General features: G+C 46.4%; 6 protein-coding genes and 1 non-coding gene across 9 annotated transcripts; 6 read left to right on the top strand and 1 right to left on the bottom strand.

The window, feature by feature from the left end:
* Window positions 1-18744: 18744 nt before the first annotated feature.
* Window positions 18745-19366, top strand: LOC112877264. Its single transcript, XM_025941509.1, has one exon. The coding sequence runs from the start codon at window positions 18871-18873 to the stop codon at window positions 19114-19116; it is 246 nt and encodes an 81-aa protein (XP_025797294.1). The 5' UTR covers window positions 18745-18870; the 3' UTR covers window positions 19117-19366.
* Window positions 19367-21148: 1782 nt separating this feature from the next.
* On the top strand, window positions 21149-21799 carry LOC112876952. Its single transcript, XM_025941135.1, has one exon. The coding sequence runs from the start codon at window positions 21296-21298 to the stop codon at window positions 21551-21553; it is 258 nt and encodes an 85-aa protein (XP_025796920.1). The 5' UTR covers window positions 21149-21295; the 3' UTR covers window positions 21554-21799.
* Window positions 21800-28546: 6747 nt separating this feature from the next.
* On the top strand, window positions 28547-34806 carry LOC112877276 (peroxisome biogenesis protein 12). 2 transcript variants are annotated; one of them, XM_025941520.1, is made up of 11 exons: window positions 28547-28730; window positions 28801-28968; window positions 30051-30156; window positions 31061-31209; window positions 32226-32478; window positions 32859-32968; window positions 33229-33303; window positions 33403-33489; window positions 33830-33916; window positions 34098-34235; window positions 34324-34806. In XM_025941520.1, exons 2-11 carry the CDS (start codon window positions 28861-28863, stop codon window positions 34393-34395), a joined length of 1185 nt encoding a protein of 394 aa, XP_025797305.1. In that variant the 5' UTR covers window positions 28547-28730; window positions 28801-28860; the 3' UTR covers window positions 34396-34806. The 2 variants fall into 2 exon arrangements, with proteins under 2 accessions (XP_025797305.1, XP_025797304.1); XM_025941519.1 differs by having other exon boundaries at window positions 28547-28968.
* A 1185-nt stretch (window positions 34807-35991) lies between these two features.
* LOC112877269 (eukaryotic translation initiation factor) lies at window positions 35992-39564 on the top strand. Its single transcript, XM_025941513.1, has 5 exons — window positions 35992-36275; window positions 37142-37310; window positions 37437-37562; window positions 39072-39137; window positions 39261-39564. The coding sequence occupies exons 1-5, from the start codon at window positions 36058-36060 to the stop codon at window positions 39309-39311; spliced, it is 630 nt and encodes a 209-aa protein (XP_025797298.1). The 5' UTR covers window positions 35992-36057; the 3' UTR covers window positions 39312-39564.
* An 827-nt stretch (window positions 39565-40391) lies between these two features.
* Window positions 40392-44453, top strand: LOC112874865 (cellulose synthase A catalytic subunit 7 [UDP-forming]). The gene is made up of 6 exons (XM_025938429.1): window positions 40392-40720; window positions 40812-41006; window positions 41118-41274; window positions 41357-43040; window positions 43209-43559; window positions 43660-44453. The coding sequence occupies exons 1-6, from the start codon at window positions 40426-40428 to the stop codon at window positions 44245-44247; spliced, it is 3270 nt and encodes a 1089-aa protein (XP_025794214.1). The 5' UTR covers window positions 40392-40425; the 3' UTR covers window positions 44248-44453.
* On the bottom strand, window positions 43093-43163 carry TRNAG-GCC. Its single transcript has one exon. It is a non-coding gene; the product is annotated as a tRNA-Gly (tRNA).
* Window positions 44454-48757: 4304 nt separating the features above from the next.
* On the top strand, window positions 48758-54251 carry LOC112877295 (nucleolin 2-like). 2 transcript variants are annotated; one of them, XM_025941543.1, is made up of 18 exons: window positions 48758-48872; window positions 49297-49385; window positions 49497-49651; window positions 50268-50369; window positions 50440-50676; window positions 51120-51221; window positions 51337-51417; window positions 51506-51610; window positions 51690-51749; window positions 52097-52174; window positions 52250-52360; window positions 52442-52533; window positions 52614-52731; window positions 52889-52977; window positions 53079-53169; window positions 53277-53368; window positions 53534-53850; window positions 53997-54251. In XM_025941543.1, the coding sequence occupies exons 2-18, from the start codon at window positions 49307-49309 to the stop codon at window positions 54026-54028; spliced, it is 1941 nt and encodes a 646-aa protein (XP_025797328.1). In that variant the 5' UTR covers window positions 48758-48872; window positions 49297-49306; the 3' UTR covers window positions 54029-54251. The 2 variants fall into 2 exon arrangements, with proteins under 2 accessions (XP_025797328.1, XP_025797329.1); XM_025941544.1 differs by lacking the exon at window positions 51690-51749.
* The last annotated feature ends 3836 nt before the right edge of the window (window positions 54252-58087 follow it).

Genomic DNA, 58087 nt, shown 5'->3' with positions numbered 1-58087 from the left:
TGCTCATCACTATCTTACCATGGTTAGACAAGTGTCCTATATGTATGCATTTTTCTATATGACATGGCAACTTACATGACGTTTGCCGCATCTAATACATTAAGCTCATTTCTTAGCCTAACAAAGGTACTCTCGTCTAAAGGTTTTGTGAAAATATCCGCCAATTGCTCCTCGGATCTCACACCTTGAAGGGAAATGTCCCCCTTGGCTTCGTGATCACGCAAGAAGTGATGGCGAATATCAATGTGCTTTGTGCGAGAGTGTTGAACTGGATTCTTGGCAATTTTTACGGCACTTTCATTGTCACAAAGGAGTGGTATTCTTCCTAGTTTCACACCAAAGTCCAAAAGGGTTTGCTTCATATATAGAATTTGGGCACAACATGCACCGGCAGCTATATATTCCGCTTCCGCGGTGGACAAAGCCACGGAATTTTGCTTCTTACTCGACCAAGAAACTAGAGAACGCCCAAGCAAGTGGCAACCCCCGGAGGTACTCTTGCGATCGACACGGCTTCCGGCAAAATCCGAATCCGAGTATCCCAAGAGATCTAAGCTAGCGCCTTTGGGGTACCACAAGCCTATGCTGGGGGTGTGCTTGAGATACTGAAGGATCCTATTCACAGCCGAAAGATGTGATTCCTTAGGGTTAGCTTGAAAACGGGCACACAAGCACACACTAAACATTATATCGGGCCTAGATGCGGTAAGGTAAAGCAAAGACCCTATCATAGAACGATAGAGGGATTGGTCAACCGGTTTACCGTCCACATCCAAGTCGAGATGTCCATTGGTTGCCATGGGTGTCTTGATCGGCTTACATTCATCCATCTTGAACTTCTTCAAGATATCTTTAGTATATTTTTCTTGATAAATGAATGTCCCTTCCTTCATTTGTTTGACTTGAAAGCCAAGGAAGAAAGTCAATTCGCCAATCATGGACATCTCGAATTCCCTAGACATCATGGTAGCAAACTCATGGCTTAGTAAATCATTAGTTGAGCCAAAGATAATATCGTCAACATAAATTTGACAAATGAAAAGATCCCCGTTGACGTCTTTTGTGAACAAAGTGGTGTCCACCCTCCCGATCTTGAAACCTTGCATGATTAGGAAGTCACGAAGTCTCTCATACCAAGCCCTTGGAGCTTGTTTGAGTCCATAGAGTGCCTTGTGCAACCTATAAACATGGTTAGGATTCCTCGAATCTACAAACCCGGGAGGTTGCTCAACATAAACAAGTTCGTTAATAAAGCCATTTAAGAACGCACTTTTCACATCCATTTGATATAACTTAATATTATGATGTGAAGAGTAAGCAAGAAGGATGCGGATAGCTTCAAGTCTTGCGACCGGAGCAAAAGTTTCACCAAAATCCAAACCTTCGACTTGAGAAAACCCTTTTGCCACAAGTCTTGCTTTGTTGCGTACCACCACCCCATGTTCATATTGCTTGTTTCGAAAGACCCACTTTGTGCCGATGATGTTCTTGTCTTTCGGAGGAGCTTCGAGGACCCATACTTCATTGCGGGTGAAATTATTCAACTCTTCTTGCATGGCCATCACCCAATCCGAGTCCTCAAGTGCTTCCTCTATACTAGTGGGTTCAATACAAGACACAAACGAGTGATGTTCGCAAAATGAAGCATACTTAGAGCGAGTTCTTACTCCTTTGGAAGAACTACCAATGATTTGACCAATTGGATGATCCTTGGAGATGCGACCGTGCTTCACTAGCGGTATTTCCGTAGATGCTTGTTGGGGTGGATCATGAGTGACTTGTGCTTGTGGTGGAACATTTTGCTCTTCTTGTTCTTGGACTTGGGGTGTTGGCGTTGACACATTTTCTTGAGGTAGTGGATCAACTTTATCTTGATCTTCATCCACTAGGGGTGCCGTGGAGGTGCTTGGTGTAGATGAGGAAGGTCCTCCCCCTTGATCATTGCCTTCATGCACCTCTTCCGGCTTGATATCCCCAATGGACATCTTCTTTAAGGCTTCTTCAATCTCTTCATCCCCTACATTTTCATAGCCAACAACCTCCTCTTGGGAGCCATTAGATTCATCAAACTCCACGTCACATGTTTCTTCAACTAACCCGGAGGTTTGATTGAATACTTTATATGCTTTGGAGTTTGATGCATAACCAAGAAAGAAACCTTCATCACATCTACTTTCAAACTTACCGAGCCTTTTCTTCTTATAAATGAAGCATTTGCAACCAAAGACTCGAAAGTATGATATATTTGGTTTCTTCCCGGTGATGAGTTCATATGGAGTTTTCTTGAGGAGTCGGTGAGGATACACTCGGTTGGATGCATGACACGCCGTGTTGATTGCTTCCGCCCAAAACTTCTCGGACGTGCCATAATCATCCAACATTGCTCTTGCTAGGGTGATGAGTGTCTTGTTCTTTCTTTCCACCACACCATTTTGTTGAGGCGTGTAGGTGGCGGAAAACTCATGTTTGACTCCTTCTTCATCGCACCATTCTTCAATCTTCATATTTTTGAACTCGGAGCCGTTGTCACTCCGGATCTTCACGATTGGGGAATTGTATTCCCTTTGAGCTTTTCTTGCAAATGACTTGAAGATTTCCGGAGTTTCACCCTTATCGCCTAGAAACATGACCCAAGTGTAACGTGAAAAATCATCAACAATTACTAGGCAATAGAGGTTACCACCAATGCTCTTGTATGAAGTTGGACCAAAGAGATCCATGTGTAGTAGCTCGAGCGGCTTGGAGGTAGACAACATTGTCTTGATAGGATGATGAGTTGCAACTTGCTTCCCGGCTTGACATGCTTTGCATAGCTTGTTCTTGTCAAAAGTGACGTCCTTTATGCCGGTGATCATCCCTCTCTTGTGGGCTTTCTTGAGGTTGCTCATGCCAATATGAGCAATTCTTCTATGCCAAAGCCACCCAAGAGATGACTTGGTGAAGAGGCAAGTCATGGTGCTTGTTTGCTTTGAAGAGAAATCCACCAAATAGATATTGCCATGCCTAAACCCCGTGAATACCAATGACTTGTCTTTTTCATGAGTCACTACAACACCATTCTTGTCAAAGGCACACGTTAGTCCAAGATCACACAATTGTGCAATAGAGATGAGGTTAAAACTAAGTGCTTCTACAAACAAAACATTTGAAATGGATAAATCTTTTGAAATTGCAATTCTATCCAAACCTAAGACTTTCCCCTTAGAGTTATCACCATAGGTGACATGTTCATGATCGCCGGGGTCTTCAAGTGAGGTGAACATGCTATCATTGCCGGTCATGTGTTGAGAGCAACCGCTATCAAGTACCCAATATTTTCCACCGGCTTTGTAGTTCACCTACACACATGAGAATTTATTTTTGAGTTTTCGGAACCCAAACAAGCTTTGGGCCTTGCACATGTGTGACAAGAGCTTTTGGGACCCAAAGTTGCTTGGGGAGCTTCTTCTTCGACTCCTTAGCAATTTTGCCAATGAACTTGGCCTTCACCTTGCCCTTCACTTTACTCAAGAGAAAATGATTATTTTGAAACATTGATGAGTAATTCTTGGATAATTTAGGTAGAGGACGTGATGGTAAAGTGCACTCCCTAGTGTGGTGCCCGGTGACTTGGCAATGTTGGCAATATGAACCAACTTCCTTGATAAAGCTTGTCTTGATCTCCGGAGAAGGAGTTGTGGCCATATTTGGCTCCGGAAATGAACCAAGACCTCTCTTACCATAGTCACGGGCATTGTTGAAGAGAATCTCCTTGTGGATGTATTCTCCCCTTGAGAGTTTCTCCACACTACTCTTGAGGCTTGCCACTTGATCCATCAATTCCTTTTCCCTAGAAGAGGCAAGCTTGGGCACAACATTAGTGGCATATGCATCAATGAGTAGGTCATCACATGAAGTAGAAGCATTGACCTTTTCAAGAACAACTTTCTCAAGACTTGGGTCAATTACTTCATAAGCAAATTCAAGTTCTTGATACTTGTGAGCCAACTCCCTATGCTCTTGTTTGAGCTTTTTGTGGCTCTCTTCAACTTGCTTAGCAAGTACAAGTGACTCATTGTGCTTTTTGAGCAAGTCATTGTACTTACTAAGTAAGTCGGAATGGGCAAGCTCTAACTTGGCATGAGTGCTCTCAAGAACTTTAACTTTGCCCTTTTCCCTCTTGATGACGGATGTATACTCATTGATGAGGTTAGTAAATTCATTTGGATCAACCTCTTCATCACTATCATCTTCACTATCTACCTCACATACCTTGGTGTTACCTTTTGCCATGAGGCACATAGGAGGCGGAGGTAGAGAAGGTTCTTCATTGGTGAGGGCGATGGTGACAATGTCTTCTTCATCACTTGAGTTTTCGCTTGATGAGACATCGGTCACCCACTCTTGTTTCTCCACCAAGAAACTTTTCTTGGTGTGCCCTTTCTTCTTTGGGAAGAGCTTGGTCTTCTTGTCATGGGTCTTCTTCTTCCCAAATCTCTTGTTTTTGTTCTTCCTCTCCTCTTCTTCATCATCGCTTGAATCATGGCGATGCTTACCCTTGTTGTCCTTGCTTCTTTTGTCCGGCTTGGGGCAATTTGGACGGATGTGTCCTTTTTCGCCACAATTGTAGCAAATCTTGTTCTTGACATCCATTGGCCGGAACATTCCCTTCTTGGAGTCAAAGTTGAAGCCCTTCTTATTGATCTTCTCATTCAAGCGTATGAACTTTCTCATCATGAGAGCAAGTTCTCCATCATCTTCAACATCGGATGAGCTCTCATGGTGATCATCTTCTCCATTGCTTGAGCTTGAGTCTTGTTTGACCATCTTGAGCTTGCGGGATTTGTTTGTCTTGGTCTTTAGAGCAATTGACTTGCTTGAAGTTGGCTCTTCGGTCATACCAAGAATGCTCATTTCATGAGCGCGAATTTCGCCCATAAGTTCTCCAACTTTCATTGCGGCGAGATCCTCCTTTTGAAGCATAGCATTGATAATGTTATACTTGGGCTTCGGGAGTAGCATGAGGATCTTGCGGTTGATGGATGCACTGTCAATTTTGGATATTTCAAGTGCATTAATGTCCTTGACAATGACATTCAAGCGAGAATACATATCATTGCAATTTTCATGAGCTAGCATTTTGAAGGAATCATACTTAGCTCTAAACAGGTGATATTTTTGTTCACGAACTTTGGTGGAACCTTCATGTATTTCAATGAGCTCCTTCCAAATATCACTTGCTAGGTCCATGCCATTTACTCTAACAAAGACCTCCTCACTAATAGCTTCGAAGATTGCATTTCTAGCTCTAGCATTCCATTTTAATTGGTCGGGAGTGGGATCTCCGGTGAACCCGACCTTAGTTGCCAACCACACTTCGGGGGCAATCGCATCAAGGTATGCGGCCATGCGAACTTTCCAATAGGCAAAGTTCTTGCCCTCGAAGTGAGGCGGCGAACCACCCATCTTGGCCATAGCTCTAGGCGGTGAAGCCTAATGATCCAAATGAGCAACGAGGCTCTGATACCAATTGAAAGGATCGATGGACCAAGAGGGGGGGTGAATTGGGCCTTTTTCAATTTCTAAAACAAGATAAAACAATCTTAACCTATGCAAAAACTAGAAAGGCTCCAATTCACCAACCGGATAACTAAACAACCTTCACAAGCTAGTTAAGATGAAAAGAGATAAAGCCTAGCAAGGTAGAGCTAACTAGTGATTCCTAAATCAAGCACATGAATGAATTGCATGAAAGATAATGCTTGAAAAAGAAAAGTGGACAAGGGACAACCGGATTTTTTTTCCGTGGTATCGATGTGTTGGCACACACCCCTAATCCACGTTGTGACACTCACAAAGAGTATTGTCACCTCCCAAGTCACCAAGACGAGGGCGCTCACTAAGAGTCTCCGTTTACCATCCCGGTGTGGTGGAGATCAAGCCACGTACAAATCTCTTCTCCGGGCTTCCACAATCCTTGGCAAGCTCCGCGAGAATCACCTCGATCACCAAGATCGCCTAGGTGATGCCAATCACCAAGAGTAACAAGCTAAGGCCTTCACTTGAGCAAGAACCAATCACAAAGAATGGATGCACACAAGCTTCTCTCTACTCAAGTCCTTAATCTTGCTTCTTGAATGATTGAATGAACAAGTGTATGAAATGTTGAAGCTCAAGGTGGCTCTTGACTATAGTATGTGTGTTTGGATGTTGCCTGGTGTCAAGAGTAGTAGAATGACCCATTGGAGGGGTATATATAGGCAGCTCACACGAATAGAGCCGTTGGAGAAAAAGCTGCCAGAAAAACTGCGTAGCGCCGGTTAATCCGACGTCCCTCCAATAGTCATCATCGGTTTAACCGGTGTATGTAAACTGTCACTTCTGAAAAATAGCCGTTACAGCTTGGGCAGATCAACCGTCGTTGCATCGGTTTAACCGGTGAGTGTAATCATCCATTGAACAACTGAAAAACCAAGTCACTGGACAACTGCACCGACGTCAAATTTCAAATAGCGTCGGTTTAACCGGTGAGTCTATTTGTCCACTGATCAACTGAAAACCGAGTCTCTGGACAACTGCACCGACGTCCAATTTCAAATAACGTCGGTTTAACCGGTGTATTGACTTGTCCCAACATGGTGACCTCGTTTAACCGACGTATAGAAAACTTTAGACGTCGGTTAATCCGGTGATAAGGATTTTTCTGAATTTGCCTTTTCTGACTTGAGTCTTGAATGAAATCCAAATATTCTTGAGATATAAGTTGAGAACCACTTATTTGAGCTTCTAGAAACCTGAGTGACCATTGTGTGCATCCATTTTCAAATGACCATGTCCATGCTCAAGTTACTAAGCCTAAACCCCTCTTAATAGTGCGATCACTACAAAACTATAAAACCTATACTGACCTAAGTGTCCTTCTCAACCTTATGACACTTAGGACTAGAAAGATCCTTAGTCTTGACACATTATAGAGTTGAATGCCGAGATCGCCTTTTTGAATAATGAAAATTAGGGGCCTCTTTTGACATATAACCAAATGAGCAATAATGATCTATAAAGCTGCACAAACTCATTAGTCACAATAATGGTTGTCATTAATCACCGAAACATACCTTAAGGGCCTAGATGCTTACAGTGGGTGCATGCTTATAAGAGAAAATGGAAAGATTATTGGGAATGCTCAATTGTCACTCAGCACACATGTCATTTGCCGGGGGTGCAGAAGATCCATCGCAACCTTACATCACAATACATCGCAAATGAGATGTACGGGATGATAGTAGAGAACATGTCATATGAACCAAAGTCTATTATCAGGCATATTCAGGAAAAGTACAACTATACTATCTCGTACAGCAAGGCGTGGAGTGCAAAACAGAAGGTGTTGGAGATGAGGTTTGGTACGTTCGAGGCTGCATATGATAATATTTCTCGATTACTGGCCGTCCTATGTCAGAGAAATCTTGAAAACTATTATGACCTGAAAAGTCTAGACAGAGAAGAAAATCCGCCCTACATATTGCAACGGATCTTTTTCAGCTTGGGTCCATGCATTAACGCATTCCAACACTGCCGGCCTCTACTATGCATCGATGGGACCTTTCTCAAAGGAAAGCATAGATTGCAAATGCAAATAACTATTACAGTAGATGGAAATAATCAATTGGTTCCTGTTGCTTTTGCTTTTGTTGAGAGTGAGAACACAGACAGTTGATGCTGGTTCCTGGAACAGGTTAAGCTTGCAGTCGTTCGGGATAGGGAAGATGTCTGCCTGATTCATGATCGTCACCCCGGCATACTTAGGGCAATACTCGACCTGCAGGAGGGGTGTGTGGAGACCGGAGAGCCGCCCAAGTGGCGTGATGTTCGCAGAAGGTGGTGCATGAGACATATCGGTGCAAACTTTTTCAGGCAATTCAAGAACAAACACCTTATGTTCAACAGGCTATGCAAGGAAACAAATCAGCAAAAATTTAATAAGCAGTGGCAGAAACTTGATGAACTGACCGGGAAGAAAAGAAGCGAGGACGCATCAAAAAATGGAACTTGCACAGGATGAAGCAGAGGCTTTGTGTCCTTTGCCAACAGATACTGCACGTACTCGCAAAAGGTTTGGGTCAGCGGTGAAAACCTTTTCTGAATGGATTGATAATGAACTGAAGGAGAAGTGGGCGTTACCTTACGATACCGATGGTGCAAGGTACAGCATAATGACCACCAACTTCACCGAGATTTACAATTGGGTGCTGCGTGGTGTTCGTGGGCTTCCACTGGTTGCAATTGTGGAATTCATCGTCCGCGGGTGTACCGATTACTTTAGTGATCGGTTCACTAAAAATCAGGCATTCATGCAAGATCCTGACAGATATTTTGGGAAAATACTGACAGAATATATGACTAAGAAGGCAGCTAGCTCCTGGCTACACCACGTATGGCAATGTGGTACACAGGAGCTCAAGTTTGAGGTATCTCCTAAAAACAGAGTGCGACGTGGCATGAGACGTCAAACTCCTGTAAAGGAGTGCATTCTCAAGTTTGATGGAACTTGTTGTTGCTCATGCATGAGGCCAAAGTTTGATGGAACTTGTTGTTGCTCATGCATGAGGCCAAAGTTGCTGCACGTACCGTGTTCTCATGTAATGGCTGCTTGTGCGGATATTCGACATCCTGTCGATATATATGTTTCCCATTACTTCAAAAAGAAGACAATTGCCAGCACCTGACAGTATGAGATCTATGGGTTCCGTTTGGTTGGATCGTTCACTGAGACAGTGAAACCTATTATATATATTCCAGTCCCAAGATTAACACGGGTTAAGAGAGGGCGCCGTCAGACACGGCGTATTCGTAATGATATGGATGAGTCAGAGCTCCGTCCGAGGATACAACGCTGCAGTGCATGTAATCAGATTGGACACACGTATAAACGTTGTCCAAACAATGATGCTGGCTCCAGTTCTGCTGAAGCTGGCCCTACAGGTGATGCTACAGATGGAAGACCTCCAGTTGCATCAAGGAGTGGGAGACGTCGCCGATCGAGTGCTACTACGTCATCAGGCATCATTTAGTTGTAATTTTATTTGAACGTTGTTTGCTCATGTGTAATATTTGCCACGTTGAGTTTGTATCAGACCTGGATGTGTATTTGTAATATTTGCCGCATTGACTAAAGACAGAATATTTGGATTCATATATTTGTAATATTTTTAATATTTTTAATGTTTGTAATGTTTGTTATCATATTATTTTATTTTTAATGGGTTCATGTATTGTACTATCGTAATATTTGGATTCTACGTTACAAAACTTATCGTTTAACCATCTTCGTACGAGTTTTAGATACCGTAATCTTCTTCATAAAATTGAATTAAAATTTTATATGCATGCATAAGAGTATGGCGAATAAATCTTTTATTTAAAAAAGTCTGAATTTCAAATAGTTTGTGAAATATAAATTTCAAGAAAATATAATAAAAATCATAATCAGAGGACCTCCCGCCCATTGGCCGGGCTGGAGGCCTCCCGCCCACGGGCCGGGCGGGGTGCCTCCCGCCCACTGGCCGGGCGGGTGGCCTGCCGCGTAGATCTCTTCGCGAATAAGAAAACGGGAGGGGGCTGGAAATTTTTTTGAACCTCCCGCCCGTTGGGTGGGCGGGAGGTGATCGGGCGGGAGGTACCCATTTTCCGAATTTTTCCCATCCGGCTCCCCTTTTTCGAATTTTATTTTTTTTTATCTCTTTTTTAAAAAAACTCACGATCGCAAGCATGGCAATGTGGCCGTCGATCATGCTCGACAGCATCACAGCAAAAAAGGCACAAACGGCCGGCCGGTCTGGGACTAGGATGACTCGGATGATCGGCGTGGTACGCGCGGCTCGCCACGCCATCTGCTCGCCCCGCTCGCTCCGCATGCATCGCGCTCAGGCTTAGCGCTAGCAGTTAGATCTCCTTGTACCTGTATAAATGTAGAACATCGATGATCAATACAGCTCGCTGTTCATCCACCTCGCGTTCTTACTCTCTTCACCGGGTTCAGGGTTACGTTGCTTTAGCGTTGACATTCGGAAAGCGGCCACCGCGGCATGCCGGCGTGAGGAGTACAGTGCGTGCTCGTGCCTTTCCCCGGCCCTCTTCGCGCAGCCTGATCCTGCGCTCGTGGCGCTTTGATCGAATCTGATCCCGTCGGTCGCCAACACAACCCAACCGTAGATCGACGAGCTGCGTGCGCGATGCGGCTGCGGGAACGCATTGCACATGTGACAATTCGTGCGGCCTTGGCCATCTCCCCACAGTACACACACTCGAGCGGCTGCCCGGCCGTGCCGAACCTGCCGTCGGGATCCTTACCAGACTACTAAAGCCCACCGACGGTCACCGGTGCGTTGATGGCATGTGTCGAGATGCCATCGTCGTTGCCAGTTAGTTTGCCACCTCCCACTAGTACCAAAGCAGAATCCTTATCCGGTTGGTGATAGCTGCCTATTTGTGAGTTGTGACCGCAGGACGACGACGCGAGATAAAAGGGGCTTGATGAAGTCGGCTCTCTTGCCCTGCCCATTATTCCGGACGAGATCGCCGGAGGGCGCGGGTGCGGGGCGGGCCCGGCCGGCCGGCGAGGTGGACGCCAAGGAACGTGCCCTGCCGCTGCCGACCCGAGCTTATAAGACCAGCAGAGCAGAGGGTTCCTTGGCAAGTTGGCATACATTGTGTCTCTTCATCTGGCTTTCAATCTTCGCTCCTCGAAAGACAAGAAGCTACCTAGCTAGAAGCCTAGAAGGCTAGAACAGCACCTGCAGTCGTGAAGGCGCGCGCGAGGGTGGTCGAGAGAGGACGATGGCGTCTCTGATGAGCCTGTACGGCGGCGTTGGTAGCGGCCGGACGAGGGTGAGCCGCGGTAGCAGCGGTGCGGCGCGGCAGTCGCCGGCGGCGCCGGTGAGCCGGCTCTTGAGGAGGCTGCGGTCCGGCTTGAGGAGGAGGAGCGCGGCGCGGCCGAGGCGGGCCCCGGCGAGGTCGTTCGGGTATGACCTGCACAGCTACTCCCAGAACTTCGACGACGGGCTTGCTGGCTCCTCCGGCGGCCACCGCTTGTAGCTGGGAGGAGGGATCCTTCTTCTGCAGGCCATCCATACTTTGTTTATATAGAATGTTAGCTCTTCTGTGTAATTAGCTCCGCAAGCCTTGCATGCACTTGCCATCGATCTGCATTCAGCAACCGCCAGATTGCTTTGCTCATATGTTGTAATGGATCAGGCGATCAGCATTCAGCAAGGCTTTAATTTGGACATCTTACAAATCAACTTCTTTTTTTGGAGAATATGTAGGAGAACTGCATATCATTCTATTTAGAAGGAGAGAAAACATAAGTTTGGTTACAACGCGTGGGTATTTCTAAATCGCGAGCGCGCGCCAGAAGGATTGTCAGCGATCGATCTACAACAACACAGAACTTTCCTTTTTTTGGTTGTCAGCGATCGATCTACAACAACACAGAACTTTCCTTTTTTTGGAAAGGTTTATTTTCTGCAGTTTTCCATTTTTAGAGAGTTATAAAGTTGTGTATAACTTTTATATCCAGAATTTTTTAGAATATCTTTTTAATGATATTGTTGTTAGAGAAGTTTTGAACAAACTATTAGGCACAACTTATCCTTATAATTTTTTTTGATAATCTTTCGTCACAAGTTCACACGAGAATAGTGTCAATGAAGTTTATGAGTAAAATTATAGTAAAAATTTCTCCTCATAATTTTTCTAACCCAACTTTTATAAATAACTTAAACAAGTAATCAACGTCATCGTAAATCTATACACACAACTTTTTTGCACAACTTTGTGCATAACGTTACTTACTTTCGTGGAAGGCTATCGCCGCATCACGTATTTAAAGTGGGAGGCGTACTGAGATGGACCCTCCGGACCCCAGAGTGGTGCATGTTAGGCACATCGCGCGCCAGCAGTAGCTCCAGCAAGCGATCACTGAATTAGATTTGCGCATACACACACGATTTTTTGAGAGATTAACAACTTATACAATAAATGACACAACCGGTTGGGTAGGCATACACACACGGTTTCCTGAGAGATAACAACTTATATAATAAATAACATAACCGATTGGGTAGGCAAGCGCGGGGAAACCTCTAACTGTGAGCCGAGTCAGGCCACCCTAGCGCCGCAATGAGCTTGGCTCCCGCCTGGACCCAGAGGTGACCGTCCTCAAGAATGAGCTCCGTCAGCTGTGCTGCAGCGAGGGGTTGCTGTCTTCCAAAAACCCTGCCATTCCGCTCCTTCCAAATTCGCCATGAAACCAGTATGAAAATGGAGTCGAAGCCCTTAGCGAGCTTTGAATTCAGAGTTGCGCGAAGCTGCAGCTAGAAATCCAGCGTTTGGGCGGGGATCACTCCCCCAGGCTCAACCCCAGGACAGTAAGCACGATGTGCCAGACCTGTCCTGTGTAGGAACAAGAGCAGAACAAGTGATCCGCCGTCTCAAGCTCCTGGTCGCAGAGAAGGCAAGTGCTGACTCCTTGCAGTCCGCGCTTAAGCCGACGATCAGCTGTGGACGGCGAGCCACATGAAGATCTACTTCGTTTGCGCGCCACTGGTGCGCTTTGTAATTCCAAATTCCTGCTGTTCTACAATGACTTGACGGTTCTTTCAAAAGGGAAAAAAAAAACTAGTTCATTTCGAGCTCTTCTGTGTTCGGATTAATGGAGGTGGCCGCCGGGCACATCTGTTGTTAGGCATATGCGTGTATGCTTGACTTTTTTCGCGGGGAAGGGTTTTCTTGATTGTTGCTAATTGTTACTAAAATGAGTCGATACTCGACAAGTGGTCTGCACCTTTTTTTTAAGAAAAAGTATTTTTTGGGTAGTTCAGTGGAGGGCATTCAAATAGTGATGATGTTTGAATCGAGCGCTTTGGCTGAAACCATCACCATCATCTAATCTCCAAAATGTCAATCTTGGCGCCCAAAATCTACTAATCTAGGGGCCACTGGCGAAAACTAGCATCAGGGCATAACCTCAAAATAAAGCGAATTTGTGCAGTTATCCTCGGACCATGATGGCTTGGATGATTTGTACATACCAGACATACCTCCACTCCCCCATACCACCACCAACCGTCCTCTACTCCTCTTTCCATGATCATTCTATCAGGCTGATTACCCGATCACATGAAAGTAGCAGCTTCCTCTCATCTAGAGAGATTTCTATTTTAACACTAGTTTGTTCTTTTTTTCAGTGTCGTCTTTGGTAGAGATGACACTTTCTGATCTGCTTCTATGCATGATGATGACTCAATGTCATTTTTTTTAAGATATTCAAAGATCATGTTCCAAACTTTAACACGTGTTGCGGATATATATTCCTATGGATTTAATTTCCCTTCGCTACAAGGATAGGATCATCCAAAAAGAAATAACTCTTTATTACACAGTGACCTGGGTGCTGTCGCCTCTATCCATTGTCATTGCAACCACAACCGAGCGGTGCCATTAGCAAAAACTAGCATTAGGACAAATGCCAAATTCTTCAGTCGTCTTTGGACCATGATGAGTTGATCGGTTGATTGGCAAGACATCCCCATGCTGCTGCCACCATTAACTGTTCTTTTTTGTGTGTGATACGTTGATCATTTGACCATGCTGATGACTCAATTTGCAATGCCGCAAGTTGCAGGTTCGTCTCATCTAGAGGCCTTTTTTTTTTTAACACTGGTGCATGTTCCCTTTCTCTCCTCTATAATTTTAGGGTTGTACTCGGTAGAGATTACACTTTTCTGATCTGCTCCCCATCTTCATCCTATGCACGATGATGATTTGATGTCATCTTTTTTTTTAAAAAAAACATCCAACTTCCAAGGGACCATGTTCCAAGCTTTAACACGTGCTGTGGATATCTGTACTTTTGGATTTAATTTCCCTTGGTTACAAGGATAAGGCCGACCATCCAAAAAGAGTAAACCTCTATGAGTAAGTGGTTTGGATGCTTTCTCGCCTGTTCATCGTCGTCACCGCAACCATAAACTAGTGGCGCCATTAGAGACAACTAAGCATAAGGAGCGAAGCTTGAAAAGTCATATTCATCTGTCACCGTTGAGCCATGAAGAGTGGATAAGGTGATCCATACGACATCCCCATGTTACCACGACCACCGCCGGCCGTTCTTCCTTTCCGCGACATGCCGATCATCCGGTCAGGCCGATGACTCGACCACATACAAGCAGAAGCTTCGTCTCGTCTAGGGATTTTTACTTTAACACTCTAGTGCGTTCCCTTTTTCTCTTTCCTCCTAGGGTTATCAAAAGACCATGCTCCAAGCTACTTTAACACGTGTTGTGTACGTAGATATATGTACTTTTGGATTTATTTTTTCTCGTCAAGGATAAGATCATCCAAAAATAATAGAGCTACTAGTTATTACTTTATTATTAGTCGGTGTCTTTGGAGTGCCCTCGCGTCTGCCCGTTGTCACAGCAACCGCAACCGATCTTTTTAGAAAAACAGGCCGCAGCCCTGCCCCATTTCATTGAAACAAAGCCACAGGCCGCGACCGACCCTTTCATGCGTTTCTGTGATGATGGCCCGTGTCATGTCCGGCACCCTACTTGGCACTCCGGTACATCGTAGCCTCGAGGACGAGGGGCATCATCACATCGCGCCCAACTCCCGCCATGTGGATCGGTTTGGTAGACCGCACAGGCCCCGGAAACAAACGCATTGTGCGATCGTGCATCGATCACCCACTGCCCAAGGCGCTGGCATCTGCCAGCAATCCCGCACATGCATGGAACATGCCACTGCACCGTGCCGAACTGCATGCCGGCCGACCGGTTTCGACAGACCACCAACGGGATGAGCACTCGGACATGATCGATCCGGCCGACCTGCTTGCCGCATCAAGCTTTACCACCAGCCTAGAGAAGGGAGATGCCGTCGCCAATTGCCATGGCCATCGATCTCTCGTCCCAGCTCGATCGGTCACTAAAGATTCTATCTGCGGCTGGTGTTGGACGGTTATATGTTTCTACAAATTAATTTTTTACTGCACGACGGCGGCTCCTCGATAAAAAGATGCCTGAAGCTGGCTTTTGCCTGGACCGTTCGGAATCCCGGTGATCGTCGCCGTAGCGTGGATGCCTCGTCACCATGCACGCGATGAGTGGGTCCCGCTCTCGCCGCAGGGGCGTCGACGCGTGTCCGGACACACCCTGCGTCCGAGCCTATATATAGCAGCACCATGGCTGGTTTCTTTTGCACAAGATCTTCAGTTCACTCGGAAGCTTCAGCTGCAGAGGTTGCGCAAGTCTTCAGCAGCGACGAGCAAAGAGGAGGCCGGGCAGCTAGTTGCGGGAGAGAGTTTGATTTGTGCCTTGCGAGAACGCTGTGAGGGAATCGAGAGAGGATATATAACTAATGGCGTCTCTTCAGCTGGGCCTGCACACCGGCGGCAGCGGGTGGAGGCGGCTCCACGCCAGGAGCGGCGGCCGGCCGGCGGCGGCGGCGGCGGTGAAGCAGCTGCTAAGGAGGCTGAGGTCCACGTGGAGGAGGAGGAGGAGAAGCGCGGCGCGGCCGAGGCGGGGCGCGGCGAGGTCGTTCGGGTACGACCTGCAGAGCTACTACCAGAACTTCGACGACGGCCTTGCATCCTCCGGCGGCCGCCGCCGCTTGTAAGCTGGAGCGATCCTTCTGCTGCGCGTGTGCTTCTTTGTAAATAGTAGCCAAGCGATTGTTAGTGTGCTATCATCCTCACCGAGAGATCGAGTCGAGTGTTGATTTCCGGTGGTGAGCTAGCTCGTCCTGTTACTACTTCTGTGTGTAATTAATTACTTCTGCTTCACAGCAAGACTAATCAGCATTCAAAAATATTATAATTGGCAGATTGCTTTTGCTTAGCCGTTTGGAAAGGATGCCTTTGCTTTAATTTGTTCATCTCGAGCTGTTGTGTGTGTCCTGAGTGACGGAGCTCGCCGGCAGGCACACACCTATTGTTAGCCATATATGGGCTCGTGGACCTGTTTGGCACAGCTTCCAGCTTCTCTGCTGAATTTAGGAAAAACTCTGTTAAACAGTTTTTCTAAAAAAAAGATTCTACGATGATTTTATGGAGTGGTTATCTGAAATGAACTAGAGCTAAAAAAATAGCTTCTTCTAATTCACTTCTATTTTTCATAAAATTAATCTTAGAAAATCATACATAATTATTTTCAGCCTGGGAATCACTTTTGTCAGAAAATCAGCTCTCATACACAATCAGAATCAGGTGGAACTCTACCAAACTGGCCCTATGTTTGACATTTTCCGTGAGGATTTTTTTTCGACGAACGCACGAGGCACGAGGAATTAAGGGTATGGTTGATCTTTAATTGTTACTAAAGTGAATCTTTTTTATAAAAAAATGTTTTGAGATATCAGTGGGGGCACTCAAATAGCGACCCAATGTTGGTGTTAATTTATTATGTTTAATTTATCAGGACGTGGTTGATGAAAACAGTTTTTTATTGAACCATTGTAATGTTTGAACATTGGCACATTGCGAAGAAAAAGATTCAAAGACCAGAACTTTTTTTGCACTATCGTTTCAAGGAAAAGAAAGGTACTCATGTAGTACTCTCGAAGAATGTTCGGGGTGTTAAGTTGTTTTGATTTTAACGAACTATAGCGTGAAGAAAAATGAAAGGGGGTGTGTAATGTGTTGATAAATAAATCACATTTCTCATCCTCATCTGGTCCTCTAATGCCGCATGCACTATATTAGTTTTACTAGATTGTGGTGTGTTTTTTTTCTATTCATGCGGTTTTGGATATGACAATAGTGGAAAACATGAATTTTCAAGCAATTCCTATATTCAAAATCACCTAAGGTGTAATCCTACAAAATTCCTTGAAAACCCATGTAGTTGGCCTGAAAAAACAAAGATGGATTGAAAGTTGCTTTTTGATTAGCAGGAAGCAGCACAATCAAATCGTCAAAACTCAATCTTGGCAGCCAAAGCTACTGATCTCGAGTAGAGGGAAATTAAAGGGAAAGGCGCCATTAGCAAAAACTACTAAACTAGCATCAGGGAAAAACATGAGCAAAATTTGCCGGCCATCTCCTTGGACCATGATGACTCAATCAGGTGACTTTTGAGACATCCACATGCTGCCACCACCACCAGCCGTCCTTTTCAGCGATACGCATACGTACGCCGATCATCTGATCAGACTGAAAGGCTCTGTCGCATGCAAATACCACCTTCCTCTCTCGTCTAGAAGTTTTTGCTTTAGCACTAGTGCGCTCGTTCCCTTTTTCCTATTTCTGTAGGGATTTAGTCCGATCCGTAGATGACACTTTCGTGACTTGTGAGCTGTTCCCACCTCGATCCTACGCACGACGATGGCTCGATGCCATCTTTATTTTTTAGGATATCCAAAAACCATGTTCCAAACTTTAACACGTGCTGTGGAAAGAAAAACTTTTTGGGTTTAGCTCGCCTTCGTCGTTACAAGGATAAGATCATCCAAAAGAAAGTAAAGCCGCCTCTTACTCCTGGTCACTAGTCAGTGGCTTGGACGTTGGATTGGAGTGCACAGTCACTTCTCACTTCATCCGCAACCGCAATCGATTCGGCAGGCTGCATGCAGCGGAACGCATTGTGCACGTGACATTCCACCCGGCCGGCGCCGCTGCGCGTGTGCGCCGCCGACACGTCCATGGCGCGGCCATCCTGCACGCGCAGCTCCGCACATGGAATAGGCCAGCCACCGTGCCGAACTGCTGCCACCAATGCATGACCGCTCCGGATCCGGCGGCACAACCGACGGACACGACGCCGCCGACCTTCGCACCTTCGCTTCACCGGCCTAGTGTATTCAGGTTGATGAGATCCGTCGGCCCCTGGCCCCTGCCATGGCCACCTCTCGCCCTATCTAGCAGCCTAGCTCGATGGGTCACTAAAGCAAGCATGCCACCAACAAACCGAATGCACACGTGCTTCTACGGTTGGTGGTACATGGTTATCTTTCTTAATTTTCTACTGCACGATGGCGATTATTCCAAAAGGATGCCTGAAATCGGCTTCTGCGTGGACCACTCCGACGATCGTCGCGTGGATTCTGTTGGGCATCGCCACCCCCGAGATAGTCTGCTGAAGGTTGTGTCGAAGGAACCTTCGGACGGTTTAGAAAGCACCACTCGGGTTTGATAATCTTGCAGGACTGGCCCCTTCAGTGATGATCGAAGATTCGCGATGAGTTGAACGTGAACGCGCGAAGGTTTCAAACGGGCGAAGGTTGATGCCGACGTCCAGATGATGGAGGAATCGGCTGCACAACCATCGACGACGCAAGACCCTAAATGAGAGGTCGAAGGTTACGAGGAACCTTCGATGTCAACTGAGGAACGTGATCACCTTGTAGTGGGCAACTTGTACATGCCTACGTTCGAAAATGACCCAAAAACCGAAATATCCTGCGGATATACCGGGTAGGTAGAGGCATTACTGTAACGGTAACTGTGTAACAAAGGTAGGGTATAAATATTCCCACCTTTTACTTAGTTGGGATGGCTTTTTAAAATTTTAAAAGTGCATATAAAATTATCCCGTTAAGTCAGAATACTATTTTCACTTTTCTGTTTGGAGAATATCCTTAGCATACTAACAGATTACTCGTCACCAAGGTGCTGTTGCCAGTCTCGCCGCGACGTTGACGCGTGTCGATCGGAACACTCCCCCCTGTTCTCCAGGCCCCAGCTTATAAAGCAGCACCATGGGTGCTTTCATTTGCACAAGTTCTTCATCACAAGCTGCTGTTGAAGAGGGTAGCCACGAGCAAAGAAGCCGGCCGCGCAGCTAGTTGCGAGCGAGTTTGAGCCTTGCGGCTGCGACCGAGAGAGCTAGGACGATGGCGTCTCTGCAGCTGGGCGAGTACACCGGCGGCAGCAGCCGGAGGAGGGTCGTCCATGCCAGCAGGAGCGGCGGCCGGTCGGCGGCGGCTGTGAAGCAGCTGCTGTCGAGGCTGAGGTCCACGTGGAGTCGAAGGCGCGCGGCGCGCCCGAGGCGGGCCGCGGCGAGCTTCGGCTACGACCTGCACAGCTACTCCCAGAACTTCGACGACGGCCTTGCCTCCTCCGGCCGCCGCCGCTTGTAGCAAGCTTTTTCTGTAACCAAGCCATGCTTCTCACCGGGAGGGTAGTAGAGTTCTAGCTAGTGTGTAGGTGGTAGCTGATTTCCCGGTTATTATGATTATTAGGGGAATCGGCTTAGCTAGCTAGCTCCGCTCGTGCAGTCTTTGTACAGGATTCACTCGCTTCTTGCGTGTAGTCAGATATATACACACACACTCCATATATTATTTCAAGCTTCCAACAGCCGAATCATTCTGATTCCAAGCTTCCATACTATGAGTCTTTATAAGAGTTTTCAGCTCCTAGCCTCTTAGTTCATTTTATAAAATCACTTCATAAAATTAGTAGAGAATCACTTCTCTCTGAAAAAATTGTTTGACAAAGCTCCTACTGGATTCAGCAGAGAATCAGCTCTGAGAGCTCTATCGAACGCACCCATATTCTGTCTAACCTGAATATGAGGTCTTCTATGTTAGCCAGCCAAACTATCCGAGATTCTTGTCGATTTTTTTGGGAGATCAGTGAACCTGCTAAATTAAACACTGAAATTAAACTACATGGCCGGGCACTGATCTTCTTCTGTTTCTCCTTCAGTACAGATGAAAACTGCGGGCGATCTGCATGTGTTTTATGGATCCTACATGCATTGAGCGCAGCTGACAAACTGGGGGCTGTTTATTTGCAACCCCGGCCCTCACCAGCCTGTAAATAAACCGGTGTAGGCTGTCCTCTCCTCTTACCATTGGACACACCCTAGTTTCGTTTCCTTTTAGCTGGCGTCACATGTGCTAAAAAATTGCTGAACTGACGGGTATTCACTCTTCTCTTGCGACAATGGAATAAAATTACTCTAGCTTCTATAGTTCTATGTCAACCGAGGATGCAAAACGCGGTTCGTTACTTACACTTCCGTACAGATGGTTTGGCTAAATGAGCTAAAGAGACAGTCATGCACCTTTTTTCTCATGGTTGTACACCATGACTGATATATTCATACTAGATTCTTATGTTATAGCATATTATCCTCAACGATCGAGATGGAGATGGAAATACACAAATACCACGCATGGGAACTTTGAACTGGAAGCTGATTCCAAATGAAAAATCTTTTCTATCCAATCAGACAATGTTTCTTTGTAGCCAAGTTAAAGCCACTGATCTCAAGTGGTCGAGCAAAAGGGAGCGGCACTAGCCAAATCTAACATCAGGGCAAAAGCTCAAAAGCCAGAATGCCCAGTCACCCTTGGACCAGCATGGTAACTCGGATGATTTGTACTGCAACCTCGATCCTATCCGCCCACTGCTGCATGCCTCCACGAATGCAAGGGCTGCCGTGTCCTCTTTGTGTGATCTGTTGCCTGCCGTCGGTGGAGATGACACTGCGCTTTCTCTGCTCTCATCTCGATCCATGCATGCATGCTTTCATGCAGCTTGTAACTTGTATGAGCACGACGTTTAACGTGTGCCTTCGATCAGTGTTGGATAAGGTCATCCGGATGGCCTGGGCCGCCATGATCTGGAGCTACTCTGCCTCCAAACATGGATGGAATGGAACAGACCACACCCAACCGCTGGTCTCGGTTTCTTTTTCCGGACATGATCCGTCGGGCATGATCACACGACTACACGAGGGCGCCGACCCTATCGCCCTTCTTCTTTATTTGCCGACCTCCCGTTAAGCCACACCGCCGTCGCCACCTCTCATCCTAATAAGCCGACCTCTACACTCCATAGGCTTCTGATCTCTACGGTTGGTGGCCAGCCGGCACTGGCAGCCATCTCTCTCTCTTTTCTGACCGATTCCGACGACGCCCAAAAAGACGCCCGGGATCGGCTTTTACCTGGACCATTCCGATCCGGAATCCGACTCCCCTAGTGGATGCCGTCGTCGCCTTGTATAGTACGTGGGTGTCTCGGTGCGTGCGCGTCGGTGGGCCCGGGCCGGCCGCGTCGGCGCGTCAGCAGGAACGCATCCGATTCCGATCCCGACCCACCGGCGGTCGAGCTTTATAAAAGGCGCGGCACGGGCAGGCGTCGGCTACGCAAACGCAAGGTCTTCTTCTTTCTTCTTCTTCACGAGCCACATCTGTAGAGAGGCAGAGATAGAGAGAAAGAAGCCGGAAGAGCGTGCTACCGCTTCGACTTCTCGGCTGCGAGTTCGATCTGTCGCCGTGACAGCAGCGTGAGCGATCGAGAGGGAGGATGGCGTCGTCGTCTCAGCTGGGCGCGTACACCGGCGGCAGCCGGAGGAGGGTCGTCCACGCCAGGAGCGGCGGCGGGAGGTCGGCTGCGGCGGCGGCCGCCGCGAAGCAGCTGCTGTCGAGGCTGCGGTCCAGCCTGAGGAGGAGTGCGGCGGGGCGGAGGCGGGCCGCGGTGAGCTTCGGGTACGACCTGCAGAGCTACTCCCGGAACTTCGACGACGGCCTCGGCTCCTCTGTCGGCCACCCGCTTTCAGTGTGATTCCATGTAACTAGCTAGCGCAGTGATTCCCGGTGATTAGTTAGCTGCTGGCTAACCCAACCAGTTTCTGTAAATGACTAGACTGAATCCGCCATCAGTAATTCATGTAGTCAGCAGTCAGCACGCAGAATGCTTTTTGTAGTTCTGCGCAACTAACGTGATCCCCACGGGAGAGTACTAGTTTATTTTGTTTCTGGTAGCTTGGTACTGACTTCCAGTAATATAATTGTACAGGATCTCTCTCACTCCCGGTATGTTTATATAGCGTATTAGCCGTATACTTGCATGACTAATAAACCTGCCATCGATCAGCAGAATATAATGGTGCTTTGTTGTTCATCTGCTGGCGTTTAATTGGAAACTTGGAATGGAACGGTTGCTTCTGCCTGCATGCGATTTTTGTTCTGATTTTCTGGCTTACGGATGTGCCACATCTGTAGGCTGCAGCCGATGCAAATTGTTGTTCATCTGCCGGTCAAAAACTACCTGCGTCGCTGCTGCTGCTGGCAGGTTTTGAACTGGGAGATCAGTGAAAGACTGAAAGTCACTGAAACTAGACGGCCGGGCACTGGCTCTGTGGCTCTTCAGTTTCGATTCATTACTACTCATTACACTATATTCTCACGGCTTTACTTTGTTGCATTGTCAGGCGGCCTTTAGATCGAATCCTCAATAGAAGTGGAGACGGAAGATAGACGAATCCTATGGGAACTTTCGAACCTGATCGATTCCAGAACCCCCAAAAAAGAAGTGTTTGTATCAAATCACACAAAATTGTTCGTTTTAGCGAAGTTACATAGTGCTACTGATCACAAGTCAGAGCAAAAGGCCAAAAAGGTATCGCCCATTATTAGCAAAATACAAGTGCACAACCCATGAGGGCTGCCCGTCATCCTTGGACCATGATGACTCAGGGTCTGTTCGTTTCCTACCCTCTAAAATTTAGACCTATGACATCAAAAAGAATCTTGCTATTTAGAAGTATTAAATAAAATCTGTTTATAAAACTTTTTGCACAGCTGGGTGCTAATTCGTGAGACAAATTTAATGAGCCTAATTAATCCATAATTTGCCACAGTGATGCTACAGTAATCATCCGCTAATCATGGACTAATATACCTCATTAGATTCGTCTCGCGAATTAGCGCTAGGGTTCTGCAATTAGTTTTGTAATTAAACTTTATTTAATACTTCTAAATGATAAGATTCTTTTTGACGTGACCCCTCTAAACTTTAGGCACCAGGAAACGAACACACCCTCGGACGATCTGCACCCGCAACCTCCATCGCCATACTGCCGCCACCAACGACCGTCCTTTTCGCTTGATCTGTCGATCATCCGATCAGGTGATGACTCACTCCACCGTCACATGCGAAGTAGCTAGCAGCTTCCTCCCACCTAGAGATTTGCTTTAACGACCTCTGTGCGCTTGCTTTACTTTTTCTGACGGCGCTATGCAGGATGTAGAAAATTTCGTTTTAGGGGTAGATGAAACTGAACTTTAATTTCTTTGCTCCCATCTTGATCCTACACATGATGACTGTACAGCATCTTTATTTTTTTTTTGATTGAGGATATCCAAAGACCAATTCCTTAGTTCCTTACTGTTGGTAGTTGGTAGTCATCTTTCTTTTCTCACCGGTGACGACGCCCAAAAAAGATCCCTGGAATCGCCTTTTGCCCTGACCACCCCGATGGAGAAATTCATCGTAGTGGATCGATGCCGTCGTGGCCTTGTGCGCGGGTGACTCAGTGCCTGCGTGCCGGTGGGCCACGTCGCCAGGAACTCATTCCGATCTGACATCTGATCGGCCGGTCGAGCTTATAAAAGGCGCAGCACGGCGGGCGTCGTCAGGCAAGCAGGTCTTCACAGAACTCAGAAGCCGCAGCTGAAGAGAGGCATAGAGACAGAAGGCCAAGAGCTCGCTACTGCTTCAGTGTGAGCGATCGAGAGAGAGAGGATGGCGTCTCCGGTTGGCGCGTACACCGGCGGCAGCGGAAGCTCCCACGCCAGGAGCGGCAGGAGGTCGGCGGCAGCGGCGGCGGCGGCGAAGCTGATTGTGTCGAGGCTCAGGTCCACGTGGAGGAGAGGCGCGGCGCGGCCGAGGCGGCGGGCCGCGGTGAGCTTCGGCTACGACCTGCGGAGCTACTCGCAGAACTTCGACGACGGCCTTGTTGGATCCTCCGGCCACCCGCGCGGCGCGCGCTTTCAGTGATTCCGTGTAACTAGCTCGTCAGTGATTCAATTCCTTGGGATTAATTAGCTCGCTGGCACGTCCAGATAGTGTAAATGACTCTCTTCTCCTTTGTAGTAGCTAGTGTACAGTGGAGACTGAATCCGTCATCAGTCAGCATTCAGCTAGCACGCTTTGTCATCTGTTGGAAAACTGGAACGGAATGGTTTTAGTTTGGATTTTTTATTCCTGAAACTTATCTTTATCTTTTATTATTCAACTGAAACTTATTTTTATCTTCGAGTTGCAGCACATAATCTTCTCGAAACAAAAATCAGGAGAAATCTCGCTTCTTCAATCTGTGTAACTAATTAGCCTATTAGCCCTACACTTACCTGCAAGACTAACCTGCCATCGATCAGCATTCAGCAGAACAGTGGTTTGTTGTTCAGCTGTCGTCGGCTCTTCAAAACTTGGAATGGAATCTGCTTTGTCTCCACACGTGATCTTGTTCTGATTTTCTGGCTCACGAGTCACGATAGATGTGCAACATGTATAGCCAAATTGTTGTTCATCTTCCGGTCAAACTATCTGCGCCTTCTTAAGATTTTTGGGAGATAAGTGGAAGTCACTAAAATTAATAGATGGTCGGGCACTAGTTCTTCAGCTCACCAGAAACTAAGCGCGAAAGTCATCGACCGAACCTAATGTATTTGACGACAAGATGCAGTGTCCGTTTGCATCCTCTCTTGGCTAGTGTAAAATCCTCACGTTTTTCCTTTGTTGCATTCTAAGGCGGCCTCTTGTCTAGACTCCCCAACAAAAAAGTGGAGGCAGAAAATAGACAAAAATCCTGTATATGGGCACTTTTGAAGCTGAGGATTTCAAACAAAAAAAAATGTTTGTATCAAATCATGCAAAATCGCTCCTTATAGGGAAGCTAAGTAACGCTACTGATCTTAAGTGGAGCAAAAGGGAGCGCCATTAGCGGAATGTAACCCATGAGGGCAAAAGCTCAAAAGCCGAAGTGGCCCATCATCCTTGGACCATGATGACTCGGATGGTTTGTTCGACGACCTTGGTCGCCATACTGCCACCACCAACGACCGTCGTCCTTTTCGTGTGATCTGTCGATCATCCGGTCAGGTGATGACTCCCCACCATCACATGCATGCAAGTAGCAGCTTCCTTTCAGCTAGAGATTTTGCTTTGGCATAAGTGCGCTTCCTTTATCTTCTTTTCTGACGACGGCACTTTGCCGGGATGTAGAAATTCGTTGCATGGGTAGCTAGATGAAATTGAACTTTCTCTCTGCTCCTCCCATGTTCATCCTACGCATGATAACTGGGGCGCAGCATCTTTCTTTCTTTCTTTCTTTATCTGAACATACCCAAAGATCGACCATTCCAAGGCTTAACACGTATTGCGCGAAACGTCGATGTGCCCATCGTGACTTCAGAACACGGATATGTATAAGGCCATCCAAAAGGAATAACTAGTTAGTCGCTGGTCTGGGTCAGTGGGTCGCTTCTGCATCGGTCCATCATCGTCGTCACTGCAGCACCTGCAGCAATCTGAATGCAGCAGTGTGATCGATCTGCCGCGGAGGACATCGAATCCCGGCCAGTTTTGTGCGGCAAGCCATGTTCAGCGATGTTCTTGCAGCACGCGTGGTGTAGGTGAACGCATCGCGTGCACGTGGTGGCACTACGCACGGCCGGCGCCGCTGCGCTCGCTCCAGTTCGTTCGGACATGACCAGTCCGGCGCCGGCGCCCAAGGACGCCGACCTCCGCCTCTATCTCGTCCTAAGCTCGACAAAAGCGACCCTACGGCATTGCATAGGCACCCGGCCGGGTTCTACGGTTGGTACTCACTTGGTAGACATCTTTCTTTTCTGATGAAGTGATGAGTGATGGACTCACGGCGACGCCAAAAAGATGTCTGAAATCGGCTCTTGCCCGGACCAATCCGGTCGAGAACTCATCGTGGCGTTGTGGGTGGGTGACTTGGTGCGTGCGTGCCGGTGGGCCCGGTCGGCGACGTCGCCAGGAACTCGGTAGGAACCCATCCGATTCCGATACGATCGACCAGTCGAGCGGGCTTATAAAAGGCGCTGCACGGCAGGCGTCGTCTAGGCAAGGTCTTCGCAGTTCATAAAGCCGCAGTTGCAGATCGAGGGGTATAGACTCAGGGTGTGTTTGATTCAGCTGTGAGCTGTGAAAAGCTGCTGTGAAAAAACTGCTATGAGAAAACTGTTGTGAAAAAAATAGAAGGGAAAAGAAGAAGATCGAAACGGTATCCTATAATTTTCGGAGGTTTTCGTTCGCCCACAACGCTCGATAAGCAGCTCCGATGCGCGTTCGTTTTTGTACACAGCGAACGCAGCTGCATTCGATAAGCAGAGGTCTCTGTCGGATGCCTTTGATTCGGATTCTGCGTTCCGAACGCGAAGGCTGGCTCCCGACGCCGAACCAAACGCAGCCTCAGAAGCCAAGAGCTTGCTACTGCGATCGAGAGAGGATGGCGTCTCCAGTTGGCGCGTACACCGGCGGCAGCGGCAGCTCCCACGCCAGGAGCGGCGGGAGGTCGGCGGCAGCGGCGGCGGCGAAGCAGATGCTGTCGAGGCTGCGGTCCACGTGGAGGAGAAGCGCAGCGCGGCCGAGACGGCGGGCCGCGGTGAGCTTCGGCTACGACATGCGGAGCTACTCCCAGAACTTCGACGACGGCCTCGCTCTCGGCTACACCGCCTTTAGTGATTCCGTTTACTACGTAGCTTAGTGATTCCCTGTGATTAATTAGCTAGCTGGCCCGGGCAGCTGCCTCGTCCAGTTACTGTAAATGGCTCGCTTCTTCTTTGTAATTAACTACTAGTAACTTTGTAGTCACCACGCAGAATGCTTTCTGTCAGCTGTTGGAAACTGGAATGGAATTGTTTGAATTTGATTATGCGTGGGATCAAGACGGGAGCAGAGCAGGGGAAGTGCCACCCGAATCCCCATTGGGGTTTGGGGGGGTGGGGGGGTGTGGGGGGGGGGGGGGGCGGTGTTTGGATGTTAAAGGAGAAGCACTGGCTCAAATCAGAATCTTTAGAGCCACTGTGTAGCATAGTTATAAAAGTTTCCGGATTGATGGATCGAGAAAATATGGAATATGTACGTTGTTTAAGAGAGATTTTAATATTATTAGGATAAATGTACCCGTGTTCCCGATATGGGAACAACTTTTCCCGGTGACTGTGCTAGCCGCTGGCTTTGTAGTAAACAGGACCTGCAAATATGAAAACGGGACATGATGTTGAGTGTTCAGAACTGGTAAGAGCACGGTATCTTTCTTTTATACATATACGCCTGCCATCGTTCATCAAGATGTGCTGTTTGTAATCAGTACACTGCTCCAAATAATACACCACATTTTCATCCGCAGTTCCGCACGCTGCTGCTTGGCATGCTTCCCGTGTAGCGAAATCAAGAGAAGTGGTGCAAACAGTAGCGGAATCACTGCTGGTTCCTTGACTCACGCAAAAATGTTGTCGGAGTAATCATGCGTAGACTCTTCCTCTGGTGGTACTTTAAAAGGTGGTACAAATCGTCCGAGTCAGCTTTGCCCAAGGGTGACTGGCCAGCACTTTGAAAAGATAAAGATGACTGGCCAGCTATTGGGACATGACCCTTGCTCGCAGTCGGCAAGGACAGGATCACACAAGACAGACACGTACACGAGGCCGTCGAGAGCCGACCCTGTCGATCCTCTCGTTTGCCAGCCAGCCCCAGCCTCCCTTCACGGTTCACACGAGAAGAGGCGATTGCCATCGGCCGCGCCTGTCCCCAATTCGCCATTGCCACTGCATCTGCCTGCTTGTCTCGTTGGCCGACCGGTCGGTCGGTAGCTATCTTTCTTTCCAACTGTAGGACGGCGACGCCGGAAAAGATGGCTTTTACTTGCCCGGACCATGCATCTTATCCGGATCCCTGGTCCCGTCGTAGTCGGCGGCCTGGACACCATTTGCGTACGCGAGCGAGCGAGTGCTTGCCAGTTGGTCTGGCGATCCGAGCTTGAATATAAAGCAGCGGCATGGGAGGTTGGCCTCCGTCTCTCGGAAGCTGCAGTTGCATAGGCGCAGGACCCAGGAGCAACCGACGGTAGTGTGAAGTGTGAACTGTGAAGCAGCGCGAAGCTGCGATCGAGTTGCCGCGACGGTGTGACCGATCGAGAGAGCGAAGCATGGTGTCTCTGCTGTCCATGGGCACGTCCAGAGGCGGTGGCGGCCGGCGGAGGGTCGGCGCGGGGAGCGACGGCGGAGCGGCGGCACCGGTGAAGCAGCTGTTAAGGAGGCTGCTGCGGTGCAGGCTGAGCGCCGGGAGGCCGGGCCGGGCCGCGGTGAGGTTCGGCTACGACCTGCAGAGCTACTCCCGGAACTTCGACGACGGCATTGGCTCCTCCGGCCACCGCTTTTAAGCTAGGTCTCTTCCTAGTGTGAGTGTGGATCGGTGAGGAGTATTTTGCTGCTGTACAGGAGTTGCGCGTTCGGTGTAATTAAGGTTTGAAATTACCATTAAATCAAGACCTTGGGCAGCTGTCTGAGGGGAACGTTACTTTTCCTTTTTTTGAGTGCAAACGAGGAGCCAAAAGCCCAAAACTCAATTAGCAGAAAATCAAATAAAAGATGGCAGAAAACCAAACACGGAGTCAAAAGCCCAAAACCCAACCTGATCACCGGCGGCAACCGTTGCTGTTGTGTTTTCGGCCCATACAGCCCGTACCTTCTGGACCGCCCAAATGTTGGCAGATCGGCCTCTTGACCCGCCAAGGCCCGATCAGTCGTGTCGCGATTCCTCCCCTCTCCTCGGTCGAGCCGCTGATCGTCTCGTCTCCCACTCTCCCCCCCAACCCATCTCCGGCGTCCCACCTTCCCTCTCCTTGCCCTTGCCTGGCGAGTTCCCCTCACCGCCGTGGACGCGCGAGCCAACACTAAACCGTCGCTTCCCAGCAGATAACACCGCCCCGCAGCGGCCGCGCCCGCCGCCGCCGCCGCAGCTCCGGCGCCAGCCGAGCTCTAGGCCCCGGCCCGCGGCCGCAACCCTAGTTCCCTCCCGCAGCCCCGGAGGCGGCGCGGGCGGCGGGGGCAGCGGCGATGCTGTTCCAGGTGGGAGGGCAGGGCGCGCGGCCCACCTTCTTCGAGATGTCGGCCGCGCAGCAGCTTCCCGCCAGCCTCCGCGCCGCGCTCACCTACTCGCTCGGGGTAAAACCGCTCGCCTCACCCCCTTACTTGCTCGTCTCTGATTGGATCGAATCACTGAGATTCCGTGCCTGGTTCGGGGGATTGCGTGGCGTGTTGCTTAGTCGTGCGTGCCCCCGATGTCATGGATGGCACAATAGTGCGTCGCGGAATGACGCATTGAAGTGATCTTAGTTTCGGGGATGATTATGAAGTTTTTCACTGCTTCTACATGTTGTTTGTCTCGCTGCTTTTTGTTGTCCTGCCATCTTTAGCTTTAAGAGAGTTCGGTAAGGTTTAGTTCGTTAGACGTAATTGCAAGTGCAAACTGAGCTTGAGATCAGATTATATAGGTTAGCCCATTTTGGCTAACCGTCAGGCTCAGACTGAATTCATTTGTGTGAGTGGTATGGGACTGCACATTGAGCTGGCTGCTAGCATGATGATGTTCTGCACTTCTGTGTGCAGTGGAAAACTATGGATAATGTAGATGACTTCTTGTGTGTTGCAATTTTTGGAGACTAACCATCACATATAGGGTCAACATATTGTCGCAAGAAAACCTGCATACAATGTGACATAAGAAATATAATGTGTAACAGGACATAGGATATGAACATCTGCCAATGCGCATTGCTCCGGTATCTTTTAGCAAACCGATGCATGTTTTCATGTATCTTATTGTAGTAATGTTCTGATTGCTTCATTAATATATAGATTACTCTTAAAATCAGTGTATTATTTTTTGGGGAAAGCCAATATACTTAGGTTTCCTTGCTGCACATGCTATACTTTTCCTCCCTGTTACCAATTACACTCAACTGATAGGTAGGTGTATAAGTTATATTTCAACAGTTTTATCTTTACAAAACTATCCAGCTACTTCAATTTATATGAAATGAGTATTCTACAATCTACAACTCATTTTTTATGTTTGATTGTGCAAAGTTGCATACGAACATTACTTAGGGAAGCATAAGAGTACCCTCAAAAAACTTTAATCGTTCCTTATTGATGTTCTCTCCTCCAAATATGACGTCCATGCATTTCGGAAAAGTTTATTTCACCAATTATGTGGATTAGGGTTAACTCATTTTTACTTGCAGGTTTTTGCACTAAGAAGGCCATTACTACACAAAGTTTTAGATTATGAAGATGAATTCTTCGCCTTGTTAATGGGAGTCCTTGAGTCTCACAGTCTACGAACAACAGGTTCGTTGTTGCTCTACCATAATACTTTCTGCATGAGAACACTAGTCTGTTTAGGACACTTGTAAGGGACGAAATTGGAATACAGAAAACTAATGGAACTGGCATTACAATGTTGATTCTGAGTGTCTTATTTTCTTCAACGAAGCCCCCTTGAACCTATTGGGAAAAGAATTTCATGCAGCAGTATACTAATATTTTTAATAGAGCGAGCCATCATATTTTATGTTCATACTTGCATTACTATCACCATATCTGTCTCATAGTTTACATACCACCTGAGGTTATTGGAATGGTATCATCCAGCCCTACAGGTTTATTTTTCTTAATAGAATCAAAAGAGCCCATGCTTGGACCAACTTATTGCCAGACCAAAAACTAGGCCTAACTGCCGACTGCTCTGTTGGAGGTTGCAGCAACTATAGGATGAGCAGGAAGGGAAACAGGGAGTGTCTAGGCAGCACTCAGTTCTGTTTTGGAACTGCAGGAGCTGAAACGAGAGGCTTGGTTCATTTGAAGCAAGAGCTTGCTCCTTAGATTGCTGCTGTCCAGCAGCTTGCAAAAGCCAACTTGACCACAACTACTGGCTGTCAAAGACAGCTGCTAGACTTACTTGCTGACCAAAGGTCCTTGCTGACCAAGAACTTACCCCCTAAGGAAACTAGGCTTGCTGACTAAGGGAAGACAGAAGATACCCTACACTAACCTGAGTAAACTAACTCTAGTTAGATAGATAACTAACACAAGGATTACTGCTAACATGCTCTGTTAACTTACTTTAATCTACTAATGTATGTGAAAATATTACCAAACTGGTCAAATGGACAAACTTAACTAAGCAAGCTTGATCCCAGTGACCAAATTTTAATTGTATTTATTTTAACTTTTCCGAATTGTTTTCTTTCAGATGGTTCTTTTTCAGAGTCATTATATGGTCTCAGGAGGAGACCTGTTAAGGTTTCAGTAAAGAGAAAGAGCCTTGGTACAGAATCCAGTGATAAAGTCTATGCTTCTGCACTAAGGAAGCGCCAGAAAATCCTCTCGGTGGTTTTCTTGGTAGGATGCGAGCAATTTTACTGACACACTGCAGCTTTGTGTCTGCTTTGTTCTTCATTCCTAGGGGAAACATAATTTACCATTTGCTGCTTAGCTATCGCTATAAAAAGAATTATCAAATTTGGTACTCGCAAAAGTACATGAACTAGATTCAGTGCCATGACTTGAGTTTCTCGACTCATGGCTTCATGAGATTTCTATTCTGGTTTGCGCCAAGAGTTTCTTATTAAGATTGAGCTGATTTGTCTATGAACAACTGACTAGTTCTGTAGTATGAATATCAGAAAAGGCCTTTTGCCTAACTTACGGCCCTGATGCTGTTACTGTATTGCTATCTTCGGATCTCAGTTATGGTTTTCAGTTTTCAATCTTGTTAGTTTGTTGGCATCTGGTTGTGATATATGTGGCGCAATTGCTTCCTGCGGTACCCAACTGCTATAAGGATGTATATATCCTTATTCCTTTATGCATTATATTATTGACAATTGGTTCTTGTCCTGCTTCAAGATATATTCTACCCTAGTCCTTAACTTAGTTTTTTTTTAAAAAAATATTGAATGGATTTGGGGTGCACTTAAGTTGCAGTTTTATTCATACGACCTTGTCCTAATTTTTTTCTGAGTCAGACACCCTTCAGTCACGTTGGATTCCAAGTAGTTTTTGGCATGTCCCAAAAAAATCTGCTGGATCAGACACCCACACCCACACCCATGTCCATTTATCACTGTTCAGTAGAACTTGCCTTATGAATAAAAAAATTAAAATATGTCTTCCTGTTTTATCTTTTTGTTGTTTGGAAATGTTAGTTTCTGATTTCAATAGTCCATGTATTGTGCCATTCCCAAAATGCAACCATTGAAAACTTGAATTGTGTCTAAGGTAAGTAAATAACTATGTACATTGAACTTTTGATATAAAGCAATGTGTGCCAAAATTTTCCTTCATATAATGATGAAAGTTGTTGCTTATGGAATAACTCTTCTCTTTATGCTGAACTTTTGCTGATGTTATTGTAGGTTGTTTTGCCATATTTTAAGTCAAAGTTGCAGTCTATATACAATAGAGAAAGGGAAGCCAGGTTGCAGGCAACTCTTTGGGGTCAGGATGATGTGAGGTTTGATGAAGCTGGCTTTGTATTAGATCAGGAGCAGACTTCTCAAGCACAGAATGACCCTACAATTGGAGAAGTGTCAAACTTGACACGTTTTAAGAAGAACTTTGCCTCACTCATAGGCGTTTGCTATCCATGGATTCATGCAACTAATGAAGGTTTGTTTACCAGCTACTCCCATGAATCTTCATCCTGTATGAATTATAAGTAATATCTGTGCTGTTCTGTCTTGATTCTCTTCTAGGAGTTGATTATTCCATATTATTGTTACAAAGCACCAGTGAGAAGAATCACAATCAGCTCTATTTTTCCTTATTTCCTTTGCATCATCCTTTCTTGACACTTTTTTCCGGAGAATAAACTTTGATCTTCTGATCTTGTCATTTTAGTTTTGCATTGCTAGTATTTTTTTGGTCTATTTGTCCAGTATAACCCAATTTCATTTGTGTTTCATGTGATCAAAAGAATGATGCAATGCGTGGTTGTTTGTTTCATCATGTGGGCTGTAGAGTTTCACTTATGGCATCCTTGTTTGCAGGTCTCTCGTTTGCATACCAGCTGCTGTATCTGTTGGATGCCACTGCTTTTTATAGTCCAGCACTGCATGTGCTAGGGCTTCACGTTTGTCGTGCTACTGGACAAGAGCTGGTATTGCACTTAACACTTTCTTTTTATTGGCATATTTATTATTAGTTATGCAGAGGCATGTTTAGAATCCCATTATTGCATATTTATCGCTGTGTTTTTTCGTATCACATGGCACCCCTTTTTTATCACTTTCTTTTCTGACCAAAACCCTTTTTTAATCATTGGAAGCACTAACCAGTGGGCAAATACATTTACACGTTCCATTTCTTTATACGATGATGTGCCTAATATATTTTCTCTTTCGTCATCTGAATAAATAGATGGATTCATCTTCTAGGATATCAAGGATTAGAAATCGTGAACTTGAAAGACTTCGTGGTCCTCCATGGTTAAAGGTAGGAGAGGACTGTCGGTACTCAGTAGCTGTATTGGCTTCATGTGTGAATTTTCGAGCCCTAGCTCATCACAAGAACTTTTTTGTATGACCTCTGCAGGCTGTGCAACGGGTGTTCCTTAGTTGTATATATACAACTCTAGATTATGCACAAACAGGTTTAATTGCTGCAGTCTTCTTTTTCAAGGTCTGTTCTGCAAGTTCCTGTCTTAGAGAATCTATCTTTAATCTCTCACTTTGAATATCTTCTTACAGGCAGGCTGCTGAGTTCAAATGTTTGATATTTGTTTTGTAAATACTTCGATTGAAAGTTGAAACTAATGGGAGAAATAATTCCTTTAAGGCATCCTTAAACCTCTAAATATTGAAATGGCTAAGAAATCAAAGTCCTTACTTGATGATGTTTGCAGACTTTTTTACGCGTTTACATGAACCAGTTCTATCCATGTGTTAGATCTCCATATGAAAAGCATGATTTCAACTACAGAACTGTACTTAATGTTCTCCTTTTGGCAACCTTACCTTAGATGATGGAGTGGTGGTACCAATCTGCTGAAGAAAGAATGTCCGCTCCAACTGTATATCCACCACCCCCTCCACCACCAACTCCAAAGGTATATCTATTTATTCTAAGCCTGCCACCATTCTCTTATGACGTAGTCAACCCGTGATTTTGCAAGTATTCTGAAATGTGTTGTTTTCTCTGCAGTTCACATATTTTGTGTTAAACTGTTAAATAACGAAACCTTTAGTTCATGATTACAATCTCATATGGGTCTGCAACATTTTTATTAGGTTGCCAAAGACGGAATCCCCTTGCCAACTGACAAGACGCTCTGCCCCCTGTGCTGCCAGAAGCGTGCCAACCCATCTGTTCTTTCTGTTTCTGGTTTTGTTTTTTGCTACAGCTGCATATTCAAGTCCGTCTCTCAGGTGGGTTCTACCATATCAGATACAAATATATATTTCAGCCACATTGTCTGTCCATCATCAGCTTATATGGCATTGTTTTGTGCTACAGCATAAAAGGTGCCCTGTCACGCTGATGCCTGCCACTGTTGAACAAATTAGGCGCCTCTTCCATGATTTGTAGACATGAATATACACAACACTTGCAGTTTTCTGAGGAACAGGAGGAAGTCAGCATATAAAAAACATAGAACGCAACCACTGTGTTGTCCAACCACAAGAGACGTGGTTTGAATCTCACCTTTTGATACTCAAGCACATACACAGATGGCCCAATTCTTCTCGTTTTAGGAAAATTGATTTGTTCTCACACCGCTATACTTTTCTTTTTGTGGTTCATTGAGAATTGAACGGCAAAAGCGAGCTGAAATATGAGCTTTGACAATTTTAGGCTAGGGTGTATAATCTGTTGTTAGGTGATACACTGCACAGATGAGGTGACTATAACCAGTTAGGTCATGTGAAGGTTCTGTACATCTCTTTGTAAAAGTTTGGTTGTTATTTGGTAATAGCCCTGTTATGGTTTTTAACGCCACATTGCTTTCTGTTCCAAGTAACCTTCAGAGGGTGTGGTGTATTATCATCTGTCACAACTTCGCTCCACCTCACAGTTAGGAACAATAGGAAGTCAACTACGTTTTCACTCGCATGAGCATACGAAGCAAAGCTCAAATGAAATGAGACTATCCATGAAAGAAAGATTAAGGAGGTGTTTGGATTCAAGTGTTAAAGCTTTAAAGTGGATTCAAACAGAAATAGAAGTGTTAATGGGTGGGCTAAACTTTAGATAAGATTTTAAAAACTTTAGCAAAAATATGATTACTAATATGTGCTAAAGTTATCACTCAATTTTAGCCTATCTAATGTGCCGTTTGGTATAGCTTCAGTTTCTCCTAAAACAAAAACAGCTTCTGAAGCAGCTCCTTTAGTGATGGCTTCTGAAGCTTCTCTGATGAAATTGAAACTGTTTTCAATAAGTTAACTGTCCCGTTTGGCTTAGCGATGGCATCTTATCAACTGGCAAAATTGTCCTGCCGCCACCGCCCTTTGTCTAGCTTTTGGTTGCTCACGAAACCACTCGACACCTCCTTGGCTGCCTCCAACACCCACTGTTTAGTATCCCATTATAGGGGTACTGTCTTGCCATCTTGTTCATCACTCATCTCTGCCATCAGCTAGCAACCTCCCATAGACCTTCCTCTAGCTCTAGCTCGATCCATGTGAAAATTACTCTCCAACTTGAAATAAGAGACCCTAGCAGTGCTGGAATATCTACTGCCATCGGAGCACCATTGCCCGGGTTGGAGATTTCTTCAACCGTTCTTAATAGCCTTTCTTGTTCATGCTTTTCCTCTTCTTTTTAGCTATCAATTCCTGCTCCTTTTTTAAAATACGGTTTCGCATCAGATTAAAATGTTAGGCTTTCGCAACCATTTATTTATTACCTCATCTGTTTCGTAATATTTGTACGATTCGTGTAGTTAGATGCCATAGTATTTATTGAGGAACAAATAGAAATATATCAAATGTATGCTCGTGCTGTAAGCGAGCTGAGAAAAATGTGTACCTCGTTTGCCGCAATTCAACATGAACTGGGCCGGAGCCCAATCAAAACGCCCACGCCGACCTCGCTCACCCCAAAGGCCGAACCCTTCTTCCCCTTCACGTCTCTTCGACAGCCGCAGCCTCTCTCTGTCTCCCCTCCCTCCTCTCGTATCGGCTATCCCCACCCCTCCCCCTCCACCCCAAAAAAAAAACCCTCGGAAAGCGGCGGCGGCGGCGCGACATGGCGGAGGTTGAGACTGCGCCGGCGGCTGTGGCGGCGACGACCCCGGAGGTCGCGGCGACCGAGGGCGGCGCCGCGGCGGAGGCCAAGGGGCCGCACAAGCTGCACCGGCAGTGGACCTTCTGGTACGACATCCAGTCGAAGCCCAAGCCCGGCGCCGCGTGGGGCACCTCCCTCAAAAAGGCCTACACCTTCGACACCGTCGAGGAGTTCTGGAGGTACGTGACCGACGCCGCGGGGGCTTCGCCTCTTCTCCCACGCCACTTCCGGATCCGTTCCGCTCGGATCCGATCTGGATGCCGTGCTGGTTCATGATCATCAGTTTCTGTGGTGTTTTAGGCGGCATGTGGCGGTGGGAATTATTTGCGGGGTAGATTGGGTTCTAGGTTACCTTAGCCGACGAAATCTGAAACTATGATATAGATGATGAAATATGTTAGTTGTCTGTTCGTGATATTATTTTCTGCTGTTTGCATCGGATTAGTTCTGATTGTTGATTGCGTTTGGCTGGTTTATTTAGCTGTCCCGTGTGTTTTTAGTGACGATATGGTGGTAGAGTTGTTACTATAGCAAATGAAGTACAGCTGTAGTAGAGATTCTACAATGTCCGTTAAGAGAGGGGGGATTTATCCTTGTAGTTAAGGAGTTGCTTTCTATCATATTAAGATTGGTATGTCAGTTAAAGACTCCACGCTGAACTAAAATGAATCAACTGCTGATAATTCTACTGTGTTATTCCTGGTTTGAGCATCTTGGCGTGTTGGATATACAGAATGAATCTTCTCCGAATTTCTTCCACTGGTCTTTCATGACCTAACCTTTTCTATAAAAGGTAGACATGTTCTGGCTTGCATTAGACTTGTGCCCTTGTCACATATAGAAAGTGTTAACCTCTTAGTTTTAGCCTTAACTAATAAGCAATAGCTATCAATGATTACAATACTTACACAACGTGTTTTGTCTTTTGAAGTCTTCTATTTATGTAATTTTAAGCTTATTTATTTGGTGGTATTTCACCTTAAACACCTTTTAATTTGACTCTATGGAATCTGTATACTTATGGATCCCTTCTTTCTTGGTGTAGCTTGTACGATCAGATTTTCCGTCCAAGCAAGTTGACTGGGAATGCTGATTTTCATCTGTTCAAGGCTGGAGTGGAGCCAAAATGGGAAGACCCAGAGTGTGCAAATGGTGGCAAATGGACTGTCCCATGCAACAGAAAGGCAACCTTTGAGACCATGTGGCTTGAAACGGTACATCTTTCTTAATCTTATTTCAAATGTTCAGGTGCTCGGAAGTTCTTTATAGATCAGCCTGAAGCTGATCTTACCTGAGATGTATTTATTGAAGGAGCTTTGAATAACTATTTGAACATGCAGTTGATGGCTCTTATTGGAGAGCAGTTTGATGAAACCGAGGACATCTGTGGAATTGTTGCCAGTGTCCGTCAGAGAGGAGATAAGCTTGCATTATGGACTAGGACTGCCAGCAATGAAGCTGTCCAGGTTGGTTTTGAAAGTCATTCTAATTCTGTAATCAGTTATGATACTGATATTTTCTTATATGCCATAGTGCTTTGGTTCGTATCTTGATAAAGGGGAAAGTAGATTTATATAGTTCACTGTTGTCTTCCTGCCAATATTGTCAATAAGCTGTGCAAATCCCTAGCTGCTGTGCTGCCTTCTGGTATACATCTCTCGATACCCAGTTCCTCCTGCTTCCTTTGTTGCGAGTTCTGGTAGAAGTTTTTGTATTAGCGTTGCAGTGGCATGATAGCCAGTGTTTCAAAGGCGTCGCCTAGGCGTCCAGGTGGACCGAGTTCGCTTTGGGTAACAGTTACGCAAGGCGTGCATAGCTCACCTTGGCTGGTCTTGTCCCCTTCGAAATGCAGATGGTAGCTAGTTATTGTAGAAGTTTTGTATTACTGTAGTTCTCTTCAAGGTTCCATATCTTGTTTGATTGCATTCTAAGTTTGTTTTTGGTTGGACAGGTGTTTTATTTGTTAGCATTAATCTCGTTACTAGACTTCAAAATGCAGATGGTAGTTAGTTATTGTAGAAGTTTTGTATTACTGTAGTTCTCTTCAAGGTTCCATATCTTGTTTGATTGCATTATAAGTTTGTTTTTTGGTTGGACAGGTGTTCTAGTTGTTAGCATTAATCTCATTACTAGAATGTGTCAAGGTTCAGCTAGTGCCTAGATTCATTCCTATTAGTGGATAGATTTCAGCTTCTAGTTAAAGAGAACAATATGTAGATCATATGGGCATTGACTGCTTTAATTAGGAGGATATCATGGACAGGTGTGCAGCCTTGTATCTGCTATATATGTGAGAAAACGATGAGGGCTAAAGTGATCGCATTGACCAAAAACTACTTATGTCATCTTGTGCTTGTGTGCGTGTCCACCAAGAGAAAAAAGCTAGTGTGTTTATGATAAACACTCAAGAGACAGGGAGTGATATCCAACACTAGTTCTACCAGACATGTTTTGCTATCAATTAAAGCTGCAAAATTGCTTTCTTTCTTGGAAAGGGCATATACCCCAAATCATCTCCCTCTGAAAGAGAACTATATAGTTTGCTAGGAGTTTTTGTGCATGCTATTTGGTTGTGCAGGGATACAGGGTTCAAAACAGCTTATTGAGTGAGCAACACTGTGATATTGCGTGAAAGTGGTTACTTGGTTTCTTTATTTAATACGATGTTGTAGGAAATTTTACATGTTGTATTTGTGCGTAATGTTTATGTTTATAAAATTGTTATGTGAACAATATTCCCATCCTGTATGCATTCAACAAGGAATACTGGAAGAAAGACGCCCAAAAACCTTTCCTAAGTTATTATTTTGTAATTCTTGAACCTCTCCCTACAGTTTGAGTCGTCTTCTGTTGGCCATCATTATCCCATTGAAGAGCTCCCATGCTGCAGCCTTTGAAGTTTTCCATTGCCATTTTCTAATATCTCGATGGTATTGATGTGCTGTTCTGTGTTGACCTGTTCCCTTATTGTGCAGGTAAACATTGGCAAGAAATGGAAGGATGTCATCGACTACAATGACAAGATCACCTACACTTTCCATGTATGCCTTCAGATTCTTCCCTTATTTGGTCTGCATAGCACCTTTTTTAAAAAAAAAACACTAGTGAGAAAATATCAAGTATTTGCACTGAGCTCACTCCAACTTGATGCCTCTCATAAGCAGGATGACTCCAGAAGAGAGAAGCCGAGCAGAGGTGGACGGTACACCGTGTAAGGTGCGCATCATGAAGGCTGTGGCTTGGATTGGATAGCGGGGGTGGAGTTAAAACTTCTTGGTATCTACTTTCATTCGACAGCCTCAGCTATTGCCCGAGGCAATTTTCCCATCTATTATGATGTTATGTGTCTCTCAGATAGCTACTGTAGTACAAGAAAGAGATGCTGGAAAGACATTAACGACTTTGTATGGCACTAAATTTCAATCTTAATATGCGATTCAACAACCCAGGCGAGCCATTTCGTTCTCAGATTGTTACATCCCATATCCATGTTTTCAACCTCGAAACGTTTGCTTGGCTTCATTGCTTGCGGTGGCATTTTGCTTCTTTCTGCTAATGTGTCCTGCCCTGACTGCAAGATAGTCGCCAAACCAAAACTTTTGCCCTTGTTGTGTCGGTGCTTGATGAGGGAACTTTTGAAGACGAGGCTAGAGTACTTGGGTTTCTTGCTTGTGCTCTTCCTTCGCGCTGTAGCGAACCAAATATCAGGTGATTCTCAGAAGAAAAGGGCTGCATTGTTCTGTCGGCGTGGTATCGCGCCAACCTCGCTGAGAGCACATGTGTGATGTGTCTTGGTCGCACGATCTCGTTTCATCTCGGATGGTTGTCCGTCCTGTCTTACCACCTGCCATTTATAGAGGCACTGACTTCACCGTCACACACACGAGCTCGCTGCTCGCCATCTTTACCATCAACGCTGAGGCGTCGCGGCGAACCACCGGTTTGCTTCGTCCGGCTGCCTTGCGCTCCCGCGCCCTGGCGACCTCCGATCCACCCCTGATTTGGACAGGAAATTTCCCCGGGCACGCGTGCGCGTCGGCTCGTTTGCTTCACGATCACTGCGAGTGATCGGCACACCGCCTTGCTGCCGAAGCGAGCCCTGCTGTGCTTGTCACGCACCTGCCTTTGCCTTGGCTTGTTCTCTAATCAACGCCGGACCGGACTCCCCAACCCACGGTTGGTGCGGGACGCCACCCCGCCACCTTACCCGCCCGCCTCCTCACCGGTCACCACGCCCACCTCGCGAGCACCAGCTATATCACCCTGCCAGGCGCTTCCGCGTCCCTTCACCGATACCTCACTCCCCTCCTGCCGCTGCCGCTGCTCGCCATGGACGCCGGCGGGTCGGTCACCGGCGGCCTCGCGGCGGGCTCGCACATGCGGGGCGAGCTGCACGTCATGCGCGCCCGCGACGAGGAGGCCGACGGTGCCAAGGCGTCCCGGAGCGCGGACGTGAGGACGTGCCGCGTGTGCGGGGACGAGGTCGGGGCGCGGGAGGACGGGCAGCCCTTCGTGGCGTGCGCCGAGTGCGGCTTCCCCGTCTGCCGGCCCTGCTACGAGTACGAGCGCAGCGACGGCACGCAGTGCTGCCCGCAGTGCAACACCCGCTACAAGCGCCACAAAGGTCGGTCGTCAGTTGGCACGCTAGTTGAGTTGGTGCACCTCGCCAACGCCAACCGCGCACACCAACCACGTCTGAATTGCATTGCGCGCAGGGTGCCCAAGGGTGGAAGGGGACGAGGACGACGGCCCGGAGATGGACGACCTCGAGGAGGAGTTCCCCGCCGCCAAGAGCCCCCGCAAGAAGCCCCACGAGCCCGTCGCCTTCGACGTCTACTCGGAGAACGGGGAGCACCCGCCGCACAAGTGGCGGACGGGAGGCCAGACGCTCTCCTCCTTCACCGGAAGCGGTGAGTGCGTGCGAAACCGTTTCTGATTGCTGGAGTGATCGGTGTAGGCATGCTGCAATGCAAGTAGTAGGATCGAAGTTGCAAGTACTAATGGCGTGGACTGTGTCGCAGTGGCCGGGAAGGACCTGGAGGCCGAGAGGGAGATGGAGGGGAGCATGGAGTGGAAGGACCGCATCGACAAGTGGAAGACCAAGCAGGAGAAGCGGGGCAAGCTCAACCACGACGACAGCGACGACGACGACGACAAGAACGACGACGAGTACATGCTGTAAGCAGCTAGCTAGCACTGATTTAATCAAGCAATTCCATTCATCCGAATCCCAACGCAAAACTATATATAAAATGGATAGGCTGGCCGAAGCCCGTCAGCCTCTGTGGCGCAAGGTGCCGATCCCGTCGAGCAAGATCAACCCGTACCGCATCGTCATCGTCCTCCGGCTGGTGGTGCTGTGCTTCTTCCTCAAGTTCCGGATCACGACGCCGGCGACGGACGCCGTGCCGCTGTGGCTGGCGTCCGTGGTGTGCGAGCTCTGGTTCGCGCTCTCGTGGATCCTGGACCAGCTCCCCAAGTGGGCCCCCGTCACCCGGGAGACGTACCTGGACCGGCTGGCGCTGCGGTACGACCGGGAGGGCGAGGCGTGCCGGCTGTCCCCGATCGACTTCTTCGTGAGCACGGTGGACCCGCTCAAGGAGCCCCCCATCATCACCGCCAACACCGTGCTCTCCATCCTCGCCGTCGACTACCCCGTCGACCGCGCCAGCTGCTACGTCTCCGACGACGGCGCCTCCATGCTGCTCTTCGACACGCTGTCCGAGACCGCCGAGTTCGCGCGCCGCTGGGTGCCCTTCTGCAAGAAGTTCGCCGTGGAGCCCCGCGCGCCGGAGTTCTATTTCTCCCAGAAGATCGACTACCTCAAGGACAAGGTGCAGCCGACGTTCGTGAAGGAGCGCCGCGCCATGAAGCGGGAGTACGAGGAGTTCAAGGTGCGGGTCAACGCGCTGGTGGCCAAGGCGCAGAAGAAGCCCGAGGAGGGGTGGGTGATGCAGGACGGCACGCCGTGGCCCGGGAACAACACGCGCGACCACCCGGGGATGATCCAGGTCTACCTGGGCAGCCAGGGCGCGCTGGACGTGGAGGGCCACGAGCTGCCGCGGCTGGTCTACGTGTCCAGGGAGAAGCGCCCCGGGTACAACCACCACAAGAAGGCCGGCGCCATGAACGCGCTGGTGCGGGTGTCCGCCGTGCTCACCAACGCGCCCTTCATCCTCAACCTCGACTGCGACCACTACGTGAACAACAGCAAGGCCGTGCGCGAGGCCATGTGCTTCCTCATGGACCCGCAGCTGGGGAAGAAGCTCTGCTACGTCCAGTTCCCGCAGCGCTTCGACGGCATCGACCGGCACGACCGCTACGCCAACCGGAACGTCGTCTTCTTCGACATCAACATGAAGGGGCTGGACGGCATCCAGGGGCCCGTCTACGTCGGCACCGGGTGCGTCTTCAACCGACAGGCGCTCTACGGATACGACCCGCCGCGGCCGGAGAAGAGGCCCAAGATGACGTGCGACTGTTGGCCGTCCTGGTGCTGCTGCTGCTGCTGCTTCGGCGGCGGCAAGCAGCACCGCAAGGACAAGAAGAAGGGCGGCGGCGGCGGCGGCGGCGCCGACTCCGGCGACGAGCCGCGCCGCGGCCTGCTCGGCTTCTACAGGAAGCGCAGCAAGAAGGACAAGCTCGGCGGCGGCGGGTCGGTCGCCGGCGGCAAGAAGGGGCTCTACAAGAAGCACCAGCGCGCGTTTGAGCTGGAGGAGATCGAGGAGGGCCTGGAGGGGTACGAGGAGCTGGAGCGCTCCTCGCTCATGTCCCAGAAGAGCTTCGAGAAGCGCTTCGGCCAATCGCCGGTGTTCATCGCCTCCACGCTCGTCGAGGACGGCGGACTCCCACAGGGCGCCGCCGCCGACCCCGCCGCGCTCATCAAGGAGGCCATCCACGTCATCAGCTGCGGCTACGAGGAGAAGACCGAGTGGGGCAAGGAGGTAATCGAAATTTTACGCAGTTTTTTTAATAGCAAACAAAATAAAAAAAAATTGCACCAGCCGGGAATCGAACCCGGGTCTGTACCGTGGCAGGGTACTATTCTACCACTAGACCACTGGTGCAAGGCTGATGAGTGGGATGTGTGTTAATTTACTTGAACGTTTCAGATTGGGTGGATCTACGGGTCGGTGACAGAGGACATTCTTACTGGGTTCAAAATGCACTGCCGCGGGTGGAGGTCGGTGTACTGCACGCCAACGCGGCCGGCGTTCAAGGGTTCGGCGCCAATCAACTTGTCTGACCGTCTCCACCAGGTGCTACGTTGGGCGCTGGGTTCCGTAGAGATCTTCATGAGCCGCCACTGCCCGCTCTGGTACGCCTATGGTGGCCGCCTCAAGTGGCTGGAGCGCTTCGCCTACACTAACACCATCGTCTACCCCTTCACCTCCATCCCGCTCCTCGCCTACTGCACCATCCCCGCCGTCTGTCTCCTCACCGGCAAGTTCATCATCCCCACGGTGAGCACATTCATTCCGATCCCAAGATGTTATTATGCTATACGTGCCTGATGATCGATCGATCAACTGAATTAACATGGCGCGCGTGCCATTATTGCAGCTGAACAACCTGGCCAGCATCTGGTTCATTGCGTTGTTCCTATCCATCATCGCGACGGGCGTGCTGGAGCTGCGGTGGAGCGGGGTGAGCATCGAGGACTGGTGGCGCAACGAGCAGTTCTGGGTTATCGGCGGCGTCTCCGCGCACCTCTTCGCCGTGTTCCAGGGCCTGCTCAAGGTGCTGGGTGGCGTGGACACCAACTTCACCGTCACCTCCAAGGCGGCCGCCGACGAGACGGACGCCTTCGGCGAGCTCTACCTCTTCAAGTGGACCACCCTGCTGGTGCCCCCCACCACCCTTATCATCATCAACATGGTCGGCATCGTGGCCGGTGTGTCCGACGCCGTCAACAACGGCTATGGCTCCTGGGGCCCGCTCTTCGGCAAGCTCTTCTTCTCCTTCTGGGTCATTGTCCACCTCTACCCGTTCCTCAAGGGGCTAATGGGGAGGCAGAACCGGACGCCCACCATCGTCGTGCTCTGGTCCATCCTTCTCGCCTCCATCTTCTCGCTCGTCTGGGTTAGGATCGACCCTTTCATCCCCAAGGCCAAGGGCCCCATCCTCAAGCCGTGCGGAGTCGAGTGCTGATCGAGCTCGATTGTTGTATGCCCGTATAGATCAGTTGCTTGCATGTACGGACGCGACAGTGCGTTCGCGCATGTGCTTTTGGACCAGGATTCTACTCATATTCGACTTATTTTTGTACAAGTTTTTGTGATCGAGTGAGATAAAGCGTTGGGGTTGTACGAACTGTGGTGGACCTTCAATCAAATTAAAGGAGACTTTTTTCTTCAGTTGCAACAACAAGGACTAGTAGTGTGTGTTTTGATCCTCAAGACAATCCACGTCACCACTGGCCATCAGTCCCCAGCATTGTGGGATTTCTTTATGTTCTAGCACAATGCAGATGAAGCTAGAGAATCCACTTCACTAACCGCTTGTATTAGAGAATCAGTTTGCAATGGTGGCAAAAATGCTAGAATTTATATTTTTGGCAGTGGGATTTATATCATTTGTTTATTTTTAAATATATTCTATCATTTCTAATAGATCGTATCATGTTGCTGGTTTTATCTTCCTAAATCTTGACATAAAACTCCATTTTTTAGCCAGATGCTTAAATCAATCAGAGTAAAAGTATCTTATCGTGCACGATTGTTATGCTTAAACAATCGGATCACCAAGAGATACAACTCCTCAAATCGGTGGGAAGAAAATAAGACCTTGTGGCCCACGCATGTGGGAAAAAGCATTAATGCGGATCTATGACGTTGGGTCGCATCAAACGACAGAGAGCTTATGTGCATGTGCATGCGTGTAGAAAAATCACTCCAATTCCGTTCATTGAAAATGATCAGGTTGTCTAGCTCGACGACTCTAGGTGGTCGTCTTGAACACATGTCTTTGGCAGTAACTATTTCGAGCTTTTTACCAGCTTGATCCACATTTTGCTTAGATCCTCATTGGGTATGCATTTGTTTGCTCATAGAAGTTAATGTGCGTATATGTCTACCTTGATTATAGGTATCTATAATGTGTTTTCGTAAGAAGAGAGAAAATTCCACATAAAAATTCCATGATGACAATAATACCAGCAATCAGATACAACTCACTAATTTTTTGAGTGGCAAAGGTGGTATAGCCATTCCAAATGGAGTGTTTCATTACGGGGTTTCGAAAAATGTTATTTCTAGAGGTTTATTTTCATATTTGGAACAATTATTTATAATGTATAGTTTTATTTTTACAATTTCAAATGATGATCAGAGCATTTAACTGGTGCATGGCATTCAGATCGAATGCGAACATGAATTATATAATTACTAATAATTGTAACTAAATTAGTTACTATCATACTAACCATGGCCACACGGGATTGAGAAAAGATACGATGATAGAACAAATTATACTTAGTGAGAGCTTGGAGTTTTAAAGTATTAGTAACTGCACTAAGTTTCATCCCAATGAAATGAAAGTTTTTCTCACTTCTCATAAATTTCATGCCATATCACCGTATTTGTCTGCGTAGCATGCTATTTAATAAAAATGACTATAAAATAATTTATTTTATTGGGTTATATCACCTCACTTGGGTGTTGTTTATTTGTAGGATAGTATTTTAAACTTGCATTTAAAATGCGAAATATTTATTATCAATGCAACAAGAGATAGTATTATTGATCACTTTTGTTTTGCGAAACATAATACAAATATAGATGCTCATATACATACACCTACGCTTACTTTTATGAATACACGCATACAATCCTACTCTATGAATAGTTTCAAAAAATTGACCCCGCAATTCTTGAGCTTGATAAAATTAGCATATACATCTCGCTGTCAACGGCTACATGATCTACCATTGAAATAATAGTGTCCACATAATAATATGATGGATTCCTTCCACTATGGAGATAACTAGGTAGGACTGCGCTTCACCGCGCCCCTGGATAGGGAGGTACTGCCGTACTGGTGCTGCACTTCGCATGTCCTCTTAAGCGGTCGTATTGTGGTGTCCGTAAGGCTAGGAGGTGGACGCGGTAGTTGTGTGCATTCGACGTGGTGCATGCGGCTGCACGCGGTGGCTCCACGGTGCTTGCCATCTGTGCCAGGGCATGTTTGGATCCGGCAGGGCTAACGAAACGAATATTTAGTTGCTAATTAGAAGTATTAAACGTAGACTAATGATAAAAAATTGCATAATCTTTTGGCTAATTCGCGAGACAAATTTATTAAGCCTAATTAATCCATGATAAGTCCATGATGCTATAGTAAATATGTGCTAATTATGGATTAATTCGATTTAATAGATTCATCTCGCGAATTAACCCTAGGCTTCTGCAATTAGTTTTATAATTAGCTCATATTTAGTCCTCCTAATTGATATTAAAACATACGATGTGATAGGACTAAACTTTAGCCATTGAGAATCCAAACACCCCCTTAGTGTAGGAAGGTACACGTTGTTGTTGCATTTAAATAGTGGTGCCCTTTCGCCGTAGTGACGGAACTGGAGAGAAAATTAAAGGGAGGCCAAACAAATATATGGAATAACAATTTCGTCCTCAAACTTTCAGCTGAAGCTTAATTTCATCCGTAAATTTTTAAAATGATCATTTTGATGCTCAAACTTCTCCATCCAGCTCAGTCCTTCGTCCTATTATGGCATGCCTCGTCACATCTAGCAAGCTATGGTTAATAAAAAATCAATATTTCTATAAATTTAATCATTATAAAAGATACCTTGATGAAACTAAAATAACCTAGGAAGGAAGTTGATTCCAAATATATTTATTATGCATGTACAAAAGTTCCTTTTTTGAAAAAAAATCATGTAGATACTATAGTTAAAATTTTGTTGTGTTATCTTTAAGTACGTGTGAACTAATTGTAAAAAATAGGAATACTTTGCTGACATAGCGTGCCAATGTGGCAAGATACATTGAAGGAAGGGTTAAATTGAGCTGCATGAAAAAGATTGAGAACTGAAACGGTGTGGTGTGCTAAAAAAGATTGAGCTGCGGGCGTGGAATAAGAGTCGCCGGCTTCTTCTCCACCTCATTGGTGAGTCTTCTTGGACCAGCGGAGGAGCCGCTGTGGTGTGCGTACCCTGGATCTGGAGTCTCAAGTTTCGTTGGGTTATTTTGCTACTTCCTGTCTTCCTCGGGGGTGTTGTTCTTTTTGGCGTTGATTTTAGAAGTTTTCTTTAGCAATACAGGTGAAATCGGGTTGGTTTCTGGATCCCACCAATTTTGGTGGTTCGGTTCCCCTTCATGGTGAATCATCGTCCGACGACGTAGGGTGGCTGCCGGTTCTTGTGGTGCCAAACTCCTCGATGCCAAGCGATGCGATGGTCAAAAACCATCTTTTTCAGTTGGGTCGTTCAGCATTCAAAGTTCGTGTCAGATTCGACATACTGCTCAAGACGGCAACAAAAGACTATATTCTTCGCCAGGGAGGGGATCGGCTTCGCTCTGGCCGGCGGCGGCGACAAAGAGCGGGAGGATATTACAAGGACTTGGATGTAATTTCTTTTTCTTTTGAGGGTGTTCTTATAAGTTGGACTGTAATCACCAAAGTTTATCCTCCAAAGTTTATCCATGAAATATAAACCCGGTTTAAAAAAACACGGTAAAATGAAAAGCTCGGGTACACTCGTCACTTAGCTGTAGGTAGGAACCGGAGACTTGCTGCAGGTTTTTTTTTTTAGCATGGACCGTTGCTGCAGTCGCTCACGAGAGGTTACTTATTATTTGCTCGGCCGTATGGTGTAAAACAGGCTGATCATCAACTAGTTTGCGGTATTTCTGTTTGTCACGTGCGCGGTGCGCTACCACAATACGTGCTGTCGTAGAGGAGCACATGCAGATCTAATCTTGAATGTGTGCGGCTCACATATATAAACACACGAGCTTTTCTTTTCTCAATAGCTGTTTATTTCTAACTTCCTTCTAATTGGCCGGCAGCAGCTGCTGCTATACGTTGTCCCATAAAGAAAGCACGACGTCATACGGATTTTCAAGATATGTTTATTTGTTCAGAACAATTTTCTTTTCCATTTTTTTGTCTTGTTTATAGAACATTTTATTTTATTCTCATAATATTTTCTATTTTGTGATAGAATATTTATATTTTTTGAAACAGTTTAATGCATGGAACATTTTTATCTGTTCCAAAACAATTTCAATTTTTGATCATTATGGAATTGTTTTTTTTCCCGAGTACACGTTGCTCATGCATTTACCTTTTTCTTTGAGCAAATGCATTTACCTGCGTGTAGCAGAGAAGCAAAGGCTTTTTCTTTCCTCATGGGCCGCGATGCAGTTGTAGACCAGCGTCATCATCCTCCAGCCGAACCGCTATTTCTGGCCCACGAAGGCCCATCGTTCGAGGTCCATATCAAAATATCAAAGTATTTTTATACTGAAAACCTTAATATTATTATATTTACATAACATCGCAGCCAAACGACTAGGCGAGGACGATTGCATACTGCAACTGAACATCGTCTCCTAGTGGGGGCGAAATGCAAAAGTAGCGCTTCTCTGGACATGGTATAAAACCTGCGCGCCGCTCCCCAAACCCACCCTAAACCCTCCGGTCCGCGACCCGGCCGGAACCCTAGCCTTCCCCCCCGCGCCGCCGCCAGACCAACCCGCCGCTTCTCCTTCCACCTCCTCTCGCGCCGCCGTCCGTATCTCCTGCGCTCGGTAAGGAACCCTAGCCTCTGATTGCTTGATTGAATCTCTCGTTCTATTCCGCGGGGTCATGGCGTCGTTTCGAGCACTCGAATCCGATTGTTCAGTTCTCCCCAATCGGTCCAATTCGCTGCGGGCAGCGGGTTTGCTTGCTTGCATGGTGGTGGAGCGCGAGTAGCAGTTCATTATGACGTGTTGATTTTTTTTAGAAATCTGTTCTCGACCTTGTGTTTACTGACTAGTTACCTCGAGTATTGGATTTTTTTTGTTTATATTTCGTTAACGTGACCGATTGCCACGAGTGTACTCGGTAACTTTCATGTTTCGCCTTTGTTATGATGGTCATAAGGAATATGCTAGTTTTTAGTTTTTCAATTGTTGTACTGCTGTTATGCATTATTCTAAATTTATTGCCCATATTTTCTGTGGAGCTTAGCTGAGCTATTATGGGCAAGTCAAGCAAGAAATCCGGTGTTGAGGTTGCTGCTGCTGTCTCGGTCCCAGAGGGCAAGTCTGCAAAGAAGGGTAATTTTTTCTAAGTAGTGGAGTAATTCTTTGTTAAGTTTGTCTCACAGGCTTTGAATTTACATTTGTTATCCCATGGTGTGACAACATTTTTTTAATCCGAATGAACAGGGAAGAGAAATGCGGAAGTTGAGATTGAGAAGGCAGTCAGTGCGAAGAAGCAAAAGACTGTACCTGTAAAGGTTGAGCCAGTGAAGAAGCAGCCCCCTCCCAAAAAAGTTGAGAGCAGTAGCTCTGAGGAAGATTCTTCAGATTCTGAAGAGGAGGTACCACTGTTCTTTCCTTTTTGGCTCACTCGTCCCCTTACATTAAAATCTAAAGTTATATGCTTCAACTCTGAAGATTAGTTTGCTTTACAATGCCATACTAGATTGCATGATATGTGTACTGTATTTTTTGTATTGTTGTTATTCGCTGCATGCTATTGATTTATTAATTTGCTTTCTCTGACACTTTTTGAGAGTTAAGCTTGCCTTTGCGGTAACTTGTAATTATACATATATTGTTGCAGTTGCCTTATTGAATATGTGTGACAATCTTTGATACTATTTTTCAAACAAACAATTGCATAGAAATCTGATCCTTGAAGAAAGCATTACTTGGTATCTGTATGCCGTTATCAGGATATCTAAACTTGAGATTCATGGGCTTTTAGAATATCCTTGACATCCACCCATTCTTTTTTTAGATGTTTGCATTATAGTTTCATGCTATTAATACTTGAGCTCTAAATAGCAATCACGTTTAAAAAGCAACATGGTTTTGCACATTTTGGCTTTTTCATTGGTATGCACTACAGATAATTTTTTTTGTGTATGGATGGGATCTTCGTGTTCTTTTGATTTCTATTTTCAGCTTACTAGAAAACGAAAATCTTTGCAGGTTAAGGTCCAGCCAAAGAAGGCTACTCAACCAAAGAAAGGCACGCAACCTGCTAAAGAGGAGACCAGTGATGATAGCAGCGATGAGAGCTCCTCAGATGATGTAAGCGTTATTCACTTTCTTTTAGGGAGTTCTTCCTTACCAATCCGTACTTATATTTTGTTCAATTAAGGAACCTTCCAAAAAACAAGTTTCTTCAAATGAACCTTCAGCTGCTGCTGCTGGCAGCAGCAGCAGTGATGAGAGCAGTGATAGTGATGATGATAGCAGTTCTGATGACGAACCTGCAAAGAAGCCCACTACCCTTACAAAGAAGCCTGCTGCAGTGGTTAGTAATGGTTCCAAAAAGGTTAAGTCTGACAGCAGCAGCTCTGACAGTAGCTCGGACGATGAATCTGATGAGGATGAAGTAAGTATTTGCTACCTATTTTATCTTCAAATGTGAATCTTGAATGTTCTTCGTACCTGTTGTCTGCCCAACCTACCTTTCTGCATGAGCTTTTTGTGTATAAATTATGTGCTTTTCTGGACTGTTATCCTGTAAGTATCAAAATACTACTGTATTCAAGGTTGATCTCAGCAGTGGTATGAAAATACTAATTTTCATAAGTATTGTATTTGTTATCTTCCATGTTTTGGAACTGTATATACACATCTTTGATAAGCTAATACTTAAATGAAATGTCATGAGTGTCTTTGTAGGAAAACAATTATAAGGAACATATATGTAATGTTAGATCCTTGTACTAATGTGACACCACTGTCCGGAATATCTATGCAGTATCACATCAGTCATTGTGAATTCTTTTTGCATTTTCTCGCTGACATTTGTTGCACTTTCTTGCTTTTCAGAAGCCTGCTGCTCAGCTAAAGAAGCCTTCAGTTGCCTCTGCGCAAACGAAGACCCAAGAGTCTGATAGCTCTGACAGTGATTCTGATGATGAATCAGATGAGGTAATATGTTTGTGGATCCACATGTTGTACTTGTCCGTTGATTTGATTACCTTTGATAGGTGTTTGTGTTAAAAAATAATTTCAGTTGTAGTCCTGACATGAACAATTTTTCCAGGATGTGCCTGTTAAAGCTCCAGTAGCAGCCAAGAAAAAGGAAGAGTCGAGTGACAGTTCTGGTTCTGAGTCTGAGGATGAGGTAGTAACCTTACTGCATAGGTCGGTGGAGGCTTCATACTTAAAAAAAAACACTTTCTAATAGAGCTGCATTTTCTATCTGTCTTCAGGATAACAATGCTAAAACAGTAAAGCCTGCCAAGGCTGCTGCTCCTAAGAAGAAAGAGGAATCTAGTGATAGCTCAGAATCTGAGTCAGATTCGGATTCTGATGAAGTAGGTCCCACTCCTTTTCTGTACTCTCGTTAACGAAATAGTGTGCAAATTTTTAAATTTGTCTCAATTGTCTTTACAGCCTGAAAAACCTACTGTTGCTGCAAAAAGGCCTCTAGCAACAGATAAGAAGAACAAACAAGTATGCTTTCTCTTGCTTGTGTCTTTGACTCGTAATTGGTGCCCACTTTATAAAAGCATATTTTGATTTGAAAAATTAAATGTTCACCCCCCAAGATATTCAATTTATACGTATATTCAGTGTACAAAAGTTGCATCGATTGGTTTTTCAAATGGCTTTAGTGCGATGTTGAGTTTGTAGCAGTCGACAGTATATCATAACTGAAATTAAACGTCAAAAATATGCTTTGGGAGGGGGGGGGGCTTCCGTATCACAGTATGCCTTTCAATGAAGTTAGTAGTTTCACTTGTCTGTGATATACATATTATATTGCTGCCACTCAATACAAACTGTTTCTCTCTCTCTAGTCCAGTGACGAATCTGAGGATAGTTCCGATGAGAGTTCTGATGAAAGTGACGAGGAGCCTCCTCAAAAGAAGCCAAAGGTACTCTCTCTTCATGTTCGCTCTGCCTTTGAACATTTTGTTTCACCTGCTTACTGTTCTTCTGGTTCTGCAAAGCCTGCCACTAAGGTTTCAAAGAAAGAAAGCAGCAGTGATGAAGAAGAAGATAGTGAAGAGGAAAGTGACAAGCAGGCTAAAACTCCCAAGACAAAATTGGCACAGAATGAAGTATTTCTACAATCTAAACTATTGAATATTTTGTCTGTTTCATATTAAATGGATGTTTGACAAGTGTATTATTTCTTGCAGGACAAAACTCCTGCCAAAAACCAAAGTCAGTCTGCTGGATCAAAGACGATTTTTGTTGGCAATTTATCCTATAGTGTAGATCGTGAGCAAGTGTAAGTATTGGAGTGTGTCAATTTCTTTTCTTTTTTCTTGAAATGTGTTGCCACTAACATCTTTTATCCACATCCTGTAGTAAGCAATTTTTTGAGGAGGCTGGTGAGGTTGTAGATGTTCGTTTGTCTACTTTTGAGGATGGGAGCATGAAGGGCTATGGTCATGTTGAATTCGCTACAGCTGAAGCTGCTCAGAAGGTGAACAATCTGCTTACTAATTTGTACTCAAGGCAGCTTAGTCAACTTTTAGATCAGAAAACCTCACTGTGGTCAAGTTCTATTTGACACCAACAGGTTCTAACACTCAATGCATCCATGTAATAATTTGTTAATGAACTCTTTTTTCTCATCTTAGGCACTTGAATTTGCTAATCATGACCTGATGGGACGGCCTGTGAGGGTCGACATTGCTGTTGAGAGGGGCGCGTACACTCCTGGCAGCGGGTGATTCTCTATCTCATCTTTGGTGGTTCTCCTATAGGGAATGACCAATTTAGTGTATTACCAATCATTATCTGTGTGCCTTAATTTAGTGTATTACTCAGGAGGGACAACAGTTCTTTCAAGAAATCTGCTCCAAGGTCAGGCAACACTGTATTTATTAAAGGCTTTGACACATCTAGTGGAGAGGACCAGGTAATTTTATGTTCTTTTTGTATCTGACATTTCTCTTTATATCTGACATTTTTAGTCTATTTTTCTGGAACAATTTCTCTTTATATCTGACATTTTTTCGTTGCCAGATCCGAAGCGCTCTTGAAGAACATTTTGGCTCATGCGGAGAGATTGTTCGGATTTCAATTCCAAAGGATTATGAAACTGGTGCATCCAAAGGGTCAGTTTGCTCTTCACATATCAATGCTTTATACTTTGGTTAAGCCCCTGTTTTGGGGCACAAGATTTGGGATGAACTGTTTGAGGCTATTGTTTGTGCACTTTGAGAAGTAACGATTTCCAAAAGCTCCTTGTTGTTGAGATGAGGCTTTGCTTGGTTTTGCAGGATGGCATACATGGACTTCAAGGACCCCGATTCCTTGAATAAAGCATATGAGCTGAACGGAAGTGACCTCGGTGGCTACAGCTTGTATGTTGATGAGGCGAAGCCTAGGCCTGATAACAACAGAGATGGTGGCTTCAGTGGTGGCAGGCGTGGAAGTTTCAGTGGAAGAGGAGGGAGAAGTGACAGGGGCCGAGGTGGTGGCCGTGGACGCGACGGAGGACGTGGACGTGGGTTTGGAGGAAGGGGTGGAAGGGGTGACAGAGGCCGTGGAGGCCGGGGCACACCCTACAGGCAGAGCGCTGGTACAGTTAGTACAGGTAAACTCTACTGTTACATCACAGCTGCAAATTGCTTGTATTCACATTTGTTTTAGCCATTTGATTTGCTTCTGCTGCGAGAATTCTAAACTGAGTGAAGCTGTGTTTGTTGGGTACACTTGATTTATGTGTTTCAAAATTTTCAGGAAAGAAGATGACATTCGGTGATGACGAGTGAAGCTTTGGGAAGCGACTATAGTGAATTGCCAACACCTTCTATCTTGTACCCCCGAAACTTCTGTTATATGCTCTCGCATTTTGTGCCGTTCTGCTTGCTTTGCAATTTTGACATTTTTTGAGCCTCTTTTCGCACATTAGTTATGGAAGTATCTCGTGGACCTGATTTGTCACGGTACTTGTTTAATGCATTTTTATGGTACGAGTCCAGTCTGTTCTTTTTATTTGGCCTTGTTGAAGTTTAGTTTATCGAGATCATGCAATGTTTGTGAAGTTTATGCAGTGCGCTGTGCAATTGTGCACATCACACCCAGTACCATCGCCATGGCAGATGATCCTATATGCAATCGTATTGTTGTGGCGCGTCGCCATGACGAGCCGTCTTTCTATCATGTGAATTGGGATGCAAGTAAAATGGGTCGTCCCGCTTTTGTCGTACAACTTCAGCGCGTTATCCTTGCGAACTGGTCAGGTCGCTGATCCTTAACGCGGTGAACGGCCTGTCCAGCACCGACAGCCTCCGTGGTCGGGCCTCGGGGTCCTTCAGCAGCAGCGACCCGCCGCCGTGCTGCGCTTTGGGGAGCCGCGAGTGTAGCGAGCTGCTAAGCCCGCCCGGGTAATTTTGCCCATCAGTATCTCCAGGCTCCAGCGCCACCACCCTGAAGTTGTAGCACTTGGTCGTCAGCCTCAGGTACGCCAGCTCTGCGCCCACGAACACCCCACGCAGTGCAAATTCCTTGTGTTTACCTGGCGCCATGTAGCCGTAGGATCCGGCGACGCTATTGCAGTCGGAGCGGCCCAGCCGCCTGGGGCGAGGCTAAAGTCCGACACGTCGGCTCGAAGTCTGCGTCCAGCGTGTGGATCATCGCAGGCGAGCAGTCGTGGTGGCGGAGACCGCGCGACGGTGATCCGCCGCCTCACGATGTGCCGTCTAGAGGCAGCTCTGATGGGCTCCAAGCGAAAGATTCAGCTCCTGCATCGAGGTCATCTTTCCGAGCAGAGCCGGGACACTTCCGGTCAGGTTGTTTCAGGTGACACATGTGGGCAAGTTTGGTCAGCCCCACCGGCACGCCGCCTTCGAGTTTGGGCCTGTTTAGATTGGCGCGTAAAGGCAAAATTTTCTTTGCGTTTACAGTGTTTTTATCTTTACGCATCTAAACGGACCGGCGCAATTTTTTTGGTATTTGGGCCCTGTAAATGAAAAAATTTGTAGCATGGTTACTGTAGCATCACTGTTGCAAAATATGGATTAAGTAGGCTCATTAGATTCGTCTCGCGATTTACAGCCCATCCATGCAAAAAGTTTTGTAAATAGACTTCATTTAGTACTTCAAATTGGCAAGATTCCTTCAAAAATTTTGCGTTTACAGCTTTTTTGCGTTTACGGTTTTTTTGCGTTTACAGCCGCCATTTTGCGTTTACGCGTTTTTGCGTTTACATGGGATCTAAACAGGCCCTTTATTTCCGGACAGGTCCAGCCGTAGCATCCCAGTGGGGTGTTCCCCAGTGTCAGAGGGATTTGTCCCGACAGCATGTACCAGCGGTATTGTGCTAGATAGAAGATTCAATGCGAGGCTCAAGGTCTTCCAATGCCGTCAAGGCGCTGTAACTGACCGGCATTGTGCCGGTGATCTTGTTGCCATCCAAGTGCATGTACGAGAGGCACTTTAACTGGGACCAGTGCTCCATCAAACGAGTTCCCGAGCAGGTCCGGATGCGATCCTAAGATCTGTGCCACGTGCCACGAGACCAACACAACCTTAGAGCTGCAAAAGCACCCGTCATTTGTTCCTAGGCATCAACACGTTAGTAACTATCCACGATCCAGAACTGCAGAACATTGACCAAGTGCAACCCACGTGTCGCAGTCAGCTTGGCAGTGCACGTGCGTGGCACCCTTCTATCCTTTATTCAACTTCTTCTTACCAGGTATACACAAGCTCCACCTTATAAATTGGTTAGTGATTCTCTCAACTTTTCCAGATGGTTTTATTACAAATATGAATACCACCATTTTTTTGAACCTTGATTTACATTGATTAATTAGCTTAATAGACATAGGTCCAATTAATAATCCAAGACAATGTAGATGAAGCTAGAGATCCATTCACTAGCCACCTATATTAGAGAGCTCGAGCCTTGGATGCATAGATTCACCGTAAGTAATCTAACTACCAACCGTGAAGTAAAAGAAAATGAAGGGTTGAATGATCTTTTATTTCAGGTGTGAGGTGGGCATCTTCCTATTGGATTTCGGAGAAAAGGATTTCCCATTTCCTTAGCTCCGAACGTTGAATAGCACTTACTCACCTTTATTTTGCGATTTCTAATGAAATTCGTACAATTCATATGGGGGTATTAGTGTAGCTTACTAGCTTAGATCGATAGGTCATATATCAAATCACGAATGTTTATATTTACCGTTGTTTATTGTTTGAATCACTTTTTGTAATTTTTATCAATATCAAGATTTCTTGCTCCAAACACTTATAGATGTTTATAGGGATAGAGTCAGTGGCGGAGGACCTTATATGGTAAGGTATGGCAACCGCCATACCTACGCTCGGGAATAGGAAGAAAAAAATTTAGGCCGCCCCTGCCCCTGCTCCCCCCACGCCGCCGCCCCTGCTCCCCCCCCCCCCGCGCGCCGCCGCCCCTGCTCCTGCTCCCCCCGCGCGCCGCCCCCTGCTCCTCCCCGCGCGCCGCCCCCTGCTCCCCCCGCGCGCCACCGCCCCCTGCTCCCCCCCCCCCCCCCCGCGCGCCGCCGTCATACCACGATTTTGTCGCGTCCTCCGCCACTGGATAGAGTTGACCCAAAGTGAATTCGACTTGATCCAAGCTCGTCGCCTCGTCGGGCTAAGCTCATCCTGTAGCTTTATTAGAGTTGGGCATGCCAATGACTTTGCTAATGGTAGAAGAACCGGCTGCATGTTCTCGTTTATTTTGTCAAAAATTCATGAATGCACAGGACTACACATGTAGACCAATGCAGTGCATGACACGTGGCTAACGGTGTGAAGGCATGTGCATGGGAAAGATGTGTTGGCAAGTCATCATCAAACTATTTAACATGCCCACTCCATCCATATAGGCTTATGATATAAATATGTTCAGACATGTGTATGTCTATGTCTAGCAGACAACTATGTTGCAGATTCTTATTTCATCTATTTGTGTGAAGCCTCCGCCCACCCCTCTCTTCTCCCTTATCTCTTCAGGGAGTCGGTTCCTATCTCTCATCCGAGCGGGAGGCACAACGGTCATGCTTCCTACGCCACCACGGACGTTCCTCAGCATCCCCATAGCGACGCTACCGCAACGTCCCAGCAACTTGGTCCTCAGTGTCCCCATAGCGACGCTACCGTAACCTTCCAGCAACTTCAAGTGGCGGTGCCTGCACCGCACATGATGTGAGGTCGGGGAGCCGAGGAACGACGTGTGTGCAAGATTGTTGTGTTCTTTGTCCCTGAATACTCCCTCCGTCCCAGAAAATAAGGCATTTGAGAAATTTTAGGACAAATTAACAAGAAGGTAAAATAACCATGTTTTCCCTATTTATTATCCATATTTGGCATTAATTGATTTTTACATGCATATGCACTTTCTAAATAGGGTAAGATGATTTATTTTTTAAAATAATTTTTAATTCTAGAATAATTTATTTTTAGATGGAGGGAGTATGTCTACCATTTAATACCGTTTGTGCCCATTATCGCTTGCAGAAATTCTAGATTTTTCTATTTTAAGTAGCTTGATTTATGTCATTTATTTATTTTTAATTGTATTCAAGCATTCTAATAGATTGTATTAGGTTGCTGACATTATCTTCCTAAAGCTTGCAGTAAAATTTCAATTTTTAACTAAATACTTAAATCAACCGGGGTAAAAGTATCTTGTCATGCATGTCATTAGACATGGTTTATTATGCTTAATCATTCGGATCACCAAGAGATATAACTCGTTAACACTGGTGTTGAAGAGATAAGATCGCATTGCGGCTCATGCACGTGAGAAAAGCATTAGTGCTGTTGTTATGGACGTAGAAAGCGTGTTGCTGCAT

The sequence above is a fragment of the Panicum hallii genome, chromosome 9 (genome assembly GCF_002211085.1).
Source record: "Panicum hallii strain FIL2 chromosome 9, PHallii_v3.1, whole genome shotgun sequence".
In the NCBI taxonomy this organism is placed as follows: Eukaryota; Viridiplantae; Streptophyta; class Magnoliopsida; order Poales; family Poaceae; genus Panicum; species Panicum hallii.
The sequence above is the reverse complement of the archived record's forward strand: the minus strand, read 5'-3'. Positions and strand labels throughout refer to the sequence as shown.

Coding starts and splice junctions, on each gene's coding strand:
- LOC112877264 (XM_025941509.1), top strand. CDS start 18,871: ATGGCGTCTCTGCAGCTGGGCGAGTACACCGGCGGCAGCAGCCGGAGG.
- LOC112876952 (XM_025941135.1), top strand. CDS start 21,296: ATGGCGTCGTCGTCTCAGCTGGGCGCGTACACCGGCGGCAGCCGGAGG.
- LOC112877276 (XM_025941520.1), top strand. CDS start 28,861: ATGCTGTTCCAGGTGGGAGGGCAGGGCGCGCGGCCCACCTTCTTCGAG. Junction 30,157..31,060: donor TCACAGTCTACGAACAACAG/GTTCGTTGTTGC, acceptor GTTTTCTTTCAG/ATGGTTCTTTTTCAGAGTCA. Junction 34,236..34,323: donor TATTCAAGTCCGTCTCTCAG/GTGGGTTCTACC, acceptor TTTGTGCTACAG/CATAAAAGGTGCCCTGTCAC.
- LOC112877269 (XM_025941513.1), top strand. CDS start 36,058: ATGGCGGAGGTTGAGACTGCGCCGGCGGCTGTGGCGGCGACGACCCCG. Junction 36,276..37,141: donor ACCGTCGAGGAGTTCTGGAG/GTACGTGACCGA, acceptor TTCTTGGTGTAG/CTTGTACGATCAGATTTTCC. Junction 37,311..37,436: donor AGACCATGTGGCTTGAAACG/GTACATCTTTCT, acceptor TTGAACATGCAG/TTGATGGCTCTTATTGGAGA.
- LOC112874865 (XM_025938429.1), top strand. CDS start 40,426: ATGGACGCCGGCGGGTCGGTCACCGGCGGCCTCGCGGCGGGCTCGCAC. Junction 40,721..40,811: donor CCGCTACAAGCGCCACAAAG/GTCGGTCGTCAG, acceptor CATTGCGCGCAG/GGTGCCCAAGGGTGGAAGGG. Junction 41,007..41,117: donor CTCCTCCTTCACCGGAAGCG/GTGAGTGCGTGC, acceptor ACTGTGTCGCAG/TGGCCGGGAAGGACCTGGAG.
- LOC112877295 (XM_025941543.1), top strand. CDS start 49,307: ATGGGCAAGTCAAGCAAGAAATCCGGTGTTGAGGTTGCTGCTGCTGTC. Junction 52,361..52,441: donor CAAAATTGGCACAGAATGAA/GTATTTCTACAA, acceptor TATTTCTTGCAG/GACAAAACTCCTGCCAAAAA. Junction 53,851..53,996: donor CGCTGGTACAGTTAGTACAG/GTAAACTCTACT, acceptor CAAAATTTTCAG/GAAAGAAGATGACATTCGGT.